General features: G+C 40.1%; 1 long non-coding RNA gene across 1 annotated transcript; it reads left to right on the top strand.

The window, feature by feature from the left end:
* Nucleotides 1-26,798: 26,798 nt before the first annotated feature.
* On the top strand, nt 26,799-42,389 carry LOC117282379. The gene is made up of 2 exons (XR_004513112.1): nt 26,799-26,883; nt 41,361-42,389. It is a non-coding gene; the product is annotated as an uncharacterized LOC117282379 (long non-coding RNA).
* Nucleotides 42,390-72,089: the final 29,700 nt, after the last annotated feature.

Here is a 72,089-nt window from a genome sequence, read left to right on the forward strand (position 1 = left end):
ATCATGAGCCAGATCAATCCAATCCCTACTACCCCATCATATCTCTCTAAGGTACATTTGAATATAGACCACCCACCTACGTCTTGGTCTTCCTAGCGGCTCTTTCTTCCTGGCTTTCCCACCAATGTACTACATGCATTCAAGCAAAACATACAGTTTTTAAAATGACATATTCATGTGGGAAATGTCCCTTTGGAATATCGACCCAGATTTAAAATTCCGCTGTCAGTTATCAGTAGGGGTTGTGGGAAACTTCCTTTTTACGAACTGCAGAAAGAGTCTGGGGTTTGTATGTCTCTCCTTAATGGGTACCAAATGGAACGTTCTTTCGCTATGGATAATACATCTAAGTGTGAAGCAGATAACAAGCCGAGGAATGTAGTTTTCACTTCCCAGTAATTTTAAGTTCTGTCAAATTGAAATATGTATCGTTATTTCTATTACATTGGATATCAGCTCAGATATCAAGGAACTTCAATAATACTGATATAACCAATCTCTTAATGAAATATTATTCAGATCTGTGTCACTTTGCAGCTATCTAAAAGCATCCACTTTAAAGTCGACCCAGGTGGGGTGAGAGGGGGAATTTCGCCGTGGAAGTGACACGGGGTTGCACGGGGCTGCACGGGGTTGCATTTCACCACAGTTATGAGACTTACCTAGTGGTTCTATTACGAACCCCAACCTACATTTATAACAGTTACAAAACTCTGAGCGGGAGAGGAAAGGATTTTCAATATTCCTCACGTCTCAACATATTTATAGCGTAGCCTATATTTCATTCGTTACAATCCAACATTTCCCCTCGGGTAGCCTGAACGTGTATCAAAAACGTGTCACCTTATCAAACTCTGTGCTTATGAAGGGAAACAAAAACATTTTAAATGCATTCACTGAGATCTTGAAATGACATTACCACAAATATGTGTGACGTTAATGTCTCTTAAATCACAATGTTGATGCCGGAGAATTGTGTCGAAATTTTAGATATGACCTCCCCCGTGAATTTAATGGAGCTTAAACATTAACTATGTCATCCTGTACCGCCAGACAGGCATACCCTTCTGTAAGTCGTATCTGTTCTGAATTCCGTCTCGGAAAACTATTTTTATCAGTAGAGTTCAACGCAACTAATAACCAACTCAGAGACTCAGTAAATGAATGTAGAAGCAGTAATATTTCTGCTGGAACTAAACGGCGTGTTATGAAAGCTTCCGGGCTGAATCAGGAGAGGGCCACATGAAGAATCTTCCTCTCATTAATTCTTAGAAGGTAATCTAAGAAAATTAAGGCCTAAAATACTTTGCTGTTTGAAATGAGGTTACCGTTTATAAGTACCGTTTCGTTTCACTAATTACGAAGCGTGTTAATATAAAAGGTCTGATGATATCTATATAATTATTTGAACTGTGATTCAAAAATTAAACTTTTGACACTTTTTTGTTATTAGAAAAAACAGTTTGGGACCCAAATAAAGTAAGAAGATAGGTTGAATATATATCTCCTAGTTATACTTTTATTATATTTAATTTTAATTCTTATATTTAACTCGAGGGAAAATCTGTTATTATGAGTATGACACATTGTACCAAATATGGATCTATATTAAGGGTCAAATGACCACAGACGCATTCATATATTACTGCCTGATGATGGTGCTTATAGGACCGAAACATGTAGCAGAACAAATATGCAATCTTTAAAATACTGAGTGATTATAAAATTATTTGTTGTGACCACGGCTAACCTTAACCATACATGTTTATGACACACAACAGGATGCACACTGCGAAGAAGATGAATATATACAATTGTTTCAAAGTAATATTTCTTTACATTAATGTTGAAGTCAATACGCTCTTATTATTAGAAATGTATCATGTATCACGTCACTTTAAATTGTGATAAACGTTGGATAAACACTCATTACTCACAGGAAGGTCACCAATGTAGCTGATTTCTTGGACCGTGTTCGGCGTCTTGTTATGGTGCAGAGCTGTTGTGTTGTGTGCGAGGTCTGCATTCAGTACGACGCGGTGTTCCCCAGTCGCTTTACACCTCAACACTCCGCACACATCTTAAGAAACCACGAAGTACAGGAAAGGCGGAGCATCAATTACAAAACTAAGATCTTAATTAATTTAACGAAATTCAGCAATAATTGTAACTAGTTTTAACCAAGTTTTCGAACAATGAACTGTAAAACAGTAAAATGCAACAATTACTTAAAGGTTTTTACATGCTTATAACCTTATAAGGCCGAAACATGTAGAAGTAATATGTATAAAACTGACAGCATAACATACTAAGGTTTTTTAATTAGCTTAGTGGGGGGTGGAGTCCAACTTGGTCCACTCGGCACGGCGGCCACTGATTGGCCTATTGTAGCCTGCCTTAGGTGATTATGATGGAGACTTTGGTGGAATGGAGATTGGCAGGGGAAACCGAAGTACTCGGAGAAGACCCGCCCTAGGGCCACTTTGTCTACCAAAAATCCCACTTGACCAGACCCCGGGATCGAACCCAGGCCGCCGCGGTGGGAAGCCAGCGACTAACCGCTTGAGCTATGGCGCGGCCTACTAAGGGTTTAGGAGCACAGCAAGGAGGTAACCTCCCTTCATTCCCTCGGGAATGAAGCATAGGCCAGACAATAATCAGCACTATTCAGACAGGAAACATAGCTGTCTGTCGGCTTCACGCTGGTTTCTTGTTTGACTTACAATTCGGCCCTGAAGAAGGTGGCTGTATGTTCCTCTGAAACTCTGTTTGTTATTGGACTACACGGCGTTATGTTTTAGGAGAAAGATATCTTCAGAAGCGCTCTTCTTGATATGAGTTTTATAGTCCGCGGCTTTCTTGCGGCGGTGTTTGGTACTGCCTACTTTTCAATTTCGGCGTTGAAATGACGACGGAGAATGGGGCACTGCTCTGTGCGATATATTTTCTGTCTGACATTATGGAGAGTTTGAGGTGAAGGAACAATAAAATAGGGCCATATAAGTCTCTTATGACGTCTGTTTATTCGTGTCTTGCGGCATCCAAACAGTAGTTTCTGTGTGCTGGCAACATATCGACACACACAAATCATTAGAGGCGTGCCGCAAGACACGGTCAAATAGAAGCAATGAGAGACGCGGCCATATTTTATGCGACATGATCATATGCTTTACACCACAGCACATACGCCTACAAGAGCCACTACTTATACATATATATCACTGCTTCCTCCATCAAATTTTTAAGTGTTCAGCACATTCTATAATGAGAACTTTTTTAAATGGCACATGCACAAATATTTTTAAATAATTTATATAAAATAATGTAATGTTTTCTTAACTTTGCACGCGCCTGAAAATACTGAAGATGGCCAAATGAGGCTGAAACACGTAGGACTTCATAATCACTTATTAAATAAAAACAGGTTATACTTGTTGTGTGTATTCTAATTATAAAACTTGTTTCTGATAAAAACAAAAATCGTTTACTTACATTTGGTGACTTATAACAGAGGAACGAAGAGCGAACACACTACTTCCTTGACACTTTCCAATCGATACTAATGCAAATGCCTCAAATAGCCTCAGATTTTGCTGGCATCACTAGCGAGCACTAGAAAGGGAATGAAAGGCGAATGAGAGGTGCTGCATTCTGGTGGTACGTAAAATGGTCAAACAGAGACCATAATCGACAGTATAAAATTATTTTATTTCCTGTCAATGCCTTATTACCTGCGAATACTTTAAGTCTGTTTACTTATATAGGACATTTTATACCAACGTAGTGTAAGTAAAAATGTAAAGCTATCCTTGTACCAGGCCGTAAAGGCCCATAGGATTGTGAGACGTTGAGGGTCCCACATTATCTAGAAAATCGGCTCACATATGACGGTAAGGTTGTCAGCCTTACGCGCCGGCCGCGCTTTATTCCTCAGGAAAATTATTTAATTAATTCCTGGTATTCATTTCTGTTAGAGGCTGAGTCGACCCCAGGACCATATTGGAAAGATTAGGTCAATTGAAAAAATCCAATGATCTCATCGGGACTTGAACCCGCGACCTTCCAACATCAACTAAAATTAGGTAGTTTCTAATATTCTGCTGAATTTCATAAAGTTGTGTGCATAAGTCCTGCTGCGAACACTGAGTTTATCGAGTTCCATTTAATAACCAGAGATTAGTGATCCTGATTGAGTTTATTTTGGATTTCGTCGGCGTATAATGTAAAATAGAGTATATTATCTCAAAATATGATATAGGCACGTTCTTTAATACATTCTCACATTGTTAGAATTCAAAACTTCGATACACATCCACGTAACACATAAAATGATAAATTATTAACCCCTTCCAGTGTGATTGATAAATGTTGTGTTCATCCTTTACATGTTTCGTACTATTACAATGTCATAGATACAAAATATTATAACGACATAACATGGCCTGAACAACTGGACAACCACACTAAACTTCACACAACAGAACCACGACGTGGAATACATTCATCTTCCTTTAAAGAGAGGAAGTCTAAAGACACGAACCAAATTGGTTCTAGATTTTAACAGAAAGTTTTCTAAATAATTCTTTGAAAACATGCCAATTATAATAATTTATAAATGTTTTAACAAATACATGCACATCTTAGCAATAGTTAAAAGTTATAATATTTTACATCTATGATATTGTAATAGTAATTTCTTTATGTATTTGCAATGACCTGTTACATTGTAATAGTATCCGTATGTATTGGTAATGTCATTCTTAAGATCGTCGCTTCGACCGAAACATATAAATGATGAAAGATTAAAAAACACAATATTTATCAGTCACACTGGACGGCATTAATAATCTTTTATACATAATGTGATCTCCATGTTTGATACAGAGCTTTTGAACAAACTAAGAAGCAAATTATCACAGACTCTTTTCCAGGCTTCCTCTCAGAATGTAGTAATTACTTTCAAGAAAATAATAAACCAGTCTGAACTGCAATCTTCCAAACAAATGACACGTGTTCAACAGGCAACTACAGACGAGGAGCCAGACCACGTTCTGTAGGACTGTTGGCACCTCTCAGCGACCCTCATACATGCGGAGTCTCCCGTCTAGTTGCCACCCGGACACACTCCTCGGGTTCAGACAGCCAGAGCGTTCAACTTATTTCGTAATATTCCGACCAGTTGCGATCCTTTATTTTCAACTTAGGCCTGCTTTTATGCAAATCACTATATGCAGAGCAGACACGTCGAATGGTACAGATACAATACAGCGCTTAGCTTTTGGAGATAATAGACAAATCCTAGTAGCAGACCTTCGTGCACCTTGCATAATATTATCTTGCTTACTGTACAGTGTGGCCGTGCCATAGCTCAAGCGGTTAGTCGCGGCGGCCCGGGTTCGATCCCGGGTGTGGTCAAGTGGGATTTGTGGTGGACAAAGTGGCGCTGGGACAGGTTTTCTCCGCGTACTTCGGTTTCACCTGCCAATCTTCATTCCACCAATTGCTCTACAGTCACCCTCACCTATCATCTGGGGCTGGTACAATAGGCCAGAAGTGGCCGCAGTACCAAGTGGAATCAGTCTTACCCCACTAGCAATAAAAAAATACTGTACAGTCTTCTTCGTGTAACCTTCAGTCTTACCCCATTCTCGTACCCAAGCTTCTGTATTTCCTGGAATATTGTTACTCCGGGTTTGTTTGCCATTCTTTTGAGAACAACTCTCCCTTTTAATCCAAATGTCATGAACAGGCCCGTTTCTATTCTTTTATATATATATACCTATCAGTGTTATCCTATTTTAGTCGTCGATAATATGACTTGAATTTTGTAGAGATTCAGATATCTTAGACTCACACTCATTCAGGACGACAGGATATCAAGGAAGTTCTGTAACTGTCATTTAGCTAAAGTACTATTATATAAATTGTGTGGGAAATGAACCCCTATCTGACAGGTAGAGAAATATCAAGGCCTATTTGGGCCAGGATGAGTTCATTTATATGTATTTCAGTGCCACGTGCCGATCACAGTGGGGGCGCGGTCTAAGGCATGAACTGTCTTCGCCCGCTCAAATATTGGAATCGTGGGTTCGAATCCCACTCAAGCCATGAATGTCTGTGTTTGCGTTTACTCTGTTTTTATGTTGTTCTGTGTGTAGGTAGTGGCCTTGCGACGGACTAATCCCATGTCAAAGAATTCCTACCGACTGTGCATGGGATTATGAAACTTATAAAGCATCCATGGTTCAAGGAAAGCATTGTAGAGCCATAGATAGATAGATAGATAGTTAGATATTAGTCGCGTAATATGAGTCGTGAACTATACACAGGTTATCTGTTTGAAACGGTACTCATTTAGAATTGCTGCTTTTATGTGTGTGCAGTCTTATCTAATTTACGAGTGCGTTTACGTTCGAATAAGGAACTGAAGCTACTGGTCTGCCTTCTAGCAACTTCGTACTGTAAATTTCAGTTTCATTACGCTCGCTTCTGTTTTATCTTTCTACTAATGTACTAGGATAAGTAGATAAAAATAATGTTACATAGCTGCTTTAAAATTTCATTACCTCTTTCGGCGTTGGAAATGTATGTTAAGCTTACGACTGTAGTACAACTCTGCAAAGGAAAAGGCACGCTATTGATGAAAACCTTGAAACCTGTAGAGGACCATCTGTTTCAGATATTCATTTACTTCTCATTAAAAGCGGTAATCACAGTGAACATTAGAAGCTTAGGCCTTGAGCTACTTTCTCCTAACAAGTAGCCTTCGTTCAGTTTTACAAGAATACTTGCATGACTGCCTCCAAAGCTCCCTTCCACCTCACTTCAAACTAATGTAAGAGTTCGAAATGCATTAAACGGATCTGAAATAGAGGCAGCCTGACAGAGAAGTGTGCCTTATTATAATTATGTAGTGTTATATTTTAGCGTCCTGTTGCACTGATTTAAGTTCATGATTTGTTTATTCCGTCTTGCAGTGCATACACTTATCTATCTTCTTCTCTCACTTTCACTACATGTTTCGGCATAAGAATGCCATCTTCAGGTGCTACTCAATTCACGTCAAACTAGTACATTGTATGCCTTGTCTTCACTTTAAAATAACTAATTAAAATATGATGGACATATATTTTAGTTATTTTAAAGTGAAGACAAGGCATACAATGTACTAGTTTGACGTGAATTGAGTAGCACCTGAAGATGGCATTNAAACTAATGTAAGAGTTCGAAATGCATTAAACGGATCTGAAATATAGGCAGCCTAACAGAGAAGTGTGCGTTATTATAATTATGTAGGACCGTACTAAATTGACATTTCGGTATGAACATAGCTACTAAAATGTTACATATCTGAGACTTAAAATAGTGACTGAAGTGACGCGTTGTAATGAGATATTACGAAAATGGTCGCAACTAGCATGCTGCTGTGGGTTTGAATAAAATTTGGCGAAAATATGTTCCATTACTACAATTCATTTACTTTGTTTGATATAGTTCCTTAGCTCTTCCTTGGAAAATATATGGTCATGTGAATTTTTAATAGAATTCCAAAACTTTCATCTACATGATAAAAACCATTAACCACATCTTGACCACACATAAATTGCCATATACAGGACACACTGAATAAATTATCCCGGTTACTGTTAGATGACGTGCTCCATCTGGCCACTTCAGACAAGATGGATGAACCTCATCACAGTTCTTTGAAGGAGACTTGTGTCCAAGTGACAATAACCCACCTTAATTTTAATTGCATCCCCCTGTTTTGGAACTTCAGATTACGTGAATAACAGAAGTTCTTTCAAGAAGAAGAAATATTTTGGAAACGAAATTTAAAGCAAAGAGACAAGGCCGCTTGACTTAGTAGAGAGTATAATACTAACGACAAGGAATTTCCGAGGAAACCCGAATGTATAAATTAAGGTAGACAGAAACTTCGGAATAAATTCTGTAAGTAAGTTCATTCCAATATAAGAGATTCTTGGTTTTAAACAGCAGTGGAAAGGTACATTCAATATTGAAACCTGCGATACACACGTATATATTATATGAAAGCGTTCATTATGGCTTTGAATTCTCTTTGGGCTTGATACTTAATTATTTCGGAGAGCCTAGAGACCTGTTAGTTCACTGTTAGTCTCACTACACGTAACACAGAATAAGAGTAAAAAGACATCCACTGATGCGTTCATTTTATGAACTTTGTACGAAGAGCATATAAAAGAAAGAAAGAAAGAAAGAAAGAATAGGCCCTAGAAAGAATCGACCCGTGAACTTCCTCTTCCCGGTAGAAGTTAATGACTGACTTTCTGAAGTTCTGCTTGGCATATTTCCGTTAGCAGGATTTCACTGTTGCGAAAACTCATTACACATATCCAAGGAAGGTTATCAGTTTTTCAGATATATTAATGTAAAAATTTGTTAGATAAATCTTCGAAAAACTAGGCGTTAATATAGCCCTGGTTTATTACATTTTCAATATTAAGTCTGGAATCTTTTCTGCGTCATGACACTAAGCCTGTTCGAAGTCTTGGCTTTTTCTAATACTTAGAAATATTCTTCCAAATCTTATTCAGGCAGGAGATTAAATTATGATTTCGGGTTTATAGGAAGTAAAGGCCGATCACAATGGCCGTGCTGTCTCAAGGCATGAAATGTCTTCGCTCGCTAGAACACTGGCATCATGGATTCGAATCCCATTCAAGGTATTGATATATATTTTGGTTTATTCTGTGTTTGGTTCTGTAGCGGCCTTCCGACGGACTCATCCCCCGTTCAAGAAGTCCCATCGACTGTATAAGATTAAGAAACTGAAGCGAAACGAAGCGTTTTGGGGATGTCTTGTGCTCCAACTGAGAGCAATATGAATAGAAGAGAGAGAGGAGGAGGAGGAGGAGGAGGAAGAAAGAAGTAGGGGTAAACATTCTTGGAATAACTGGGTATTTGGACTTTGTCCATCGACAAGACACCAACGAAAACAACGTTTCGGAAACTGGATATGTTTTGTCCTCAGATGAAGGGGTGTGAGACACCTACTCTGTTGGTTCCATTGGAAATCATTGGACGTAGGTCAGCTCTTTTTGACAGATCCAACAGTAATTCTTCCCCCACCTTTAACCTGAGAACGGATACAGATCCGATTTCCGGAACACTTATGTTTTTAGTGTCTTTATATAAAGACACCAACGAACACAGTGTATATATATATATATTTCCACAGTCAATAAGTTCGTGGAATGGCCGAAAGCGTCGTTGCAGTGCACTATAGCTGACAGGTTGAGGCACAATATGATGCCCTGTCGATTCATCTCTCGTCACAGCAAGAGGCAGTTGTGTGCAAACAGTGTAAGAAGAACTGCGACCTCTATTCTCATCTGCAGTTAAATGCAAGTGGCGGAAATCGAAAATGTGGCAGTTTGAACAACAGGAAAACATCAAGTTCTGCCAAAAACTAGGCAAATCCCCTAGCGAAACATTTGGCGTAGGAAGAATTGGCTGTTGCTACACGACAACGCCCCTGCACATCGCTCTGTTCTTGTCCAAGGGGAACTGACAAGGCAACAGGTCACCGTTTTGCCACACCCTCCGTACTCACGTGATCTTGCACCATGCGATTTCTTTCTCTTTCCCCGCTTGAAAGCAAAGATACGTGGTTGGAGATTTCAGTCGTCCGAGGTCGTCATTGCCACAAGAGACGCCGTACGGGAATTTCCTGCCAATATGTCTCAGCAATATTTTCGTCAGTTCTATCAACGTTGGCAGACTTGCATAGTGGCCAACGGCAACTATTTCGAGGGCCGATGTGGATCTGTGTATGTGTATGCGAATACTTTGTATAATATGATGCGATAAAACCACATTTCATGAACTTAGTATACACACACACACTACGGGTCGATGGACGAAGTAAACAAATCTAGTAATTCCGAGTGACTTACTCCATCGCCAGATCCGTTCAGAACCTACGTGAAAATTCTTATTGTGATCATGCATATGTCACTGCGTTATCTGATTAGCGGGTACAAACATTTCGGAGGAACATGCTGCCTTCGTTTGAGCCACTGTTACCCTGAATATGGAGGCAGCATGTTCCGCTGAATCGTTGGTACCCACACAGTGATATAATACAGAAGACCGAAATATGACGAGTTATGTTTATTTACTGATGTATATAACGACGTTATGCCAATTAAACGTGCTAGACAGCGAATAAAAATGATTGAATAAGTTTGAATAGCAACGTGGTAATTGCGTAGGCTGCAACGTCTTGGCCTATTTTAGGAATCGATTAATTAAAAAATATCTCAGATGTGTCCATGTTACATGCAGCACCTTTTGAAATTTTTTGTTTAAAAGTAACTACATATACATAATACGTCTTTTAAACACACACACACACTATGGTTTTAGTCCGCAAGTGAACTATACCAACCGAGCGACCGCCGCTTGTCGACGAAGTTAGTGCCAACTTTAGCGGATATAGGATGTCGCGTAGTCATCGCAACAAATCCCCACGGCCATTAATTTCAGACGTCTTTTAAACTTAGTATTTCAAAAACCACATCCACTACACGTGGTTTTTAAAATAATTTTAAAAGAAACATATATATATTGTCACATGTTGGGTATTTCACGCGACAAATACGCCGTGTATACAGGCGTTGCTGGGGAACGTTGCCGAGAGCTGTTTGTTGCTGCGTAGTAACCGCGGTGTCCCCTGTTACGTCACTGTGGGAAGTGCTGTTACTTCACCGCAGGGAGGGGGTGTTTACTGGCCTGTTACCGTAACAGCGGCAGCGGCTCTTATGCTGTTACGTCACCGCGGAGGGGGGGTTTACCGAGCGTTGCGCCGTCCACGTCACAATATATATATGTAGTAACTTTTTGAACAGAGGTGTTTGAAAAGTGTTGCATGTAAGTCAGACGCATCAGAGATATTTGTTAATTAATTAATAATATGCAACAGGATGCTACTATATAATATTAGGAGTCTATATTAGGGTTGGAAAGAACTTGCACCTATGCAGTACTTTTGCTGAAAACAAAAGTGAATCCAAATCATCAATGCTTCAAGGGAACGATGATGATGGTGATAATTATAAGGTAGATAAGAGCAGTGGGAATAAGGATAAGAATATCTGGCATGTTTGACGGAGGAGTCTAACCTGTGTCTTAAGTGTGACTGCATCAGAGAGAAGACAACTTCATGTATTCATATCACGTGAATACGCGAATTTTCGTTTCGTACATGAAGATTATTAATATTAGGAGCCACATCGTTACAAGTAACGTGGGATAATAACACGATTCCAATGAAGTTTGTATAATAAAGAGGCGGAGCAGCACTATGGGAACTACTTGCTGTGTTATTTGGTTAGGTATTGTAGGTAAGGGCCACATCTCTTCATTTTCTGATTAGCAAATAAGTATAGGTGTTGAATGGGAATGGAGATCTATATAGGCAGCGGAAAGATGTTGATGGTGATAAATTTAATGACTTAGTGAACACAGTTACCATTAGATGTAGGCTTTCCCAGACAAATGAGGGACTACTTTACTTAATGGAATAAGCCGCGCGACGCACAAAAACATGGCAAGACCAGGCTTTAGGAGGAGCAACAGGCTTTTGGGCCTAGTGTTTGATGTGGAAGCAGAAGACAGACGGAGGCCTTGAAGCAGGCACCGAAGTAGACAGGAGGAAATAAGTATTGTTGAAGGACTTAAGATACCACATTCTCAAGAAATGTGCTTCCTACTTCAATCATTATGATCAAATTGTCACGTGTTTTGGGATGTGCGTGACTTATAGACGGGTTTTGGACTGATGACCGGATTTATTGTACACTTATACAACTTGTTACAACACTTCACAAACCACTATATGACACATCATGTCTTCTCCATCATCTTCGACTGGCGCCTCAAAGAGACTCCCTTAGTTCTTCTCACTACTGACTCGTTGCTTCAACTGTCCTTCTTATAACATCTCGGCACGAACCACACAGAAAACACCGTTTCCTAACAGTTCCTCTATTGTTGCAGATATGTGTTTACATCGCCGTTGCATACAAACCGTAGCTCTTCTATTGTTGTTTGCGTACTTGTTGCAGCGGGAATTTGTTTACCGAGCCGTTGTCTATCAATGGACATCTGCTGTGCCTCCACTATTCCGGCATTATGTCACAATAGGATTTAAAGTTTTTGCGGTGACTGTATGCAATAAAGTCTTCTAGAGTGATCGGTCCTGTGAATATGGAAATACTCGTAATATCCCATGTTTCGGAGACTGCGTCTTCACTGTCAGGGCTTCATGTCATCAATGTCTGATGATGGAAACGGAGACGGTCTCCGAAACTTTGGCTACTGGCACCGCAGGGGCATGTATGATCGCTAGAGAGAACTTCGCTATCTGCATTAACGTTATGAACGTCGGTAACACAGGACATTAGTTAGAAATGTGAGGCGAATAGTTTCTGAGCGAACTTGTTGATATTGCGTTACTGATGCTGACAGTCATAAGGATAATAACAAGATATTCAGTTAACTAATTAGCTCACTCCATGTGAGGGGATATTCTTGAACACGGTACAGTTCCTCGCCCTGTAGAGACTTAATTTTTGTTGAAGTTTCCAACACAAAAATTCTCCAAACGTTCCAGTCCAAAACGCTAAGAAAACTAGTTAATGCTCCCTGGTACGTATCAAACGCTACCTTACACAATGAGCTAAGCATACCATATGTAACAAAAGTCTTCAGAGCATACGCGGAGAAACACAAAAACCGGACCACTCAAAACTACTTACTAACTAATAAGAAACCTCTTCAACCAACCAGCAATAGAAAGAAGACTAAATAGAATGTGGCCAGAGGATCTCATTAGATAAGTACCAGAGAATCATCGGAGGATGATACCTGCTTCAATATTACGCACACCCATCCCTTTTACTAATTACTCTATTTATGTATATTGAGTAGATTGTAAAATAAAAAAATAATTACATGCTTTCTCCGGATACAAAAGGCCAGCTTTCAATTAAAGACAAGTAAAATGAAGGAATGCCTTGCGACGAGCTGATCACCCGCCCAAGGAGTCTTACCGTATGTGTAAGATCAAGAAGAACCGAAGTGAACGGAGAAGTTCATGGAGGTAGGCTTAGGCCCACTGGGGCTGTAGTGCCAAGGGAAAAAAATGAAGGAATAAAACAGACACATTACACAATCAAAATAAAAAAAAACATTTAGACAACATAAATTCTAAAAGTACAATCATGCCAATAATTATGGTGTCAGAAGTAAATATACGCATATATTCATACTGGATACAGTTATATATTAAAAATTAAGAAAGTGCGATGAGTAAAATACAATTATGAGAAACAGTTTTGGTTCCAAAGATTTCAACGTCCCTACAAACAGCATTTGCAACTGAAGCCCATCTTCTGAAGATAATTATAGGGATGAAACCTAATACCGTTAAATTAATGAAGGGTCTGAGCTGTCTTGACCTGCAGAATCAGAAAATCTCTATAAGCCCAAACTGAGATTTGAGCGCAACCGAAATGAGGGGATCTCGGTTTCCAGCAGCCACCATGTGGGCAAGACCAGCATTGCAATGACGTTCGTACAGTTTGAAAAAAATACTAAGGGAAGAAGAATCCTGAAACTGAATCAGGGGGAGTCCGAGTAAGTTGCGACCAGACTTCTTTCCGTTCTTGTTTCTTGTGTGGCACAACAACGGGTGGCGGGGGTCATGACCCCTTTAATGGGCACTCTGTAAAGCGGCCACGTCGCGCTCTTCAGGCGATCGTAGTCACTACTTTGGACCAGGAGCAGCCTCTAAATCATGAAGTGTGATTTCATCCCTCCACCCTTCCTTTCCATTCCTTTTTATTTTACAAAATGCATAACGCTGGTCGACTTCGAATCTCCCTTCCGAAATAATTCTACACTACATTCAGCACCACAATTCATGGAGAAAGCCAATGTCTTTGTTTTATATACACAGTTTAATGCACAATAATATATGGGAGGCAGCATAACCACGTTAGCTTACTGACTCCATAAGACAGCCCTTAGAAGCTCTTAATGCTAAACGCATACTGCTGAGGTTTCCAGAGAAAATTTGTGGAGAACATAATTTTAAGGTAAAAAGTGGCTTAATATGAAAGAGGATTTAGTATACAGAAAGAATGTAAAGAATACAGAGAAGTGTAGGAATATAGTTCAGCTCAAATGAGAAAATAAAATGAGGAATAAAAATAAATTATTAATGGTGGAAAAAATGTAAAAATAATTGTAATCATGAAAGAATGCGCGCAGTTGCAGCCAAATATTAAAAGGTGTACATTCTGGCACAAGTGTTTGAAAGAACTGAAGAAAAATAAATTATTTAATTTTTATTAGAAACATAGGAGCCGCGCCAAAGCTCAAGCGGTTAGTCGCTGGCTTCCCACCGCGGCGGCCCAGGTTCGATCCCGGGTCTGGTCAAGTGGGATTTGTGGTGGACAAAGTGGCGCTGGGGCGGGTTTTCTCCAAGTACTTTGGTTTCCCCTACCAATCTTCATTCCACCAAATTCTCCATCATCATAATCACCTAAGGCAGGCTACAATAGGCCAATCAGTGGCCGCGGTGCCGAGTAGACCTAGCTGGGTCCACCCCCCACTAAGCGAATTTTATTAGAAACATATAGGACCTCCGATGGCCAAGAACGCTCCCCCCCCCACCACCACCACTTCGATGGAACCCGCATAGTCACTACCGTGCCTACAAGACCACGTCATTGGGCCCCACGGTGAGCCAACAGAATCCAGTCCACAAACACATAAACCGCTACTTTCAGAATAATAATATTAATTTTACAGGTTCAGCTACCAACGCAACAAATGTTTGTTAGTTTAAAACACACTGCACGTTTCGACCCTTAAATGGCCATCTTCAGGTGTTCTTAGATACAAGATTAATTATTGAACTGTAACGCATGGTCTTGTCTGACTCTCTCCTATCATTGTACTAGTCTTAGAATATAGAATGTTGCCACTTTACGGCATATGTAGACTAGGAATGCAGTGATTAACACTAGTGCAGTGATAGGAACTATTCAGACAAGTTCCATCATTAGAATTCAATATTTAGTCGTGTCTCTAAAAATATCGGAAGATACGACTTAAGGGTCGAAATATGTAATGTGGTTTAAATTAATGAACATTTGTTGCGTTGACGGCTGAACTTGTAAAATTAGTAGTATTATTGTATTCCTACAACAGGAAGCAAACAATAAAATATCGCTATCGCTGCTTTGAGACATATTTTAAAATCCTTTCATCTATGCCAAGATCATGCAAGTAGTCTCTTCCTTACCGACATCTTAAATGATTTTCTCATATCCCCATCAATGCTATATTTTCCAAGCATATCAGTCTCGTTTATTTGACTTCGTAATACTGTTTCGTGATATTTGTAAATGGGGAACTTCTAATTATGTATACCTATACTTTCTCTCGAACCTTTTGAGAATTCATGAGCTTTGGTTCAAAATATAGTTCAGCGTTCTGTTCTCAAGCATTCTCAATCTCCGTTCTTCCCCGATGTTCAAGGTTCGCATTATTTCAAAACAGCGGGTAAAATTTAGGTTTTCAAGTATGGGACGGGAACACAAAACATTCTGCACTGAATGGTCATATGGATTTCCGCAGTATGTCTGTTTATTTTTGTTCTATTCATTTTTAGTTCATTGAACGAAGTTGTTAGTAACTGAGTATCGAATAACTGGGTGACAGTAAGTAATGAAGCGGAAAGGATGTGGAAGTAACATGTCATGGTCTAATTTTAATGTAATATCGCGGAATGTGCCTGGAAGAATCCAGAAAACCAAGGAAGTCTTTATCAGAATAAAGAGTTTTGTCTTCTGGGATATACAGTCATGTACTCCGGTGAAATTCGACCAGTGTTTTAAAGGAACATATTGCCTCCTTCTTCAGGGTTCAATATTAATCCGAGCAAGAAACCAGTATAAAGCAAACAGCAAACAGAAGAAGTTCCCTTTTGACGGACTGCACGGCGTTATGTTCCATAAGACAGAGATCTTCATAATCAAGGTGTGAGCCTCAAATCTTATTCAGAAAAAAACAATTTTTAATTGTTACTGTTACTCCCAAATATTCCAAATTTGTGAGGTTTTAGGAGGCTTTCTTAGTTAGGGTCTTTCTTCATGTTATAATTTTTGGTTTGTATTTGGCCACCGAGGCAAGAACTTAAGGCCTGCTCTCCGTTTATTTTTAACCCAACATCCCTACATTTTCTACGTTTTATCGTAAATTTTTCATCCAGTAAATTGGCATCATCTCTACAACCAGCGTGTACAACTATAACACCGATGAATTTCCGAGTTTTGCGAATATTATCATATTGTTTGTTCATAGATGGTCCATGCGTCGGGTTGTCTGACTGACTCGGTGAATGTACTCTCTGACTTAACCAGGCTCACAGTAGTTACCAGATCAAAGTATTCCACTTGGATAATCGAGCAAAAGTAAACACATAATTTCTACAATTGTGTAGCAGCACATTCCTGAAAATTCTTTCGGAGTTTCTTCTCTCTTATCCTGGTTTACTCTAAATTACTTTCACGCAGTGAATGCGTTGCGTCTCTAGGCCATGTAGATGAAGGCCATGATTAGATTCTAAACTGTCCTGTTTATAGTGTATAGCACTCAGGATTACTGGGATTTCGGACTTCGTCCATCGCCCGGTATTCTAAAGAACATAACTTTTCGGGAACTGGATCTGTTTCCGTCCTCAGGTGACGGTGTATGAGACACGTACTCTGTTGGGACCGTTAGAAAGAGCTAACGCAACCCACTGGATCCATGCAGAAGGCCCAACAACCCAGTAATACCGAAAGCTACGACGCTAGAAAATCCGCGAGACTAATGAGTTACGGGTACAAGAAGCCTTGATTTCAGTTAGCCGTAGCTCTTCTCCAAAACTGACCAACTTTTAAAGCCTCAACTCTGGAAATAGCAAATGAAATAAGCAGCGCGAAGTATCTAAATTCATGGAGAAAACCAAAATCCACACTGAGTGAGCTTCAGGCCTGCTACTGAAATTCACTTTGGCCACAATTCTCAGAGGTCAAAGTGCTCGCTATTGAAGACCACTTTGCTGCGTCGGCAAATCGCCGAACCCTACGAAAAATCTAAAATATCTATCTTCAAATTGTGGTTTTCTGGTTTGTGACGCCGTGTATTCTTGCAGGTTGGTAGCGACGTTTCGGATGAACCTGTTTCTGAAACCATCGGGATTATATAAACCCCTCTCACATCCTAGCCCCACTTCTTCGACATTGAAGATGAAGGCTACAGGTCACCCCGAAACCATCACGACTGCTAGGCATCACAGTCCGAAAAGGCCACAAGCTGAAATCTCACTGATATGAAAATTTCGTGTCTCACATTTGTCTTCATATTCAAAAATTCATTGTTATATAGAGTACCACCTTTGCGGCGTGATCTCGTGCAGTGCGGTAAAAGTTCACCGACGTTTCGGAAGATCGTATTGCCTTCCATCTTCGGGGTAGACGAGCAAGCCAAACAGTGAACCAGAAACGGGGGAGCAAACAGCGGTAGAATTATTTCCAGACTACACGGCGTCACTTCCAGAAGAGAATACTGTTCCTAGTCGCCTCTGCGAGAAGCACAAATCCTCGCCGTGTTTGCTACCTGGTTCTTTCCGTTACTTGACTGCCTTATTGTTCCACCCTAGATGCAGAGGAAGACGGTAGCACTGCTCTCTGCAGTGTAAAATAGTAGAGAGGTATTTAGCAGAAACTAACTATGTTGTCTTCACAGTGTGGACGCCCTTACTGTTAACAAGCAATATAATGAAACTGTAGCTACAGTGTGATAGAATCATGAGCATTTTTCTCATCAGTTCCCACGCTTGGGAAGAACCGAGCGCCTAGTCTGTCGGGAGTCCCCAGTCGACCCTCCCCGAAAGCCGCTAATGAGATATCGGATACCAATACCTGAACCCATATTCTGTCTTTTTCTACAGTATACCCTGAGGATATAGGACCTACCTACGTTTTGCTGCCAGATCAAATTGCATTTCTTTTTCCGACTCTTCCTTTTTTTTTTGGTCCATATCGTTCGGAGACCTCTGCAAACAGACTTTATTATCTGGTGGATTCCTTACTGTCAAACCAATACCAAGTACAGCGCATTCTGACGTCAGAGTAGGAAGAGAGTTGTAGAGGAAATTCATACAATTCTCTGGACGTCTCGTCTTTAGCATTCCAAATAACAAGTTGAAAGGCAAGCAGATACTAAATGTTCCGCGAAAACTTTTATTGAGTTTTATTAGCCGTCTACACAGAGCTCATAGATAGTATATTAATTATAATAAATTAATTGTTTTTATTTCTTAAAATATGGACAAAATATTTACTGGCATTAAGAAATAACAGTTAAGTGGCTGTAATTAATACACCGTATGTGAGAATTATTATTCAGTTAATCACACACAAAAATATGGAACAGGAAAGACAACGCTGAATGCTATTTCTGTTGCTAAGCGTTTCGTATAGTCTTTCTTGAACATTAGTTAAAATGATATATATAATCTTCATTTTAATCCTTTATGTGATATTATCATCACTTCGAGACAGGTGTTAGAGAAACGCTTGTTGAACGCAGTGTTTCATCGGCCACTCCAAAATTAAGAACATGGAAATCACATAATTCAGAACTTCGAAATGAATGACGAGGTTCAGAATGCAGGGCTTACATGAATTTAACCTCATTCGTTTAGATTCACCTGCATGTGACATACTTACTTACTCATGGAGCTGAGCCATTCTTGAGGAGCCGCCAATTCTGCAGCTACTCAAGAATTTCCCAGCATTTTATGGAACCCGAAGGTTCATCACCGTGTCCACAAGAGCCCTCCACTGGTCCCTATTCTGAGCCAGATCTCTCCAATCCATCCCATCCCATCCTATCTCTCTAAGATCCATTCTAATATTAAGAANTTAGCACCACATATACACGGTGCCAAATCCCAGAAGACTGCTTTCTTCATGGTCACCGCCGTGAAAGCCTCAAATCTTACATTCTAATATTGTCCACCCACCTAATCCTTGGTCTTCCCTGTGGTCTCTTTCCTTCTGACTTTCTCACCAATATCCTATACGCATTCCTCTTCTGCCCCATTAGTGCTACATGCCCTGCCCACTTCATCCTCCTTCACTTGATCATTTTAATTATACATGGAGAGGAGTACAAGTTATGAAGGTCAGGTGACATACAGAGCGAATTCCAAAATTTGTTACATTAAGGACAGTAGCCCAACCACCGCCACATTCAGATGCATGTAGAGTAGGGTCAATCTTTTGTTCATGCTCATGTTTGTATCTTTTATATCAGGAACAAGCCTCTCATTTAGACTATCCTATATTAAATAACAGAGTAAATACGTGTATATGCTAGGAAGATTTACATCTTCTGGAATATAATGCAGTGTAGTCCGGTAAAATCAACAGACGTTTCGGAAGAACATGTCTCCATCTCCAGGGTCGAAGTGTAGGTGACATTATCTTCCGAGACTTCGGTTGCCTTTAATCTGACTACAAGTCCATACCTATTCACAGCTTCTGCTCTAAGAAACTCAAGTTCAAAATATTTGTTATTTCCCAGAAGTATATTCTACCTCGTAAAGAGCTGATTTAAGAAGTTTTGAGCAACCGTATCACAATAAATATCTCACATTTGCATCTTCACTTTTACAGGAGATTGACTTGTAAATTGCCTAATAAGTTGGCCCAAGAAGTAACGCTTCTGGTTCCTCCACCGAAAGCGCCTGGCTTGCAGCTCGCATGGAACACTCCCACTCCCACTTCCACTCCTACGTCATCTCCAGGCTATTTCTGGGAGAGGCTAATGAAATAGGTCACGACCGTATACATCGTAGTCAGTGGCTATTCTCTTGTTTTGTATTCGGGAAACTCCGAATTCGAATTTTCCCCCCTGGACGGTGTCTACCGCAGCCGAAATTTTGGTTACCTACTGCAGTCGGACCTCAGAAGAGAACATTACCATTTCCATCACTCACACAACATCCAGCCATAAGACGATGCCAAATCTACGCAACTGGCCAAGTTTCGCGAAATATATCGCGAACAAATCGAAAAAATCTTCTCATTCCCGGTCCTTTCAAGTGTGCGGCACTCTCATGTTCTCATTAATTGACTGGAAGTAACCTTTGAAGTTGGTACAGCAATGTTAAGAAATCTACGTCATATACACGTACAGAAACTCCAGTGTTTCAAACGATATCTAATGTTTCACTTCATTTCTTCAATACGAGACACGTATGAATCTTCGATCCTCGAGATGTAGATAAACAAACAAACAAAACAAACTCCGTGGCCTGTAGTCCGCAAGCGAACTATACCGAACGAGCGACCGCCGCTTGTCGGCGAAGTTAGTGCCAACTTCAGCGGATAGAGGGTGTCACGTGGTCAGCGCAACAAATCCCCACGGCCGCTAATCTCTGTTTTCTAGACGGGAGACACTATTTCCTTGAAATAGCACCTCATTTATCATCACGAGGCTGAGTGGACCCCGTTCCAGACCCACTACTTCTCAGAAAATCTAATAGCGCCGGGAATCGAACCCGGGACCTCTGGATCTGTAGCCAGGAACTCTGACCACTAGACCACACAATCCTAGAGATGCAGATAGATCCCTCCAAAATGTTTGTATCCACCTGCAAGCCTACACGGTGTCACAACTCAGAACATCACAATATCATTCCCGGTGTAGTACTGTCACAAGGAAGTTGAAACGTCATGCGACAGACTCCGCCTAAATGTGTAATGACGTCAAATTCAAAATCGGAAAGTATAATAATTCATACGGAAGTAATGACATTTCATTTCCCGTTTAATTAACTAGGCTTTATCCATTGAATGGGGGATGAGACGTCGAACCGCAAGTGGCCACGAATCGTGAATCGGGAAGCGATATTGGCCTATCTAAAAGATTGCCTTGGCATTTTTCTGCAAGTACTGAGAATAACCAAAGAAAAAGAGTTACGAGTATATCTCCTGGGACATGACGCCGTGTAGTCCGTTGGAATTGACCAGATTGGTGCCTCAGTCTGCAACCACCTGCTGACGCCAGTTTCCTGCTTGCGGATTTTTCTACCCTGAAAATGGAGGCGATACATTCATCCGAAACGTTGGTTCATACAATATTAACACCCCGCCATTTTCCAGAAGACAACCGTCTTCAATTCCCAAAATCTTTACGGCAGTTTGCATTAATACACATCACAATTTTTTTTCGGAACTATTTCTTAGAGAAAGCTTTTCTGTTTCTCACAAATAGCTTCCATTCTCCAGCTGGAGGTTTCGACACGTTTTAAAGTAATACGCGGCCATCTTCCACTTATTCGTGTCCCTCTCCTCTCCTGCACCCCTTCAATTTCCACACCCCCACTCTCCGCCATGCCGTTCATTTTATTTATTCTCTAGTGTAGTCCCTTGCTACCGAGAAAGGTGGTTCAAGCATCGAAGCCTCTCACTTGTTATCCTGACGTGATCGGTTCGAATCGAGAAACCGACAATCTTGACTGACGTTAACGTGTCTCTCCTGAGACACTCTAGGTGGTTGCACGGATCGTACGCAGAAACGGGTTACTATTGTTTCCTTCCATAGTCCATACGACGCAGTATTATCGCAGCTGCTGATAGCGTAGTAGGATAAAGAATAAATAAATTCATATGCTTAAGTAGAGCGACTCAAGTACATTATTCTATTCCCCACTTATCATTAATATTAGAATAAAGCAAAGTCTGTGGCTTGTAGTCCGCAAGCGAACTACACCGACCGAGCGACCGCCACTTGTCGGCGAAGTTAATGTCAAATTTTGCGGATAGAGAGAGTCGCGTGGTCAGCGCAACGGATCTCCACAGCCGTTTATCTCGGATTTCCAGACCGGAATAGTAGAATAAAACTAGCAAACATTCTTGTTCTCAGTATCATTAAGTCGGAATTGCATATTGGACATTTCCTTTTCTTTTCAAGTTGTGGGCTGAAACTACGTCCCTTAGTACTTGCAGCATAAATGGACTACATTTATACGTATTCCTTAATGTTATCCCTATATGTAATTTAAGCCCGTCTAGAAATATCATCGTTTATTCAATTAGTCGAATTAATAACATTTTGAACAGTCATTTAATATCTAACTCTACTTAATTTATCCCGTGATAGCACGTGGCACTAATTCTTTAAATTTCTGACCACTATTGACTCCTTATGTTGTCCTCCCTTAATTTACTTTCAGCCTTGCCATTAGCCATACAGCCGAGTCATCAAGGTCTTTCTTACAAAATCCCCCTAAAATATTGTTTCTTTCCACTACTGATCCGGATCTATGAAAGAAAATTGCGAAAAGAAACAGTTAGGTGTTCCGGCACCTGAACCCAGAGTAGAACCGTGACCTCCCAGGAAGATATTCAGTGCTACATCGGCCCATCAGCTGATACAGAATGTTAAAGTAAATGAAGAATGAAGACCAAATAAAACAGCATCATTATTTTGAAGTTTTGTAATATCAAAGGGAATCTATTTGAGGGAAGCTTCGGCAGGAATGGGAGTTTGACGTGTGACTGATTCACCATGACAGCCCATCTTTGTATACATCACAAATTTCGGAAGCAGAACATCACAGAATTTCCACAATAAACGTATTCGCCAGACTTTGGCTTCGCCTTTCGTTTTTCACGCTACCGAAACAGAAAAGTTCATTGAATAGACGGCGTGTGTGCACGACAGGGCCTTGTACCAGAACGAGACGACACAGCTGAAGGCAAGTCGAAAATTGAATTCCACGGCGTTTTTTTTTTTTTTCAAAATTCGAAGAACTCAGGAATAAGAATCTTGGTGCTGAAAGGACTAGTGTGAGGGAGACAACGTTATCTAAACTTTAAATATCAAAGTCTCATATGAAAGCAGAACCTTTATTGTCGATTATTTTCAGAGGGAGGTCAGGACTCTCTGTGTCTAGTCAAGTGCCTGGCAACAACACGTGTAAATGGAATTCAAGATGACATTCGGAAAATGTATTAAAAATTCCAGTCATTTTAGACACTAAACAGTCATCGTACCTCTTATTTTCTAAAGTAAAGATAAGGCATTCATATTGTCACGTGTTGCTGGTTAGCGTGACTAATAATAATGGGTTCTGGATTAGATGAATAGATTTATTGGACACTCATAAATCATGATTACAAATAATTAAAACGCTCTAAAAATTGCTGTAACTATAACACAAAATAAATTCTTCAAAGCCTGCTTGCTAGTTCTTGCTTGGCAACGAATCTTATCTGGTTAACATTTCAACTACTGAACTGTCTTCTGAATTCTCTTACGAGACTTAACGTATATTACGCCCGACGGTCAGTTGGCCAGTCTGTCTTGCAATAAGATACCCGTCTGGGGCTTACGAACAGTTTTTTAATACTTTTAGACATTTGTGGGTATTTTGATATTGGGCGCCCTCTCTGACGAGAGGACGGATCTGTCGTTTACAATTGCTGCTGGTCCTCGACAGCGCAGTTATTTTCGGGACCGAGTCCCGTGGGACTTGTGGCCATATTTTATTATCTCAGATTGGAGACTCTTCTTTTCGTCGCCTCCTACGACTCGCAAGGCTACGGCGGAACTTTCGATCCCGCCTCCATACGGAATAATCTCTCTCTTTTCTTCTTGACGTTCACAGTCAAAAGTATCTTACGGCAGACGTTCAGTCGGCCAGTCCGTCTTTTTATAACTTGAGGAGGACCGAATAGCTATCACCGCTTCCAAGGGCTCTGCTACTGCTCTTCATGACTGCGTTGTTCAGCATTCGGCTGTTCCTGCTGGTTGTCACGGAAAAGTGTTTTAACAAGTCGTTGTCTAGCAATGGATTATTCCGTTACAGTATATCTAGTTTCCATGCTATATGATTTACGATTTGGCTGCAGCGTGAGTCTAACCACTGATACCCCACTACTTCTGAGGCTTAGAAAGTGCAAAGCTCTATCACGGCACCTCTTATGCAACTTAGAATTTGTGCGTTCGTGGCTAAAATCATTCGTAATTTATCCATGTCATTTAAAATTGGCAGGGTGTGAAGGGCAGGAGGTTTAAATTGACTGAGCCGTAACTCAAGTATAAAGGCCGTGTCATAGCTCAGGCGGTCAGTCGCCAGCTTCCCATAGCAACGGCCCGGGTCAGGTCATGTGGGATTTGTGGCGGACAAAGTGGCATTTCTACAGGTTTTCTCTTCTACTTCGGTTTCTCCTGCCAATCTTCATTCCACCAATTGCTCCACAATCACCCTCACCTATCATCCGGGGCTGGTACAGTAGGCCAGAAGTTGACGCAGTATCAAGTGGACTCAGTCTCACCCAATTAAGAATAATAATAAGAAATAATAACTCAAGTAGAGGAGATACTACCTCTTCAGGGTAGATCCCGATGTTAGGAACATTAACTTTTTTAATTTATATCGATTTAGGTTAACAAATTCGTTGTCTTAACCTGCTTAATACTTGGACTTTTAGCACAATGGTTAATGAAAGAAAATTCCCAAATAAATAATAAATTTTTGTTATAAGGACGGAGTATGGATGTATTATCCTTTTTTCACGTACAATGTATTACTGATAATGCGGAGGTCTCAATGAGCCTGGTTCAAAAATAGCAAAAGCGCTTGAGTGAAGTCGAAATTTTGTCATTATAAGGACACAAGCAATGGGGTTTACAACATATTACAAGCACGAATCAAATGGACGATGACAGCGGCCGCACGGCCTAAGGCATGAACTGTCTTTGCTAGCTCGAAAACTGGGATCGAGGTTTCGAAACTTATCAAGACATGAATGTGTGATTGCGTTTATTCGGTGACTGGGTTAGGTAGCGGTCTTATGACGGACTCATGCCCCGTAGTCCTACCGACTATCTGTTGTCTAGAATCAAGAAAATGGAAAGAAACGAAGAATTTCACGGATGCCTTATGCTCCAAATGAGAGCAACAAAGAAGAAACGTAACAAGTGAAGATGATCTGCATCGAATAATGAAGTCCATTAGATGCAATCGCATATTTTACTGAATAATATATAACATTACAAATTATCATAAATTTTTTCCACTCTTCGAAATTTTTACTTTCCTGGGAAAGTTAACTTCAGTTTTACAGTCTGATGAATAATTCATCTGCCTATGGTGAAAGAATCGTTAGAAAACGAAATGAAGGGAGCTGACATTTACCTTGCGTATTAATATTTAAGAAAATATAATTCGTTATATCTCTCTGCGTATAAAAGCCTTAGAAACTCAGAGAACACTTCTAGTCAACTGCTCCCCAATTTCTATTGCAGAAATAAACCTATTAAAATGTAAGGGGCAACGTGAAGCAGTTAATCAGAGCAGCACAGTTTCTCGCTTCTCTGATCTGAACACCGAGTATATCAACTTACAGCTACTAAATTCATAATTTTTAAGTTCTGCTACAAATACTGTTGTCTCTTGATCAAATGAATTTTGAAATTCCTTACTAGTCCAATGATTTCAAATTACATTTCACGGTAGAATGACTGAGATAACCCTTCGCGTCAGCGATTAAATTTATTGGCACGCCATTTTTTTTTTTTTTTGTAAATTCATTACTAACTAACCTGAGTATGAACAGAAATATTCGTATATTGATGTGGAAAATATACTGTGACATATTGGCCCAAAGCAAGAATTTGGGAGCCAGATAAATCGCCATTGTTAGGCAACGGCAATATAAAAGCAACAACAAAGTAAATGTTATAAGCGGTATTTTACATGCAGTCCGCGCCAATAGCGGTGCCAGGCAACAATGTAGTAAGTATTAAATCCAATTACTAATCCAAACCCGTTCTGTAGTAAGTCGATCACGTTACAATAATTTCCCTGAGTAGCAACAACTTATAATGAGCCTAACGTTACCAGTGACACATTGTTTCTTTTCGAACTGTGAACGACAACTTTTGCTCAGATAAACCATATATTATGTTGGATGACGTCGTTAAAGTTAAATGTTTCAATTTCTGGAAGATAAAATATTATATTAAGCAGTATCCCGTCGAATAAATTTTTATGCAGCCTCAATTACAAAATTGTACACGCCACAAGAAACTGGAGGGAGAGTTCTGTGACTGATAATAACTTCAGAGCATATACACAATATATATATATATGAATAATTGTTTCAATGTCTGGAACCTATTTATTATTATTATTATTACGTATTATTATTAGAGGGGGTGGGTTTCCCCATGTACTTAGACCAGTTACTGGTCCATTGTGCATCCCCCTTCAATTTCTACTGTCCCCATATCCTACCGGTACTGGTGCGTGCTATCAGCCCCGTTCAGCCAACGAGGTCGGCTGTCGGTATCTGATATTTCCCCCATCTACCAGAGGCATTGGTAACTACTTGGGCGGAAAAGTGTTGCCTAATTTCGCTCAGACGTCTCCTAGAGACATGAGGATCTTTTACGGCTTAAAGTCCTTCCCGGAGGACTTGTCCCCTGAAACCCTTCGCAGGGTTTGAACCCGCGTACCTTGAGTCATGGGGTGGTAACGTTACCCCTAGACTACGGAGGCCGCTTATGTCTGGAACCTAAATATCTGTGTTATTGAATGGGAACTGGTCGGTATGTGGACTGTTTGCAGATAATTTGAGAAAACTAATGGATTGGGTATGTGTTTTGTTTCAGCCAACAGTGCACATCACTTCACAACGACTGTCACGTGGTTCCTGCCTCCGGTATTGCTCCTGTATCTCAGGTTATGAGGATAAGGTAAGCGTTGCTTTTTTTTTTTTTTTTTTTTTTTTTTTTTTTTGGGCCGATCCCGGAGGTACTGCNAACGGCGTATGTTATGAAGAGACTTCAGATTCAGCAGGTATTTTGTTGAACTCTTGGGAAAATGTTATGCGGTGAACGCTTACTGATTTCTTCCAAAACTGTATGATTAACCGGCATGTATTGATGTATTTGAGAGTTTTTGTCCTCGGCACTAGTTGGATGTGAGTGGTCAGTTTCACTAACCGGCCGCTTTACCCCCAGGAAAGAGCCTCCGGTACCCACTGGATAGGAGGTTGGGTGGGTCCCAGAGCCGGTCTACGCGACATGGAAAAGTGAAAATTCTTGCCCTCACCGGGACTCGAACTCCGACCCCATAGCCAGTCGCTTTACCGGCTCTCATGTATAGAGTCCGAAGAAATAAAATCCAGCACTACATCTGCGAGGGTGCGTCATCGTCAGTTAATAACGCAGATAATTATGTCATCATTAGTAAGGTTCTAAGTTCTGTACGAAACATACTTCCGGTATACATACGCCGGTGGAGAACACGTTTACACAGGATTCTTCTTCGGAAAAGTTACCTACACGTGGTATGACGTACCTTGATTCATGCAGTGGATGCACCTTACAAATATTCAAAGCATTGTCAAGCTTTGAACTCACATTAACATATCTACTTTACTGGCTGGTGTTCGAATTTTATCCCCGAAAAGATAATGTAGAAATGAGAAGTGAATCGTGGTCTGGAAATTTCATTCGGCATATATTCGCATGAAGAGAGTCATGTATCACGTCTGTAGTACTGGAATCGCGTGAGCGTGCCACATTTTTGCGGATTATAGAACGGTTTATCCATTATTGTGGTCCTTGTTTTCGTTCGTATGGCAGCCTAACCGATGAGTCACAATCTGAAGTACTTCATATTAAACGAAGCAATTCGATTAAACCGGACTGTCGACAGCGGCAGGGGTGAACTTTAGCAATAGATCTGTCGGTCCGAAGAGAAATGTTTCACTATGGTTACAATTTCAAATGTTAGTATATAACTTCTCTAATCAATAAAAGGAAATACTAAATCAATGACGGCATGTAAAGAATGGGTAGATAAATACTGTCAGAGTGTTAATTAATCTTTCTTGCGTTAAATTCTCAATTCTTCATCTCATAATTGGTTTGTACACAGTTTTTAAACTGCAGTTCCATACTTTCATTATATCTATCTATGGCTCTACAGCCCTTTGTTAGACCTTGGCTGCTTTTTCGGTTTCTTGATCATTCACACAGTCTGTAGGACTCCTTGGACGGGGATCAGGTAGTCGGAAGGTCGCTACCTGCACACAGGACAACATAGACACTAAAAAAACCCACACAGACATCAATGCCTCAAGTGGATTCGAACCCACGATCCCGGTATTTGAGCGGACGAAAACAGTTCGTGCCTTAGACCGCGTGACCACGGTGATCGGCTCTTTCATTATATTAACAAATAATTTTTAGGTAATTCGATGACGCTGAATAAGTTACTGAAGTAACGTAAAATTACTATGCAAGGACTGTATAATTATGAATGGTATATTTTTAGCAGAATTGGAGGACGTTTTCATGACTGATGTTAATACAATTCTATCATGATTTTAATGATTATAAATTCATTACTCTGTACAGAGGAATCGGCTCTTTTGAATGGATCCTGTCTTGACCCGCTTGAACTCGTCGAATGAAATAATGACTGAGGAAGTGTAAACTGAAGAGTACGTCAAAGGGGGTTATGCCTGTCTATCGTAAGGTGTTATTCTAGTTTTTGTCTACACGGACTCAGGAAGACCGCATAAAATCTCAATCAAGATATTCAAACCTCGGGTGGGATCTGAACTCTGGACCACCTGAATACAAAACAGGAGTGCATACTAGTTTATTATCTTCGCATTCTGAGTATTTTCATCACCAAGAGAAGGATTATCTTGTGGCTTTAAGTATAAATTTTTCAACCACCTCGAAAACATATTTAGTATTAAATATTAGAAAAGTATGTCCATGATTTATTTTAACCGTCTTACAGTGCATACATTTATTCACCTTACTCTTCTCTCTTGCACTACATGTTTCAGCACAAAAGTGCAGTCACACGCAGTCACAGGAGCAAGACACAACACAAAGCACAATACACACACGAAAGTAGGAAGAATGCTCCGATAGAGGAAGATAGGTGTGACTCGCGTATTGAGATACGACATAAGGATGACAAATCCTGAACAGTTTTAATATTTTTAATATTTAAAATTTATCAATATATATGACGAGTATATATTTTAGTATAGAGACAACAGGGCATGCAATGAAGTAGTTTGACGTACAACGAAAAGCACCTGAAGATGGCACTTTTGTGCTGAAACATGTAGTGCAAGAGAGAAGAGTGAGGTGGATGAGTGTATGCACTGTAAGACGGTTAAAATAAATCATGGACATAAATCAGTGCAACAGGACTCTAAAATATAACATTATTAGAAAAGTAAATTAGTATAGACAGTTCAGTCGGTATAGCGACGGACTACGGGTAGAACGGCTGGGGTTCGATTCCCCGCAGGTGAAAGAATTTTTTCTCTATTCCACATCATCCAGATCAGTTCTGGGGTCCACCCGGCCTCATATCCAATGGGTGGAGAGGGTTCTTTCCCCAGAGGTAAAGCCGCTAGGGCGCGAAGCTGACCACTCACCGAAATATAGTGAAGAGGCAAAGAACGATAGGGCTATACCTGCACTCTCCAATATGTCTTCATGGCATTTTTGTCTTCCTCTTCGCTACCACTTTGGAGCACAGAGCTGATTTCTTAGTTTCATTGATCATTTTTACAGACTGTAGGATGCCTTGGACGGGTGATCAGCTCGTTGCAAGGCTTCTACCTAAACACAGGACAGCACCAACACAGAATAAACTCATACACACACCAAACATCCATGCTTTATGTGGAATTCAAACCCGCGATCCCGGCTTCAGAGCGTGCGAAAAGAGTACACCGCTAGGCTACCGCGACCGGTCGTCTTCATGGTGTAGTGATTGATCGATTATTTAATCACACTTGCGACTTCACCTTTGCCTTAAACTAATCTACAACCAGGGATGAAAGAAAGGGGCCAACGGATAAGAAAATACTTGGAAGTATACACAGAAGTGAAGACATGAATTTGGGATAGGGTAAAAATGAAAACTGAGAAATGCTCGGACCAGACACACAGGGGCTCAGAAGAGGAGTAAGATATAAAAAATTGTGTTTTCACACTAAAGCAAAAAGCGGACGGACAATGAGAGAAGCGTATAAGAGGAGTAAAAATGTGCATTTTCACATGTAGAACGTTATAAAGCAAATTGATATTAGCAAAAAAGATTTGTATAAAGAATATTCACTTCATTAAAATTATCCTCTTTCAGAAACGTTACCTTAGTTTTTAATACATTGTATTCTTCTTCTCTGTGACCACTCATATAATGAGACGGCGGTAAGCTACAACATAACCTCTCATTATAGGAATATGCTTTATCTAGCCGGAAATAATTTTGCACTTTTGCCACGCTAAACATCTTCGGTAGAAGAGACTTTTCATTATATTTTCCCTCTGTAAAGTTAGTAAATGCCGGTCACGGTAGCCGAGCGGTCTAAGACATGTAGTGTCTTCGCTCGCTTGGAAACCGGGATCGTGGGTTCGAATCCCACTCAGGGCATGGATGTTTGTGTGCGTTTTTCTGTGTTTGTCTACAGGTAGAGAGGCCTTGCGACGAGCTGATCACCCGCCCACGGAGTCCTATCGAATTTATAAGATCTAGAAAAACCGAAGTGAACGGAGAAGTTCATGAAGGTAGGCCTAGGCCCACTGGGGGGGGAAAAAGTTATTAAATACAAATATTTTTAAGAATAACCAAAATTTTATATAACAAGGAGATTTCTATAATTAGAAACTAGAAAACGGATTTACGAAACAGAGAATGAATCACTTTCATGCGATTTAATCTTTTAGAATGTGGATTTGCATTAAATTCGTGCAAATGTGAAACATTATACTATATTTTCCTCTGAGATTTTGTAATTTTAATTAGTGGAATATATCATCATCAGGTACAAGGTAAACCACTCCACTCCGACTCGGAATTCTTTGATGTTTCCGAGTTAGTCCATTTGTCCCTTCTTCTTCACGTATTTCCTCTGTATTTATAGTTCCAAAGTAGCTGCGTTCAGTGTAATGGCGTGCATTTAAGAACTACATTTTCATCGTTTCAAATCTTCTCATATCATGTGTAATTAAATCCTAGTTGCCACGCCCACACAAGAACGTCTAACACCCTATAGTTACTGCAGGTTACTTAACATGAAATACTCGTAATATAGCGGAAAATGTAACATAAACAGTTAAGTGTTAATAATCTGCAGTGAACGGTGAAATATATAAAGTCTGGCACTGCCACTGTGATGTACCGTGTTATGACGTCATTTAATTTGCCAAGATATTGTGAAAGTGTAGGCTACCACTATCATCAGGACAGGAGTAAAGATAGTGGCAGTATGTTTCTCCGAAATGTTGGTAATTATTTACCAGAATGTACGGTGTCATAACTTGCAAATCCACAACGTGGGACATAGTACAGTGTGGATAAATACAAAGAATTTGCAGTTGCAAGTGTCACGCAAGCATGAAGGACGATAATTGAAACCTCAAAAACAAGGCACGTTAGAGCTTGAAGCTCAGACGGAGAACAATTGAAATGCAGACTGAGTGCAGCTTATTTCCCTACAGAACCACAAAACAGAGCCGGTTGGATTTCACTATTGGGCCGCAGCAGATTGCTCTGCTGGCCCGAGTTGCAATAATTCCCACAGCCCTCTATATACTACAGTATCGGTATGCATTGTTTCATAGCGATCGCTATCTGTGACATGAACGTATTCTTTTCCGCTGTCAGGGTAACCATAACACTGTAATCAGTAATCACAATTCCCATTTAGTGGCGTGCAGTATTGAGGTAATGGACCGGCCCATTATTGTCAATATCAAACCGTTGATCATAGGCAGTTGTAGCGCCTGCAGTTCCAGTAAACTGAACAGACAATAGGCCTTTATACGACGATTAATATAGACTAGATATATCAGGGGTGCTTTGTACCAGTTTTCGAGTGGGAAGGATATGGTGGCCAGAAAATGGCTACGGGGTTCCGTGGAGTGAGGGAAGAGGAACATAATGGGCTACTGATGAAGTCGTTGAGACATTAAACTAAACCTGAATGAAGACCAGTATTAAATTTCAGTTGAAAATTATGAAGAGCGGATTAATTCCATCCACTAGTTAGAAGAGAACCTGAAATAGCAGGATTTCAGAAACGGTTGGCAGAGAAATTTTCTGGCTGCACGAGAAGAATGAATTCACCGTGTTTAAAAAGTCTTAACTTGACACACAGTGGCGTCCAACCGAAGCTGTGTGTAATTTTATTTCTGGCTGCCCTGTAGTCCTACTTCGTCCACCAAAATCTTAACAATTCTTGTTCCACATTCATGTTGTGTGTGACAGGAAAGTTGATAACCAACAAGAATACTGTTCATATATGTTAAAGTTAACCTTCAAAATGTATATATAAATTGTAACCTAATTAAATCCACAAAAGAGAACCCCTCTTGAGAAACCAGCAGCCACTGAGATACTAGAGAAATCTCCACCTTCCATGGAGCCCAGATTTTTGCAAGAACCCATTACCGACCGATCTCAATCCACTGCATTTCGGATATTTGCAATATTTCCCTTAAGTCATTTACGCACCCAGCTTCTACCTATTGAACCAAGGGCAAACTGTAGCACCTATCCTTAAGAACCTTTTAAATATCATCGTGCAACAGTCATAATGATCCCAAAGAAATCTTTGTACATGTTTTCTGACCAAAATTATTTATGTACAAGTACTTCTTCTTTCCCATTCTTGCTATATGCCCTGCCCATTGCATTCTCCTTGATCTAGAGTTTAACCTGTAGGCCTATAAACTTACTTTGGGACTACCTCAGAGGATGACACGCAGCTTAAATATGCATGCATGAAATTACGTAACATTTTTGTAAGTGAGATTATTTCAAGGAGGCTCATAATTTTATTCGTCCCACAATTCTGTTTGTTTCTGCTTACTGACTTTTTAACTACAGCTAAAGAGCCCAATCAGCGTGCAGTAGTGTACTTCCTCTTGTGTAGATATGTAAGTAGGTAAAGTTGTGTTTGCGACCTACACCGGCACTCGAATCCTCGGTAGTACAGCGCACTCTGGGCAGCAGTATAACGGTCCTTACTTCTGCAGTACTGGATTAATAAGGAACAACAAACGCGAAGACATTTATGCCAAATTCGTGTACCTGTACTTCCTTCATATCATCAAATACGTAATATTACAGACTTAAATCTTATATCTCTATGAATATATTTACTTTGACTGTCTTTTACACAAGGGCAGATGTATTTGAGAAGTGAGATTTGCACGGAGGTGAATTAGAAGACTATCGTTGTCTGGTGGAAAGATACAAGCGAGCAACCTGCTGCATTCTCCAGTGTAAAAGAATTTCCTGCCCTGAAAATAAAGGCAGTGTTATCCCCGTGACACGCTGGCACCTACGCTACGCTGCGTCACCTTCAAACAGAAAATGTTCTCCTTCATTTACCTTTCAATGTCTATATATTATGCCATTCATGTGGGATAATATTTAGACCTTGATGGATGCTACATAGTTATTTGTGTACATTGTCTTTCCTTAGCTTTTCAACAAAACATGCTTCAGTTATTGCTCCTAACGTTCACTGTTTACTTTCATCAAATTACACATTCTCTCTACTTTAATATAATATTCTGGCCAGAAACAGAAATAAAAGCAACTGTGACCGTAGTCACCTCCAATTGGCTGCAAATTGGAATACATTGTTGTATTTTTTTTATTGCTAGTGGGGTGGTATTAAGTTCTTTGTACTAGCGGCCACTCCTGGCCTATTGTATCAGCCCCAGATGATAGGTGAGGGTGATTGTGGAGCAATTGGTGGAATGAAGATTGGCAGGGGAAACCCAAGTACTCGGAGAAAACCTGCCCCAGCGCCACTTTATCCACCACAAATCCCACTTGACCAGACCCGGGATCGAACCCGGGCCGGCGCGGTGGGAAGCCAGCGACTAACCGCTTGAGCTATGGCGCGGCCCTTCCACTGCTCTAACATTGCTGTGTGCCCTGTATAATTAGGCCTCTAATTTTAAGGTACTTAATGTTTTGCAATCCAGAACATTTCACTCCCAGTTCCAACACTGGAAGGCCATGCACTGTCTACTGTCCGAAGATGTTTATTGGCGCCATTTTCCAGGACTTCCGCATTCTGAATCTTCTCCTTGGTCCCCAGACCGAAGGGCACGCCGTGACAATGCAGCAAGGGGCACCATTAATGTGTCTTAACTTCAGAAACGCTTATCAATTACAGGGTTAAATGGCGGAGACTGGTACGCATGATAAGTAATGGAAAGGTAGGGTTCAGGACGAGAAGCTCCTGGAATCATTGAAGATGCTAAAATAGCATTGGGAATGGGAGACTTAAGGAAACCCCGAAACATTTGACTGAGGGTAACAGGCAGCTATTAAAATNGACGGTTAAAATAAATCATGGACATAAATCAGTGCAACAGGACTCTAAAATATAACATTATTAGAAAAGTAAATTAGTATAGACAGTTCAGTCGGTATAGCGACGGACTACGGGTAGAACGGCTGGGGTTCGATTCCCCGCAGGTGAAAGAATTTTTTCTCTATTCCACATCATCCAGATCAGTTCTGGGGTCCACCCGGCCTCATATCCAATGGGTGGAGAGGGTTCTTTCCCCAGAGGTAAAGCCGCTAGGGCGCGAAGCTGACCACTCACCGAAATATAGTGAAGAGGCAAAGAACGATAGGGCTATACCTGCACTCTCCAATATGTCTTCATGGCATTTTTGTCTTCCTCTTCGCTACCACTTTGGAGCACAGAGCTGATTTCTTAGTTTCATTGATCATTTTTACAGACTGTAGGATGCCTTGGACGGGTGATCAGCTCGTTGCAAGGCTTCTACCTAAACACAGGACAGCACCAACACAGAATAAACTCATACACACACCAAACATCCATGCTTTATGTGGAATTCAAACCCGCGATCCCGGCTTCAGAGCGTGCGAAAAGAGTACACCGCTAGGCTACCGCGACCGGTCGTCTTCATGGTGTAGTGATTGATCGATTATTTAATCACACTTGCGACTTCACCTTTGCCTTAAACTAATCTACAACCAGGGATGAAAGAAAGGGGCCAACGGATAAGAAAATACTTGGAAGTATACACAGAAGTGAAGACATGAATTTGGGATAGGGTAAAAATGAAAACTGAGAAATGCTCGGACCAGACACACAGGGGCTCAGAAGAGGAGTAAGATATAAAAAATTGTGTTTTCACACTAAAGCAAAAAGCGGACGGACAATGAGAGAAGCGTATAAGAGGAGTAAAAATGTGCATTTTCACATGTAGAACGTTATAAAGCAAATTGATATTAGCAAAAAAGATTTGTATAAAGAATATTCACTTCATTAAAATTATCCTCTTTCAGAAACGTTACCTTAGTTTTTAATACATTGTATTCTTCTTCTCTGTGACCACTCATATAATGAGACGGCGGTAAGCTACAACATAACCTCTCATTATAGGAATATGCTTTATCTAGCCGGAAATAATTTTGCACTTTTGCCACGCTAAACATCTTCGGTAGAAGAGACTTTTCATTATATTTTCCCTCTGTAAAGTTAGTAAATGCCGGTCACGGTAGCCGAGCGGTCTAAGACATGTAGTGTCTTCGCTCGCTTGGAAACCGGGATCGTGGGTTCGAATCCCACTCAGGGCATGGATGTTTGTGTGCGTTTTTCTGTGTTTGTCTACAGGTAGAGAGGCCTTGCGACGAGCTGATCACCCGCCCACGGAGTCCTATCGAATTTATAAGATCTAGAAAAACCGAAGTGAACGGAGAAGTTCATGAAGGTAGGCCTAGGCCCACTGGGGGGGGAAAAAGTTATTAAATACAAATATTTTTAAGAATAACCAAAATTTTATATAACAAGGAGATTTCTATAATTAGAAACTAGAAAACGGATTTACGAAACAGAGAATGAATCACTTTCATGCGATTTAATCTTTTAGAATGTGGATTTGCATTAAATTCGTGCAAATGTGAAACATTATACTATATTTTCCTCTGAGATTTTGTAATTTTAATTAGTGGAATATATCATCATCAGGTACAAGGTAAACCACTCCACTCCGACTCGGAATTCTTTGATGTTTCCGAGTTAGTCCATTTGTCCCTTCTTCTTCACGTATTTCCTCTGTATTTATAGTTCCAAAGTAGCTGCGTTCAGTGTGATGGCGTGCATTTAAGAACTACATTTTCATCGTTTCGAATCTTCTCATATCATGTGTAATTAAATCCTAGTTGCCACGCCCACACGAGAACGTCTAACACCCTATAGTTACTGCAGGTTACTTAACATGAAATACTCGTAATATAGCGGAAAATGTAACATAAACAGTTAAGTGTTAATAATCTGCAGTGAACGATGAAATATATAAAGTCTGGCACTGCCACTGTGATGTACCGTGTTATGACGTCATTTAATTTGCCAAGATATTGTGAAAGTGTAGGCTACCACTATCATCAGGACAGGAGTAAAGATAGTGGCAGTATGTTTCTCCGAAATGTTGGTAATTATTTACCAGAATGTACGGTGTCATAACTTGCAAATCCACAACGTGGGACATAGTACAGTGTGGATAAATACAAAGAATTTGCAGTTGCAAGTGTCACGCAAGCATGAAGGTCGATAATTGAAACCTCAAAAACAAGGCACGTTAGAGCTTGAAGCTCAGACGGAGAACAATTGAAATGCAGACTGAGTGCAGCTTATTTCCCTACAGAACCACAAAACAGAGCCGGTTGGATTTCACTATTGGGCCGCAGCAGATTGCTCTGCTGGCCCGAGTTGCAATAATTCCCACAGCCCTCTATATACTACAGTATCGGTATGCATTGTTTCATAGCGATCGCTATCTGTGACATGAACGTATTCTTTTCCGCTGTCAGGGTAACCATAACACTGTAATCAGTAATCACAATTCCCATTTAGTGGCGTGCAGTATTGAGGTAATGGACCGGCCCATTATTGTCAATATCAAACCGTTGATCATAGGCAGTTGTAGCGCCTGCAGTTCCAGTAAACTGAACAGACAATAGGCCTTTATACGACGATTAATATAGACTAGATATATCAGGGGTGCTTTGTACCAGTTTTCGAGTGGGAAGGATATGGTGGCCAGAAAATGGCTACGGGGTTCCGTGGAGTGAGGGAAGAGGAACATAATGGGCTACTGATGAAGTCGTTGAGACATTAAACTAAACCTGAATGAAGACCAGTATTAAATTTCAGTTGAAAATTATGAAGAGCGGATTAATTCCATCCACTAGTTAGAAGAGAACCTGAAATAGCAGGATTTCAGAAACGGTTGGCAGAGAAATTTTCTGGCTGCACGAGAAGAATGAATTCACAGTGTTTAAAAAGTCTTAACTTGACACACAGTGGCGTCCAACCGAAGCTGTGTGTAATTTTATTTCTGGCTGCCCTGTAGTCCTACTTCGTCCACCAAAATCTTAACAATTCTTGTTCCACATTCATGTTGTGTGTGACAGGAAAGTTGATAACCAACAAGAATACTGTTCAGATATGTTAAAGTTAACCTTCAAAATGTATATATAAATTGTAACCTGACCATATCCACAAAAGAGAACCCCTCTTGAGAAGCCAGCAGCCACTGAGATACTAGAGAAATCTCCACCCTCCATGGAGCCCAGATTTTTGCAAGAACCCGTTACCGAACAATCTCAATCCACTGCTTTTCGGATATTTGCAATATTTCCCTTAAGTCATTTACGCACCTAACTTCAGCCTATTGAACCAAGGGCAAACTGTATCACCTTTCCTTAAGAACCTTCTAAATATCATCGTCCAACAGTCGCTGATTGATCCCAAAGAAATCTTTGTACATGTTTTCTGACCAAAATTATTTATGTACAAGTACTTCTTCTTTCCCATTCTTGCTATATGCCCTGCCCATTGCATTCTCCTTGATCTAGAGTTTAACCTGTAGGCCTATAAACTTACTTTGGGACTACCTCAGAGGATGACACGCAGCTTAAATATGCATGCATGAAATTACGTAACATTTTTGTAAGTGAGATTATTTCAAGGAGGCTCATAATTTTATTCGTCCCACTGACTTTTTAACTACAGCTAAAGAGCCCAATCAGCGTGCAGTAGTGTACTTCCTCTTGTGTAGATATGTAAGTAGGTAAAGTTGTGTTTGCGACCTACACCGGCACTCGAATCCTCGGTAGTACAGCGCACTCAGGCCAGCAGTTTAACGGTCCTTACTTCTGCAGTATTGGATTAATAAGGAACAACAAAAGCGAAGACATTTATGCCAAATTCGTGTACCTGTACTTCCTTCATATCATCAAATACGTAATATTACAGACTTAAATCTTATATCTCTATGAATATATTTACTTTGACTGTCTTTTACACAAGGGCAGATGTATTTGAGAAGTGAGATTTGCACGGAGGTGAATTAGAAGACTATCGTTGTCTGGTGGAAAGATACAAGCGAGCAACCTGCTGCATTCTCCAGTGTAAAAGAATTTCCTGCCCTGAAAATAAAGGCAGTGTTATCCCCGTGACACGCTGGCACCTACGCTACGCTGCGTCACCTTCAAACAGAAAATGTTCTCCTTCATTTACCTTTCAATGTCTATATATTATGCCATTCATGTGGGATAATATTTAGACCTTGATGGATGCTACATAGTTATTTGTGTACATTGTCTTTCCTTAGCTTTTCAACAAAACATGCTTCAGTTATTGCTCCTAACGTTCACTGTTTACTTTCATCAAATTACACATTCTCTCTACTTTAATATAATATTCTGGCCAGAAACAGAAATAAAAGCAACTGTGACCGTAGTCACCTCCAATTGGCTGCAAATTGGAATACATTGTTGTATTTTTTTTATTGCTAGTGGGGTGGTATTAAGTTCTTTGTACTAGCGGCCACTCCTGGCCTATTGTATCAGCCCCAGATGATAGGTGAGGGTGATTGTGGAGCAATTGGTGGAATGAAGATTGGCAGGGGAAACCCAAGTACTCGGAGAAAACCTGCCCCAGCGCCACTTTATCCACCACAAATCCCACTTGACCAGACCCGGGATCGAACCCGGGCCGGCGCGGTGGGAAGCCAGCGACTAACCGCTTGAGCTATGGCGCGGCCCTTCCACTGCTCTAACATTGCTGTGTGCCCTGTATAATTAGGCCTCTAATTTTAAGGTACTTAATGTTTTGCAATCCAGAACATTTCACTCCCAGTTCCAACACTGGAAGGCCATGCACTGTCTACTGTCCGAAGATGTTTATTGGCGCCATTTTCCAGGACTTCCGCATTCTGAATCTTCTCCTTGGTCCCCAGACCGAAGGGCACGCCGTGACAATGCAGCAAGGGGCACCATTAATGTGTCTTAACTTCAGAAACGCTTATCAATTACAGGGTTAAATGGCGGAGACTGGTACGCATGATAAGTAATGGAAAGGTAGGGTTCAGGACGAGAAGCTCCTGGAATCATTGAAGATGCTAAAATAGCATTGGGAATGGGAGACTTAAGGAAACCCCGAAACATTTGACTGAGGGTAACAGGCAGCTATTAAAATCGGGTATAGCCTGGAGCGTTGCTGTTTTATCAACTCGATCACTACTACTTTTCTGGACTGACGTAGCTACCGGTAAATAAAGTTTTATGGCTTTTCATTGTTGCTTTTTTACATAGTTAAGATGCCCCTCAACTGGTGTTTGTACATTGTAACAGGAACCGAAATATTTAATTCCTGCTAAGGATCTATCAAGTTGAAACCTTGGGGCCAATATTTCGCAATAAATTTTCTCGTTCACACTTTATAAATTTGCCCTTGTGCTTGACTAATTAAGCATTACCCCATTGAAGGCGTTTCGGGAAGTGGATGTATAGGTCCACATTTTCTTGACCTCGACACAAGTTGGAGGAGAGTGGTCAGCTTCACGCCTCGGCCGCTCTACCTTCTGGAAAGAACCCAGGTACCCATCGGATAGGAGGTTGGGTGACTCTCAGAGCCGTCCTGGACGACGTGAAGAAAATTCCTGACACTACCGGGACTCGAACTCCATCCCCTCGGTCATCCAGCTCGTAGCGACTCGCTATACCGACTGAGCTATCCCGGCTCTCGGTTACTTTTTACGTAAAATAAATGCAAAGAAGAATAATGTTCCTACTGCCTACTTGCGGTCAATAAATCCAACGTTTCTCACACAACAACACTTCCCCAAAATTTAGCTGCGAATAAAAGCAAGTCTTCTATTGCTTTCTTTCTTTGTGAATATTAATTTATTTACAAATTCAGCCCCTGTTCTTTAGGCTGTGGTAGAGGTAAAGTTGTCCCTGTGCTTAACTAATTAAACACTACGCCACGAAGGTGTATGGGGGAGTGGATGTATAGATCCACATTTTCTTGACCTCGACACTAGTTGAAAGTGAGCGGTCAGCTTCACGCCCCTGCCTCTTTACTCCCGGGGAAATATCCCCCCGTACCCATTGGATAGGAAGTTTCGTGGGACCGACGTGGAGAAGAGAAAATTCATGAACCTACCGGGAATCGAACTCCAACCCGTCATTCGGTTGTTTACACTGTGACAAAAATTAATTAAATACTAGAATATAGTGAACAAGAAAGCCGCGACTTGCGGGAAGTTAACATAAAATTTCGTATTCCTTTGGTGTTTCAAATTTACATAAATCACAATCCACATTTCTTTAATATACAGCTGAAAATGTGTATTAGTTCAGTTGTATCTGAATGTTAATGGATAACTTAACGTATTGAATTTAAATTCACAAGTTTCGAGGTATTTCATAGAATGATAATTACCACTCATATTCATATTCCTCACAAATAAATCGGTTCGAAGTTCACTGACTGAAAGTGCAGAAGGATGCTACAGTAAAATATTAAGTTTTTCGATTGATTGTATGTTTAGAGATGTGGACCTAAAACTCTCTTTAAATACATTGGTCGGATAAAAAGTAGTGGCAGCACCTCTACAGTTTTGAAATGACTCTTGACACATTACCACGCAGCATCATATCAAAAGCTGTAAGATCTCTCAAGGAAAATGTTAGTTTAGCGGTATTAACCGCTGCTTTCCAATGCCCATCGAATCATAACATCAGTAACCATTGAGGCAGCAGGAAGTAGATCGCCGTAGTCTATTCACTTGTTTTCGGTGGTCATCACATCCGTTGTCTAACATTCCTTGTCTGTTTGCAGGTGGACTCGTCTTCTGTACAGCATGCCTGTGGTAATGGCCCCAACGCATCTTCAACGAGCCGACGAGAGGACTTCTTCTTAGAGGAGGGCTGACTTTAATTACAGAGAACACGGGCAGATAAATTCCTCCTTTGTCTCCTTCTAGAAAGGAAATATACTCACAACGAGAAGCACATTCTCTGTCACAATTATCATGAAGTAACAGCGACGTCAGCCAGCGTACCACTTCCCAGTGCTTTTCGTGGCTAGGCTAACGTTACGATACTTCGACAGGGGAACCAAACCGTTGTGTTCAAGAGAATTACGAATATAAAGAATTACTGATATATATATAAATCAAATCCTGTGGAACGACAATATTTAATAAAATATGAGTGTGAAGAAAGTTAATATATACTAATATTTCATTGGTTTTCTTAAAAAAGAAAGAATGAACATTATAACGTGGGAGAATACACAATTATGTATCATGTTATGTAACAGCTTGTTTTGTTATCTATTTGCTGTGATTTCTTTCAACTAATTTACGAGAGAGTAAACTACAATTAAGTTACCTAAATTGTCGAAACGGAAGTCATGCAGTAAGTGCAATAAGGTCATTTGCCGATTATGAGTGAAATAGGACTCCATCTCAGCGTTATATTTCATATTTATAATGATGATAACAGGGTAAGACTGAAATCATTTACCAAAGATTTCATTCACCAAAGTAATTTCTAAGCATATGTTAATATTTCACTTTTTGTGCTACACATGCCTGCTGTATACGTTTACATGCTTAGTTCTGTGCATCTGCACATAGTACCGTGGTTCGATTTGGTAAATGCGGATATGGCCTAAGTAAAATATATTCAAAACACGTACAAAATCCTTTAACTTGCTCGGGAGGGGTGAGTGGGGTAGCAAACCGCACTTCTGCATTGATTACAGTCCACATGCAACGTAACAACACATAAAACAATAGCTGTGGCCACTGTTACCTCATAGCCCGCTTTCTCTTAGCTTGTTTCATTAATTTTGCATAAGGAATGGCCTAATAAGCAAAGAAAGCGACATAATTTCTCAGTGGGACCATGTATTTTTTTTTTATTGCTAGTGGGGTGGGACTAAGTACTGCGGCCACTTCTGGCCTATTGTATCAACCACCAGATGATAGGTGATTGTGATTGTGGAGCAGTTTATGTATATATCAAAATTATGTACTTTATTGTCATCCTGCCTGCGAAGCATTCTGCACTGGGCATGTAAGCGTATATTATGGGCAGCATGCACACATGGTCTTATGTCAGCATTCGAATTTATTTTAAGTCTGTTCTTATCTCTATATTTTTCTCGTAGAGCATTTAAGTTCATCTAATCCCTTTATCAGTAGGCCGATATTAATATTATTCTTTCTGTTTCACTGACTTGCCCAAGTATCGATATATAAGATTAAATGTCTGTTCGTTTTGTGACTCTTTAAGTTTCCAGTTTCTTCAACTACATTTTTAAATTAACTGTATATTTAAATGTAAATGAAACAGGTTCGTGAGTCATAAAACTACCGGAATACATCCCATTTAAATACACTCTACGAAAAGTAAAATTTAGCTAGTGAAAATAAACAGAACAAATTTAAATTTTCGTAAAATATATTAGAAAATCTTATTAAATTTAGAAATGAAAAACTAAATTTTTAAAATCGAAGACAAGTTTCACTAAATATATTTTCAAATAATTGCAATGCAGTGCGTTTAATATAAGATTTTATAGTACCGCAAATAATATTATGAAGAATATGTTAGAATTCGTAATTTTATTTTGGGAGATAACTATTAACCAAAACATAGAACTTACTTGCAGAGGGTGGGAATTATCTTAATTTCATTTTTATTATCTAAAATGTTCCGAATACGGAGTTTGTATAAGAAAAGGTATTGATCCTTTGCTTTGTGTCTTCCTACATAAGCAAAAATACTGATTCGAATGGTCTCAATCAAACATAGAACTAAGGCATGCTGGATGGGAACTGTCACGTGTTCACAGCGGCTCTTTACTATATCAAATGTCTCATGCAGCACTGTGCTTATTCCAATATACGTATGTTTCCTAAAGCGCTTTGTGACAGGCAAATTGCGAATGCCATTTCGCGTGCAAATGTGCACTCTTTCTGCTGTTGATAAGAAGAACCTTAGCCATGCTATCTGATAAGTATTTGAATTTAACGAACTTGGTAATTCCGAGAATAATAGTATATTACAATTAATTCCTTGGAGCTGAGTCCTACTTGAGAAGCCGCCAGTCGCTCAGCTACTCAAGAATTTCCCATTCTGTGGAACCCGAAATTTCATTATTGTGTTCACAAGAGTTTTCCACTGGCCCCTATCCTCAACCAGATGTATCCAATCCATACCACTGCACATTGTCCTTCTACTATTCATTTTCATATTAACTTACGGCTTAACCCTAGCTCTTCCTAGTGGTCTCTTTCCTTCTGAGAATGTATTAAGGGGGAAGAATATTTAATAAAGCCATGCAGTGTTAAACATCCTCACTTATATGTAATTAAGGTAGGCATTCAAAGAGCATAATTATCTTTATATGATAGGTATGTCTTTTGGTATAGGATAAAAATGCAAAAATAAGGAGGATGCTGGTCTTCATGAATATATTGCGAGGCTACTTCAGGATTATGCAAATTTTTTAGACATCGTTGTTTCGAGTCTATCGTTCAAGAAGGCAGTGAAAAAAATAGACTATAATGACTATTGTCAGTTACGGCAGCAAAACTGAATTACAGCTTTGTCAACAAAAACGTTCACTTCAGCGTTTGGGACATACATGCAAAAAAATTTAACGGTCCTCTGACACTGGCGTATAGAAGGATTTCTCTTTTATCTCATTTGACACTGTTAACAAATACCAGTGCCCACTGGTCCTTCGGCATTCTGTAGCTGATTACGATAGAGACAGCTGATACAATTCCCCGGTGATATCAGTGCAGTATCTCCAGACACGTAGTAGATCACTGCTGACCCCTGTCGGCGGTACAGTGAACACGCGATAAAACATGAAGTCTCAATGGAATACAGCACGTTACAGTTCCTATCATTAGCATTCACTAGGAAACGCGATGTGTCACTTTGAAACAGGCCTCCTGCATACTTTTCCTAAAGGAATGTTACTCCGAAGTTCATTGTTAACTGCTGGTTTGTATAAAAACTTTCAGGTGTTCAATGGAGCTTGAACCTAGGCCTGAGAGAGGCTAATGAAAGGGTATGATGCATGACGGTAGCGCCGCCAAACCTAAGATATCTTTCGGAGAACAAAATATAGAGAAAGAGGGGATATTTGTAATATAGCGGTTCCCAAAACAGATTTCCAATCAATGTCATAACAGAATTTAAATACAGTAATTACTATGTTTACAACTGATGTATATATGTAATATCCTACAAACTGACAAGTTGTATACATCCACAAGTTTTGCTTAAATTTTCAACTTATTTTATAAAGAAAATATTCACATTGTAAACCATTTGAAGTACTAGTATTGGGGTGCAAATAAACAAACATACAATTAATATCTGAGCAATAACTCTCCGAGAAAAATTATTATAAAATAACAATCAAAGAGGCATTTTCAGCAGTGTGAAATACTTTGGATTGAAATCCAGAATGTGCACTGAAAGAGGTGTTTGGGAACCGCTACTCGATGACAGAGGTACGTAGTCCCTAAATGATTTATTTTGAATGATCTATGTACTGACTTTGTGTTGTATAGTAATCTAACTCAGTGTTTCTAGTCGTAAAATACCAAAAAAAGAAGAGTGAATGAGAGGATCACCATAAATATCTTGTTGACAAATGGCAAAGTAAAATATTGTTTGGCTAATATGTTTATTAATAATTATTACTGTTACACAGGTTCCCTATTCTTCAGCAAGGCCTGCGGATTGTGTTAAAAGATAACGTTGTTTGTTGAATCTGAAAATATTTACAATTCTGTGAAAGCTTTCTAACTACTTTATGTGAAGTGCGAAATATATATATTTGGCTTATCTACAAATTAAATTTAGCAATACACGTGAAGATCATATCCATCATTCAGAAAACTGTTAAGATGCCACGTTCTCCCCTCTGGCGCCCAACCCCCTTTCAGGCGGTCAGGAAATGCTTGTTATAACCCTCTCTCCCTTCCTCATTTAACTAGTGGTGACCCTGTGTAATCTGAGGAGTGAACCTCGGCGAGGCGTCGTTAGTGGTGTGCAGGAAATTGTACGAAGCGCCCTATTTACTCACAAGAACACAGTATGCACGAAACACATGTTATGTTTTAGACACTACTCCATAATTTAAATAAGTGCATTCCTTGCAGAAAGCATCTTATTTATGACCCCCATAAACAGTACGTTCTAATGAAGATAACTGGATAATATAGAGCGGTTTAAATTGTATAACATGGAGCAAACTTCACCGAGCACCAACACTAGAAACGACAAAACCTCCTAATTCTTGGTAGTAATGATCGTAAATTGGCACAGCAGACGAGCGTCTAGCATGGCAGCTCACGTAGAGGGCTGAAGAATCATTAGCACATACAGTACTACAAGAAAACATTAGTTCATGAACTCAAGCGTGTCGAATATTGCCGATGATTTAGAGACGTAATTACTGTCAAGGGGGAGGATATTCTAGACGCCATATTTTTTTACTGATGACGCGTCCTTTCCTTTATCCGATTACATAAACATCCAAAACAGCCGCCTTTATTCTGCGACCCATCCGTGCATAATCAAGGCTACACCAATACATGATCAGGAGGCTGGCGTACGGTGCGCCATAACGCGAATTCGGACAATCGGCCCCGAATTCTCACCTCGGCAATTTATTGTGAAGCAATCCCTTGCCCTTTCACTAGAAATTTTAGTGAGGACTAAATTGTCCGCGACCACTTCCAACATGATGGTGCTACTGCACACACACTGCTCCTGTTTCCACGACCCTCCTGCGCAGTTTTCCGGGACAGAATAATTTCAAAGAACTCTTAGCTTCCACGGTAGGCCGCGTCATAGCTCAAGCGGTTAGTCGCTGGCTTCCCACGGCGGCGTCCCGGGTTCGATCCCGTGTCTGATCAAGTGTGATTTGTGGTGGTGGACAAAGTGGCGCTGGAGCAGGTTTTCTCCGAGTTCTTCGCTAGCCCCTGCCAATCTTCGTTCCACCAGATTCTCCATCATCATAATCACCCGGGGCAGGCTACAATAGGCCGATCAGTTGCCGCCGTGGCGAGTGCACCCAGTTGGACTCCCCCCCCCTCACTAAGAGAATTAAAAAAAAAAATAATTTATTAGCTTCCACGGTGGGAAGCAGTGAAAGGCGCATCTTACAAAGAAATTGCTCACAGTCTCCTTGAACTGAAGGAAGCCATCACAAATATCACCAGGACCATCCCTCCGACTGAATTGTCGCGGGTCTTTGCAAGCAAGATATGATGTGCAGATCCGTGTCTACAAGCACATGGATGCAATCTCCTGCGTTTATCGTAACTTAAGTAGGGCAATGTATTTTTACTGATATACAGTGACTCTCTGAATATACTCGTCTACGGTACGTACACAGAGACTTTTAGCCCATACTGTATAATGAGAAAATAAAAAGAAGCAGCTTAGGCACAAGTAAAAACGCAGCTGATCTTTTGAAAGATCAGCTCAGTGGACATTCGCAGTGTAAGGAAATGTACAAAATGTGCATTGATTCACATGAAAGCTGTATTGCCACTAAAATCTGTATGTCACTGAATGTGCGAGCAGCAAGTTGCCACAAAACCTTGGGCTGAGGCCGTTCAAATTTGTCAATGTACGTGTACAACATGAAAGAACGTACCTCGGTGAAAGACGGGGTTGGAGGAATATTCATTAAGTGTATCTGCTCGATCTCTTATGCTATGGCGAATATTCCCTATGGAGTTAGAGACAAGTTATGGCTGTCACCAAAACTGAACCGACTCACTGAATACTTACACACCTTCCCTCGATCATAAGCTTTTAATATAGCATTCGACTTCGTTCTTCATTTCGGTTATTACTTCTCGCGGAGAACGAAGGAAACAAATTCAAAATGCACTTAAAAGCAGTAGAACTTTACTTAATATGATTTAGTAACAAATTAATTCACGCTTAAAAATGTAACTGTAGAAAAAGTTTATGAACATTTGAAATACATGCATATGAATTTCTGCTGACAAGGATATAATTTTAGTTTAAACGAGATAGAAGGTAGGCTGCTTCCAAAGAGGATTCCACATTTAAGTTCTAAACTGTCATATTAATTGTTCTTTTTCATAACCAATATATTATTTGAAAAAGAAGTCCTAAAATAATGCTATCTTTATTTCCGTGCTGATATCGATTATTCAGGACTATACTTCCAGAATACTCAACACTGGAGGGCGCAGTCAATGTAGTAGATAATTTTCACACTTTCCGAAGAACCCATCTTGCAGACTACACGACATGACATGGCCAGAACACACTAATTTTAATATAGAAAACTGCCTATGCACCACCATTTATTACAACCATCTTATAACTCCTAGTTAAAACAGAAATAATAATATTTTATTTCTTTTGTTCCATTTCTTGTGGAGAACTTAGTAAGTGGGTACCAATTCTGTCCATGTTAAGTGTGTTGGACTTACAAACATTATTTCATAACTGGTGTGTAGGTATTCAAACTTTCACAATCCTAGCTCTAGCAATTCATTAGTTGTCAATACTGAACTGAAAAAAATGGGTAGCATAGTGTTGCTTTATATTGTCACGTGATTTCATGATTATAAACGGGGTTTGGATTGATTATACGTAATTATAATATAATTGAATAATAATATAATAATAATTGAACACACAACTCGTGACTATACTTTTCAAATCCCTGTCACAGACCAGTGTTCTCAGTCTGTTTAAATCTCCACTAATCGTTGCTTGACAGCGGCCTTCAAAGGCAGAATTTCATCTGAGTTTCCTAACAATCCCCGGTTTCATCCACCACCACCACCACAACACAGCAACAGCTCACAACGACTGAACTGCAGTTCTCTGAATAACTCACCAAAAAACAGTTCACTAACTATAGCTTCTAACTTGTCCTGCTTATAATATCTCGGCACGGACAGCCTAGAAAACACCGTATCTCACTATTGTAGTAACCTCTTGTTGCTGTGAAATTGTTGCATTCGTGTCTTTTGGCGGACCCGTTACTTAGCAACGGCTGTTGTATAGTTGCTTATTTTGTTGTAGTTGGCTAGTAAAGGGTCAAAGTGCCATAATATTTTACAAGATATTGCATAATTTTCGAAGATTCATTACTGTATATAATTTCAACATCCTAAATTAAACTGCGCCAATCTTGCTCTCTCTCACTAGCATTTCGCGATTCCGCCCTTTGTCATCACTGATTGTTGGAACTTAAAAGAATATGTTACTGGAATGCCCTCCGATAGCATAACGTGCATCGAGAACTTAGGCATATCCGATCACCTAGTTCAGGGAGTGAAATGAGAGGACACAGAGAGAGCGCGATGGATACATATGCCATTTTTGCTTAAGGAAAGCTGGAGGAAAGAGCAATGCAGATAATAAATCCCTTTGGTTTAGCAATTATTACGTCATGAAGATTTGAACTTTGTTATATAATGGATAAAACTACTGTTTCCTAATTCTGGCGGAGAAGCGAGACCTTGACTAACGGTTACCGTAAGCCTGCCTTGTTGACTGCAGAGCCTATGCCCCCCCCCCAAATAACCTCTTTCGAATATACCATAGCATGGGTCTTAGTAGCGTATTTTCTTTTTTATTGCTAGTGGGGTGGGACTAAGTCCCTTGTACTGCGGCCACTTCTGGCCTATTGTACCAGCCCCAGATGATAGGTGAGGGTGATTGTGGAGCAATTGGTGGAATGAAGATTGACAGGGGAAGCCTAAGTACTCGGAGAGAACCTGCCCAAGCGCCACTTTGTCCACCACAAATCTCACTTGACCAGACCCGGGCTCGAACACGGGCCTCCGCGGTGGGAAACCAGCGACTAACCGCTTGAGCTGTGGTGCGGCCACTCTTAGTAGTGTAAGTAATCCTTTTATGGTTAAAGTTCTTCTGAAGTAGATATTCGCGTGCATATGTATGCTCATTATTGACGTATTATCGGAACTTTCATAATATTATGATGCATGTGCCCACTGCTAGACAACGGATCGGTAAACACATTCCCACGAAACAAGCACTCAATAACAGAAGGACAACCATTGCTAGGTAATCGATCTGTAGACGCGCGTTATGAACAACAGTAGGCGTCCATTGCTAGGCAGTTAACGTGTCCTCTGTGAGTCTCTCTCGAGACATATAAGCAATAGAGGACAGAGTCCTTGATCATCGTCAGAATAGAGCTGGTCCTAGACAGTCATGGAAGAAGGCTTCGGCTGAAGATTTCTTGTGAGTTGTAATTTACTGTGATTACGACTGACCAGTAAACTAATTTACCAATCCAAATCCCGTATTATTAGTCACCCATACACGTGACAATATATTTTCCACAAACTGATACATGCTAACAATTCAATTAATGAGGCATACACCCTCTACAGTTGAAATTTAGGAGACAGTTGGGTGAAACAAACTTGTATGAAACATGATAAAGTTAAGAAACATAAATTAAAATTATAAAAAAAAAACTCCGTGGTCTGTAGTCCGCAAGTGAACTGTACCGACCGAGCGGCCGCCGCTTGTCGACGAAGTTTAGTGCCAACTTTTACGAAGAGAGAGTGTCGCGTGGTCACCGCAATAAATCCCCACGGCCGTTAATTTCGAGTTTCTAGACCGGAGCTGCTATTTCCTTGAAATAGCTCCTCAATTATCCTCACGAGGCTGAGTGGACTCCGTTCCAAAACCACTACTTCTCAGAAAATCTTGTAGTGTCTCGAATCGAACCCCGGAACTTGGGATCTGTGGCCAAGAACTCTGACCACTAGACCACAGAGGCGGTCAAACTTATGAAAAATAACATTGAATTTCTTATAACCGTACACTCGGTACATCTGAAGCACACTGCATTGTAGAACGAATTTATTACGGCACAGATATGAAGAAATTGTAGTCACATGTTCATGTATTTCGCGTTTGTTAAGCGTGATATAAGTTCGGAAAGCGGTAGGAATTTCAGATCGCTCATGATTTCCATCACATCATGACGGAATAAAATGCCTAAATTGTATTTTACGTCACGGCTCTGAAAATATTTGCTTTTAATCCCGTTTTATCATCCGCAGGGCCCAGCACGCAAGTAGGGTCCATATCGGTGTGGGTTTGATAGTTAGAGTGATAAACACGCAAGAGAGGGGCACAAACTGGCATCTAAAACGCACGTGTCTATGCAGAATAATTCAACGGATGTAATATATTAACAATTGTGATTGAAGTTATCATTTTGTGAATTAAGTATAAGTCAATGTTAATTTAGTTACGAATCGACTTTGTTATTTTATCGAATGACCTCTCAGTAACTTTATCCTGCCCCATAAATGGCGTCTGTCATACAAAACACATCCAACATTACAATAATTCAATTAATCTGGTCGTATTCATTTATGAACTAGTACAAATAAGACATAGCATGGAACGTACTGCATTCACATCGGAACATACTGAAAATGTTATCCATCTGATGCCTAATCGTGAAGTACGTGTCTATCTCATGCTGAATATAATGTCAACGATACATTGCAGTATCCATGTGTATTAATCTACCTTCCTTAAAAACAACTCTTTTATGACTTATAACACGTGATCAGTATTGTTACGTGTTGGAGTGTGACTACACGCGAGTTTTGAATTGCTAATCGGATTTATTGACCACTTACAGATGATAACTACAAGTAATAATAAGTCTGTCGTTAATTTGTGCTCTCGACTTCACACGACAGCACATACTAAGTCTTCTCGGTTTGTTTTCACTAACCGTTGCCTGGTAACGGATCTTAACAATGTCATCTGCTTACGTCCTTGCTGTTTGCCGAATGTCTCATAACTGACTATATTCTGGACTTGTCCTGCTTATAACACCTCCGCACGGATCGCCTGTAAAACACCGTTCCTCTTTTGTTCCCATGGGAACATATTTGTTTGAAAGCTGTTACTCAGTAATGGCTGTTGTATATTCCCTTATTTTGCGGTCGTTGCCCAGCAATGAGTCCACATTCTACAGTATTATACTTCCTTTACCAAAGCAACACCGCGTATTAGATCAATGTTTATATATATATATTTATGAACATAATTGTTTTAACAGATTACAGTATACAGTATACTCTGAATATACAGTAAAATGTTTACTTATCTGCATAATGCAGCGACTCTGGAAGGTAATTTCCTACTTCATTCTTATTTCAAATATCAGCGGAATACCGGCTGCTGATGTGACATACATCAGTTGAGCCTTAACAGCACAAGAACACCTGCTGAGACGAACTCATATTCATCTTATTACAGAACTACAGAATATATTCATTGCAGTAAATGATTTCCTGACGTTTCAGATATTTCTTCTAATTTTATGACATCTGTACCATAACCCAAGCACTGCAAGAGTCAACATTTCTTTTCTATGTGATGCTTGAGGGATTAGCTGTGTGATTCGTTAAGCAGATAGAGAGAGAAATGTGTAGTGGGACCTTTAGAAATATCGTGCATAGAAGAAAAGCGAAACTTTGGAAATAATTTCACATACCTAAAAAGAGATACCTAGAAAGTATGTTGAACTAGACGTACAAAGCAAACGATGATAGTACATGAAAGATGGACACGAATATTTTGAGTTTACTTTACTCTCTGTGTCACGTAACATTTCGCCACGCGTAATATTTAAATACAATTAATATGTTAAAACCTTTTTACTAATGATATATGTATTAGAATTTTCAGTGAGGGCAGCTGTTGAGGCTGTGGTGGCGGCATCCCGGCTCACCAAAATTACGGGGCGAGCCTGATAGCTGTGATAATTTGTAGCAGCAAACTTATGTACTTACATAAATCTAAAAAGCTTAACAGCTATAATTTAATATCAGAAACATGTCGATTAATTTGATTGAAGAATTAAAATGTCAGATTAAGAGATTAACTTTTAATGTGTTGTTAATTGCCCTTTGTTTCAGAATATGTTTCAGCCAATTTAAGAACAGTAAAGGCAAACACTTGAAATATAATTATATAACATTGATGTGCTTTAAGTACTAATTATTCTTCCACAGACTGCATATAGAAATATGTTGTAAATGAATTTCAAATATGTATAAATTAAAAGTCTCCTTTTGTAGAAAATAAACCAACATGGTGTATTATTCCATATACTGTAAGGTAACACAAATGGCTACAGCTGGTCAGTTACTGCAGAAATTTTCACACATCAGCACAGGAACAGGATGTTAAAGTACAAAATAGCAAAACACATAGCGAGGCCTCGAAACAGACGTAAAATTAACTAACTCAGCGTAAGGACAGATGTCCATGACAGAATATTAATTTCTACTTTAGAATATGACATGAACGGCTGAAGTGTGAATAAAGAGGAAACGAGATAATTAAATTGTATTTGTATGTCAGATTAGGTATACAGAAATTCTAAATTTGTCCATTGTCACTACAACTTGTCACGTCCAAGAATTGCTGACGGGAGAGATTGTTTCCAGATATATGGGAAAACTGTGAAGAGTAGGTCCTATCTTGAATAAGCTGTCTTGGACAGCCGACAAGGGATCTTCGAAGTAGAGAGATTTGAACTAACATCTTTCCCCATAAAACATTGCATAATCAAAAAACTTTACGAAAACCTCGGCATTGGAAGAAATGTTGTGTAATATCAAAGCAATTAAAAAGTAAACTATTGGTTTACCTAATATTCTGAAAGAAGTGAAATCCGCGAGGCTGGTGGCTGGGAATATATTGTCGCGTATCGCGGGGTATATCGCGACAAATAAGTTCACGCCGTATTTTATATAGCGAATTTTATTTCACATTCGCTCTTACAATCACCCAAATTACAATCTGACGATTACTGCTATTTGCAGTATCACAAATAGTACACTCCCAATGCCACAATACAATTGACTGGTTGCTGGCTAACTCGACGATAGGTCCAGGACTCGCTGACTGACTCAGTACAACGCTGCGGTAGCCACACTAGAACTGGCTGTGAATAGCCTTCGCTTCTCCCTATGTAGCCTCGATCGGACAATACGGGAAAACGGCCACGTAATAGGCACCCTTTTGCCTGGCGCTCTGTTGCTATGTAACGCTAGCGGAGGTCACCGCTGTTACTATCGTAACGTCGCCGCTGTTGATTCGCGTTGCCTAGCGACCGCGATATCCCTCGGTGACGTCACCGCGGAGGGGAGTGGCGGGGCGGGAACTCGCCTATTACCGTAAGAACGCGAGCGTTACGCCACCGCCACGCACCGCTGGGGAGGTAGGGGTCAACATGTCACAATATTTAAGTTGTAGAAGGCAGAAAACACAGTTTATGTGCGTAAATTATTACAGTCCAGAAATATCATCGGAGAAATATTTTCTAAAACAAAGAAATTATTGGAACAGTTTCGTCTTCTGGGATATAACACCTCATAGTCCGGCGAAAGTCAGCCGACGTCCTGCTTGATTCCTGCTGCATACTGGTTTCTTGCTTGGCTCAATATTCAACCCTGAAAATGAAAGCCGATATATTCCTCTGTAACGTAGCTTGAATTCTAACACAGTACACGAAGTTATCTTCCTCAAGTCAGAACTCTTCCTAACTCGCATGGGAACCCGAAACCCTACAAGTTACTTCACTCTGAAATACTGTTTGTAAAAAACAGGATATCTTGAATTATTACGTATAAATAATTACGTAATTATGACAGTAGATATTTCACAACTGTCTTATCCTTAGCTCATGTCAAACTTAGATTTTCGTGTAGAAACTTAACCCCCGTCTACAGATTCATGACGGCTTCTGTCTTCAAATCCTGCTAGTGTTATTCTTTCAAAAGCTTTGCGTTTTTGCTCTTACGATTTGCATATAGATTATACAGAGATCTTCTGACGCAGAGATGTCTATTCTCTTATATAAAGCTAGGGTATAGAAAAATTGAAAGGATTATATGCAACAGAGACAGGGTAAAGAACTGAAGTCTTTTCTGCTCCAGACCAACTGAAGCGCCATAAAACTGGTTATTTCAGATGAATGAGTTTTTTCTCCTGCCTGCACAAAGAAGAAGATAGGGTGACAGAACTTATGATGGAATCACGGTACACGACTAGCAGCGGTGTAATAGCACGCCTTGAAGGAATCTGCTACGCTCAATTAGTCGCAACTGGAAAGCGGGCTCCCTACATCTGCTCCTTCCCATTCCCTTCCTTCTTCGTCCAATTCATATTATGAAAATACTCATTTTATAAAGAATGTCTTCTGGAATGTGACGACATGTAGATCTTGCGTGAACCGACGTTTCGGACTAACGTATCGACTACATTTCAGGGTAAAAAATCCACGAGCGAGGAATCAGAAGATGGAGGAGATAGATTCCTCCGAAACGTCTGTGGAAATATGAGAGAAATAAAAGAATACAAATATGTAGAAAATTTTGTAATATTTGTTGAGATTTCTTATCGTAACAAACGAAAGTTGCAAAACTCGGCTCGGAGGCCGTGTACCCTGACAGTTGTTTCGCTGTTTTCCTCAGTTTCACTGGGCACATTTCAGGAGAATGCTTTAAATTAGATTATTATGGTTTCCTTCCAGATATTTCCCAATTCATTATTCACTAATCAGCCTATACTTATATATGACCTACTGATAGCCTAGATAAATACAGCGTAAACAAAACGGAAAATGTTTCCACACTCTGTGTTATACATAAGGAAAGTAATTTCTCTTAATTCAACAATGGGTTAAGAACATACGATAAAATCAAACAACTCGCTAAAGGAATAAAGTTCTAATTACTCGTATATTTGCTAATGCTCCCTTCGTGAATGGTGATTCTGAGGGTGAGGTGAATTCAAATCGTGAGAAACGTGATTAATTTGTCACTAAGCTGACTTCAAACATATTACAGTAGTAAAACGATATAAAATATATAATAGAAGTGCAATTTCAGCGTTTCATGTTCCCGTATATTTCAACGTCCATTAGCTCATGGTCGAAGGGAGCAGAACTACGATTATATGTTCCAGTTAATTGACCTGCAGCATCAGGCAAAGTGTTTTAAGCGCTATGACAGGGTGGTATATTGGTGCATAAAGCTAAAAAAAAGGTAAAACTCTCCCTGTGACAAGCCGTGGAGGCCCACAGCGTTGTGAGACGTCGAGGTGTCCACATGTTCTAGACAATAGGCTCACAGATTTCGGTGAGGTTGTCAGCCTTACGCACTGGGCCTTCCTTTATCACCAGGAAGATTGCTTGTACTCGTTTGGGCTAGAAACTGAGTCGATCCCAGGGCCATAGTGCGGCTGGTAGGATCTTACTGTAAATTTATTAAGACAATGTGCCTATGACATAGGGTAACAGGTGCAAAATATGTTACGTCTGTGGGAATTAGTAATTTACTGGAAACGAATATGAAGAAAAACGGCCCGATTTGTATCTGACACAGCCTACAGGTATGTATAAAGTATTACGAATAAAAATGTCATAATCAGATATTCGTATGGGCCTAAGTAACGCTGTTTAATACAAGCATGCCTGCAACGAAAATAATTTATCATCTGTCATGAATGAAAGTATACTCTCATGCAGAACTCTGATGATAGGGGTAGCAGGTTGTTTTGAGACTCTGGTAAACTTTGATGACACTAAAGGCAGAATATCACAGAAGATAATAGTCTTCAAACTGTTATACTCTCAGGTCTCACATATCAAAAATCATTTCCATAAAGCCACATTTGCTAGAATTAAAACTGTAACATCAGAAAAGTAAAACCTTGATAAAAAAAGCACTTGTAAGGTTAAAAAATTTGTACGAAAAAGAAAACTATTTGGTAGCATCGAATATCAGCCGATTCCTCTGAAACTGGTCATGTTGCAACCAAAATGAGTATTGCAAAACGAATCATATATACAACATTGGAAACTAGATTACAAAGACACGAGTCTTCGTCAAGGAAAAGGTCTACAGCTGCAGCTTTGTCTGTCTTTTATTAGTCTTTCATTGACACATCTAGATAATGTGGGACCCTCAACATCTCAGAACCCTATGGGCCTTCAAGGCCTGGTACAGGGATAGGTTTACTTTTTTACTTTTTACTTTTCATAGACACACCTGATATTCTCTCAGCGTCTCAATATTCTTGCTGCCCTTTTCAGTTCAGCATGTAACCACAGACTAAGAGCCTTTTTAAATTCAGCACATAGTGACAATATCTAGTTCCCCTTTTCAATTCAGCACATTGCCGCGATGTTACTGACCTAAATTGGTGATTATAAATCCTGCCAACTATGTGAACACAGTCTGGCAGAGAGAGATGAAAGAATTACAAGACAGCTTTCGTGTTGAACAATTTATTTTTAAAATATCTGTAATCGTCTGATTAATCTGAACCATATGATAGGGATCAGTTTAATTCTTATCTTAAATAACTATGGAAAACAATTTTAAATAACTTGCTTTATAGATACGTGATTTTAGAAAAAAAAAATAATAAACCAATGTTAACTGTTGTTACTGCAGGGTCTGTAATAGATACAGAGACACTTGACATAGAATCGATCCCCCTCCAAGTCATTTATTCTGAGATTTTTGTTGTCCATGTATGTCTGTAGCGCAGCGACTGTCACTGTCAAATTAAGAACTTAATTACAGCTTTTAAATTGGTTGTGTCACGAAGCAGAGATGTAATGTCATGGGGTTTAGTCTGTGCTGTTATTTAATTTTGAATGTCAGTTTAAATATTGTTCAAGCCGAAACAAAATTACGCCGTAAGTAGTGTGTCAGAAAGTAAGTATATACATGGGGAATAAAAGAAATTATGTCTGCCATTCCAAATTTCCAAATTCTCAGCTTATGGAGTATGAAGTTTGGTGATTGTAATGTGATTAACATAGTAGAAGCGCTTTTATTCTTTATAAAATTAGATTATTTGCATTTTCATAATTTTTTAAGAGAACTGAACTCTTCTGAACGGTACTGTAGAGGAAGAACTGGAAGTAAAGGGGTCAAATCGAGACAGAGTGTTCCCTGATGACAGGTTATTGCTGTCTCATTAATTATAGCAACATTTACTGCTGTAAAGGACCTATAAGAGACTTCTCTATAACAAATTAATTTATCTGTCAGAAATACTTCAACAGCTTTCTTTTATGAAGAGATACAATATTATAATACAATGTCATAGCTGCTGTTCCTGTAGCCATGATACTGCTCATATTAAGTGTTGTGGCTACCTTGACGATATTTCCATGAACTCGTGCATTTCTCCAGATCAGTACTGGATACCCTTGTTTAGTTGTACCACGGTACGGTAAAATGCGTTGTTGTTGTTGTTGTTGTGTAGTTATGAAATACTAATATAATCATTTACCATATCCTTAATTTGTACATATGATATAATAATAAAATGCATTTTTTTCTGAACTGCAGACACGGTACGTCTCTTAAGGGTGGCAATGTAGTCAGTCCATGGTCTAGTTTCCTTCTTGAGAAACTAATACTCCCTGTACTGACCAGGAACTTCTCCTAAAACAATAACTCAATAAATACGTAAACAGAACATGTATATAAATATAAATATGGCTTAGGTAACACAAATACAAGAACTGCATTTAGAATTATTGACAGTCCTTACCGCTATTTCGACATCTGGTCTTAAAATGGAAGATATGTCTTCCACAACATAATATTCATGCTAATATGACGCCTATTATAATTTTATGAAGATGAACTATCAACTTGCTTGATATAATAGCTTGTTATGGTTATTTCATGACTTATAAGACGGGTTTTGGATTAGACGATTATATTTATTGACACCTTATACATTCAGCTTTGGACTACACGCAATTATAGCGCTACCTCTAACCTGCACATTTTACAATTCAGCGTTACACGAGCACTAGGGTTGCAGCGGTAATATGTTTACCGAGTCGTTGCCTAGCATTGAACGTTTATTATGTCTTCAATATTCAGGCTTTCGGGCGTCATGTCGCGAAATACTAATATTAGATTCGTATAGTAACTGTGCTGGGATACGTAGTTTTAAATTTTACTAATTACAACAAGTAATAAGTTGTACTAAGAATTACACATAATTATTACACATTATTACATAATTACAATATTACACATAATTGGTAAGAAAACATATATTGATGGGCACGGTGGCCACTGATTGGCCTATTGTACCTGCCACGGGTGATTATGATGATGGAGAATTTGGTGGAATGAAGATTGACAAGGGAAACCGAAGTACTCGGAGGAAACCCGCCCCAGCGCCAGTTTGTCCACCAGAAATCCCACTTGACCAGACCCGGGATCGAACCCGGGTCGCCGCGGTGGGAAGCCAGTGACTAACCGCTTCAGCTATGGCGCCGCCGAAAGACACCTTACAAACACTTCTTACACAAAAAGGACGTCATATATATGTAAAATTTATCACCAATTCAATCATCAGAATGAAATCCGATATGTGACGTGATGATCAACCTGTCAGGTGACACCCCATCTAGTTAAACCACTCTTCATCCCCCGAATGTGCCTATTAGTCACACCCCATATGCATACAGTGTAGCGGTCAATGATATATAAATATACATACAGGATGCAACTGACAGGTGCTGACAAATTTTGGCCACGGGTTCCAAATACCCAAACAAGAAAAAAGAAATCCTAATCAGCATGTGCCCGGAAACGTTTAATTTATGAGTTATAGCTGAAAGAATACATTTATAATACACTAAGAGCTCAGAATGGTCCCCGTGACATTCAATACGCTGTTCGACATGTCTGACCATGGATCGCCTTATCCGCTCAAAGATGTCAGGGTGGCTGAAGACAAGTACCTACGACGTGATGGTGAAGTGTCTCTTCGTTATCAACAGGAGCAACATATACATGGGGTTTTCGGTGTTCCCTACCCATTGGTCATGACAGGTGTTATTGGGAACATCTCGCACAGCACGGCTAAAATGTGCAGGAGCGCCATCATGCACGTACCGTACTACTAACTACAAATTAAATGTTTCCGGGCGCATGTTGTTATGGACATTTTTCTTGTTTCAATATGTGGAACTCGTGCCAAAAATATGTCCACAAATTTCAGTTGCATTCTATGTAATTTTCTTTCAAACACCGCCAAGCTAGAATAAGTTCTCTTCCTAGAGCGTAAAACTACATTTAACACCCATATATTAAGACACTGGGATACGCGGTAGAGTAGTTGGTTGACGTACTATGATACAAGCCGGAAAGTCACGGGTTCGATTCCGGGTGAGGTTATTAGATTTTTAATTAACCTAATCCTTCCTGCCGCGTTATGGCCTTGGGGTCGACTCAGTCTCTAGCAGAAATGAGTATCAGGAATCTTCCAGGGGGTAAAGAGAGGCCGGCGCTTAAGACTGACAACCTCGCCTCCATCTGTGAGTAGACTCTAGAAAATGTGGGAGCCTCGACGTGTCGAACCTTATGGACTTTCATGACCTGCTACTAGGATAGCTTTAACTTTTTACTTTAAGACTTTGTTAAACAATGGGAATCTCTCGTATAATATTTTACCTACTTATGAACATTAATTCTAATAGGTAATATACATTTAAAATACGGGCCTACTAGTAATAGTGGCTGCCAAAATAAGTTAATACGCAGTTACTGAACTCTGTTAATTTTGCTGCACAAGGAAACAAGAACTTTTAGTGTTACATCTTAAATATCAGTTATTTCTTATTTTAAGCAAATACTCCTGTAGCCGGGAAAGCTCACTATGCTGTGGGCTGGGCGATCTAAGTTTCAGGGTTCCATTTCCAGCAGAGACTTTTTTTTTCGCAACAGCATCCAGACCAACTCTTCATGTGGTGATTAAGAAAAACATAGAAATTACTTTATATCGTTATTATCTAAGCTCGTCTCTGTAAGCCGGTCACGATATCCGAACGGTCTAAGGCACGCACTGTCTTCGCTCGCTCAGGAGCCGGGATCGTGGATTCCAGTCCCACACAAGGCATTGATGTTTGGTATGTGTACGTGTTTATTCTGTTTTTTCTTGTCCTGTGTTTAAGTAGAGGCCTTTCGACGAGCTAATCCCTCGACCAAGGAGTCCTATCGTCTGTAAAATTATCAGAATGAAAATAAAACCTCGAAACCATAAGGGGATAAGAGGAACGGATTAAGTAAGTATCTCTAAGGAAGTCAAATGACTGTAAATGAGGAGAGAGGAAGAGAGAGATACTCACTTTCTGCTTCAAACTGCTCACGAACCGTCATGAAAATATATGCAGCACTTCCTTCAGTAGCCAATGTTCATAATGTTCAACTCTATATGTGCCTCGGTTGTACTTCAGACATGAGCTCTGTAGTAAAGATATTAATGGGACCAAGACCGAATTAATGAGTCGATGTAGGAAAAATGACCAGCAGAACTTGTATAGCCTCAAGGAAACAAGCTACATGTAATCAGATCTGGAACAACTGGGCCAATAAACATGTTTCTGTTCGACACAAGACCAACAGCCTGTACCGAGAGCAGTTGCTGAACAGTTAACATTCATTCCTGAACCCTGCTCGAAAGGCCCAGGCTCCGCTTTTCGGTCCGTCGTCCAGCACTCCTGAGGTCTGGCATTGTCTTCTTCGGACCCCGAGGACCGTAACCCACGACTACAAATTTAATCTTCAGTTTCACACCATACTACCGGTCCAGTTCAGAAAGCTCAATACGAGGGTCATTCTAAAACGAAGGCCTCCAAGTTATCTCTTCTACAAACTCCATGAACCAAAACCTTGCTGAGAAACGGATAAATCAGATGGTCCAGTAATCTCCAGCCGTTAGAGGACCTGACTGTACATGAATGTGTTCTCAAGAGCCCTCGACTAGGCTCTGTTCACAGGTGTAAAATTAGGTCAAATCCTCATATTAATTTTCTTGACATCCATTTATTTTCATAGTATTGCGGATTTGTACCAAAGGTAAGAAGTCAGTACGGTGGCAATGTTTCTCAGCACTCAGGCATCCTAAAGAGGAGTACAATAATATATGCACATGCGAGTTATGAACTTAGGCGTCTTCGAGAATGATGCTATACGTAGATCCATTTTCAGACAATTTTCAACTAGAACCAACCTTTCATAAATAAAAACTTATTTAAGTAGGGAAAATTCACTAAAATATATATTAAATTAGCTTTGCTTAATATTATACGTCCTCAGCACCAGAATTCTCTATTTTTGTATAGGAGCATGGGACAACTGTTCTCCCATGTCCCGCCTGGCAACATTCGTGTTCGTAACGATTGGCGTGTCTCCATACGCCGTTAAATTCTGACCTCGTATGATATTTCTTAGACAATGGAAATATACAGAGTGATTCTAAATTATTGCCGGGGTTTCCTTGGCCTATAATTTTCAGGTAGGAAATTACAAAATAAAACTGCTTACGGAGTGTAACTCAAAAGTTTTATTACCTGTAGAATCAATACTGCAGAATGCATAATTCATTCAACATGCTCACTTTTCCTGCAAATAATTTTTTTCCGCTTTGAAAATTATAGACCACGGAAACCCTGAGAATAATTTAGAAACACATTCTATCAAATACTACTACTATCACTTGATAAATATACACACACAGTACAATCATCAATACGGATTTACTGGCCACGGGTTATCACCACTCAGTCCATTCTTTCGCGTAAATTCAACAAGTGTCGGCCACACGGAGCCTTCGTCAGGTATACTCGATGATTAGCGTAAACTGTTAGACTGTACTGTGATATTATACGGTTGAGGGCGGTACGTCCACGGAGATTGGCGACCATATCACACGTAAAGAGGACACGGTTCACGAACTAAGCATATCTGCGAAAAACAGAAAGCACGAAGCAGAAAAGAGGGTGCAACGACACGCAACATTTTATATCGTCTTAATAGTTTTAATATCTTTTTATATATTAACAGGCAACAAAAATTTATTTTAAATAAAAAGACTTCTCGGAAGTACAGGCGCTCACGGGCTGTAAGATAACACAGTGTCACAGTTTACGCGAATCATCATATATACGTGACGATGGCTTTGTACTGCCGAAATATATCCTTCATTTTACACGAAAGATTCTTGATTGCCCAACGATCAACGAAGCTGCACTGAACAATATACAGGGGATGGACAAAAATATGGAAACACCCAACAAAAACACATTACCGTGACTAATATGGTGTAGGACAACGTCTGGCTTGCAGAACTGCATGCAGTCTCCTTGGAATAGATAAATAGAGGTCCTGTATGATTTGCAAGGGAATCTTATACCATTCTTCCTGAAAAACATGTGAAATTCTGTTATCGATTATGGAGGTGGATAGCTCGCAGGCAGATTGCTTTCCAAAACAGACCACAAAGGCTCAATAATATTGATATTTGGCGAATGTGGGAGCCATGGTAGACGTGACACTTCATCTTCGTGCTCAGAAAACCAGGCCTGGACGATGTGAGCTGTGTGAACACGGGCATTGTCGTCTTGGTAAATGACATCACTAATAGGGAACAAAGTTTGCACCATGGGATGAACCTGGTCGCCCAAAATGGTCACATAGTCGTTGGCAGTGATGTGACCTTGCAGGATAATGATGGGTCCGACAGAATACCACGATATGGCTGCCCATACCATGAGCGAACCCCCGCCATGTTTCACTCTTGGCAGCAAACAATCTGGATCGTAAGCTTGGTATGGCGTTCTCCAGACGTAAACTCGGCCAGAAGTCGGAAACAGTGTGAAGGTGGACGCATCCGACCAAATGACCGTCTTCCATTGCTCCATAGTCCAGGTTTTATGACTTCGGCACCACACTCTCCTCTTAGTGGCATTTTGATCACTGATGAGTGGCCTTGGAATTGCAGCTCGTCCAGAAAGACCCCGATTGTGGAGTTCCCTTCGTACTGTTTTGTTGCTGACAGGGTTTGTGAGCGTGACATTCGGTTCAGCAGTCACTTTTGCAGATACAGTCTTCTTATTTTTCGTCACAATCCTACGCAATGTTCGACTGTCTCGATCACTCAACACACATTTCCGTCCACGCTGGTGTTTATCGGATGCGGTTTTTTCAGTCCTCCTGTATGCTGTCATGACCTTGGATACTGTGCCTCGCGATACACCAAAAAGTTCGGCTACCTTGGTTACGGAAGCACCTACCATACTGGCCCCAACAATTTGCCCGCATTCGAATTCTGTTACCTCTGACGTGATGCACAAAAAACTGCACAGAACACTGTCTCGACAACAAATGAAGCTTGCAACGTATTGCAGAGGTTGTACAGGTAGTGGTGTTGGGCAGATACGGCAGCGTGACCTACAAACGTCTCTAAAATAAACACTTCAATTCAGTCATGCATTTCACGAGGCGTTTCCATATTTTTGCCCATCCCCTGTATTGTGCGTGTGCAGTATACGTGTAAGTACAAGTGATTAACCACTGTACCAGGATTCTCAAATAGAATATAAATACTAACATCAATTAGTTAATCAAGCATTGTCTCAGACCTTTAGAACTTACCGTACGTTCTGTAAGACTTCTTATTCAAATGCTTTAAAACATATATATATATACACACACACACACACAATTCAAATCCACTATGAGTAAACAAGTATATTTTTCTTTCATCTTGCTCCCACTTTGGAGCATAGGGCTGATGTCTCAGTTTCATGATGATTTTTACAGATGGCAGGACTCCTTGGACGGGTGATCAGCTCGTCGCCAGAACTCTACCTAAACATAAGACAACACAAACACACAATAAACGCATACACACACCAACCATCCATGCCTTGTGTGAGATTCGAACACACGATTCCGGCTTCCGAGCGACTGAAGACGGTACATGCTTTAGACCTATCGTCTACCGTGACCGACAAACAAATACTAATCGTTGTAAAATATTTTGACTTGTTTCTGAACTCCAGTGCACTTAATATTTAAAAGGTCCTTTCCAGTCTTCTGCCATACAATTGCCTGCAGTAGTCCAATATTAGACCCACGCAGCTCATCAAACGCTGAAGTGGGGGTTGGCTAGAGGCGACTCCATTTCACTGAACAATAAAATAGGTCGATAGGAGGAACGTTCAGGGCTGAATATAATTGTACTTTGACTTCAAAGTGTTGGACAGACCTTCCATTTTCCTCCGTGTTCGCGGGACGGGTTATAAAAGCGGTCCCAATTTCAGGCCTCAGTAACATTTTACTTTCTATTTCTCGCTTCAGCGGACCTCGGCAGGCATCCGGTGCCAAGCGGGCAGCAATTATTTCAAGAGCAGCTGTGATTAATGTGTGGACTGATCGCGCAATGAACTTCGCTACGCAGACACATTAGTTAGAAGCTCGAGTCTGGGTACTTTTCCCGGTCACGTCTGGGCCACTTTAATGTGGCTTTCCCGCGTCTACCACGTCGTTCGTTGTTCAGAAATGTCGGATGGCGGACATTGATATGTGCAGGTTAAACCCAAATACTCATATCTCCTTCATTAACTCACTCCCTACTGTTAGATATGATAGTAATTCAGAAAATTATCTACAAAGATTGGAGCTGGTTGTTGTAGTAGTGCTGCTACTTTGCATTCAGAAGAGTAAATTCGATTCCAAAGCCACAAAACCTATGGATCAGAGTTCTTCTTGAGATGACAACAGTAGCTCAGATACTTAAGAAATTTTACGTGATCAGAGGGCCTATTGTCTTGTGTATAAGGACGCCGATGGCCCGGAGTAACTCAGTCCGTATAACGACGGGCTACTGGTTGGAAGGCCTGTGGTCGAATCCCGGCAGGGAAAAGATTTTTCTCTTCTTCACAGCGTCCAACCCGGTTCTAAGGCCCGCCCAGCATCACATTTAGTGCATACCAGGGGCATTTTCTCAGGGCGGTAAAGCGGCCAGGCCATGAAGCTGACAAACACCTCCATCTAGTGCAGAGATCAAGAATGGTAGCGACATACCTCCACTCCCACATATATCTTCATTGTATAGTGCTTAATTAATTAAGCACAGGAACAACTTTAACTTTTTCAAGAACCCGATATTAAACCTTATCGTTAGCTACCTGAATCCACTCCAGAACCCCATTCCAATACCTTCAAGATCCATTTAATTACGATTCTCCTATCTACGTCTATATCTATATCTATATCTTCAAATGATATATTTTCTTTCGGTTTTATGTCCCGAATATTGTACATATTTCTCACTTCTGCAATGAGAGCTACATGTACTGCTCACCTCATCCTCGACCTGATTAACGTTATAATATTTGTTGAAATGAAAAACCATGGAATGAAAGGGTTTTTGTATATGGCTTCCCCATTGCCTGAACCTATTCTCTGGGTAAGATACTGAACTCCTAATCTTTGTTTCGGCATCATTCCCAGTAATACCTGTAGAGGTAAGGATGTAAGTGTTCACTGACTTTTGTATTTTGAGGAAGAAAGCTGGTCATATATACGCCCACGCTTTTGTGCTCTGGAAATAAAAACTATATAAACGCTTGCGCCTAATTAATCTTGGGAAAAGTATAAGATATTCTTTATTTCATGTGCCTGGTTATCAAACATCGGAGCAAAGATAATACCCCGTCTCGTCTAAGAAAGGCTCCTAAAGGAGCAGAACATTTTACATCATCTGACTGCAGAGTACTGAGTGAAAAAGCAGTGGTGGGAGAATTAATTCGCTACAGACCACAGCTACTTCTGAGAATAATTTGAAAATCATTAATTCCATTTCGATCAGAATGCTGTTGGTCATCGAATTCTGTAAACGTAAGTTGACTAAACTGCATAGATAGGCCGCGCCATAGTTCAAGCGGTTAGTCTCTGGCTTCCCACCCCGGCGGCCCGGGTTCGATCCCGGGTCTGGTCAAGAGGGATTTGTGGTGGACAAAGTGGCGGTGAGGCGGGTTTTCTCCGAGTACTTTGGTTTCCCGTGCCAATCTTCACTGCACCAAATTCTCTACCATCATAATCACCCGGGGCAGGCTACAATAGGCCAATCAGTGGCCTCCGTGCCGATTGGACCCAGTTGGACTCCACCCCCTACTAAGCGAATTAAAAAAAAATTAAACAGGAACCTTCGAGCGAAAACAGATTCCTGTCTTCCTTAAAATGTAGAACACGCTGTGTTTGTGCTTCATGATCTATAATGAGAATTTATATGTATATTTCAGCATCACGTCATATTATTTGCTACCATACCAAAACCTTAAACATGACTTCATTCCATCGGGTTTATTACAGAATGAGAGCATAACCGATGAATTTAATATCGTTTCATTGTGAATGATGACTTATTAATCAGCGTAGTAACATTATTTCAGTTTTAATAGAAGTTCATTTGGACAGTTTGTATTTTCAGCATATCTTCAATTATCATAAACCGACAACGTATCCTGAAATATGCTAGTCACTGTAGCCGAGCGGTGTAAGGCATGCACTGTCTTCGCTTGCACGGAAACCTTGATCATGGGTTCGAATCCCACTCAGGGCATAGATGTTTAGTGTTTTTGTGTGTATGTGCGTTCCTCTGTGTTTGTGTACAGATAGAATTCCTTGCGAAGAGCTGATCACCCACCCAAGGAGTCCTACCGACTGTCTGAGACCTAGTAAGCCGAAGTGAAAAGGAGAGTTTCATGGAGGAAGGCCAAGGCACAAATTGGGCACCAACACCAAAAGAAAAATCTCTCAAATATATCTGTGGTCTGCGAAATACAGACTCGCCACAATCTGTAGAAAACCCTAAAATCAAATAACTAATTCAATATATTCAGATGTTCATTTTCATAATTGGCAATATTTAATGTTAAGTTTTAGTTCATTCAACTGTATGACAGAATTAAAATATCAATCAGTTATCGGATGTTAGGAGTCGATGATCTGCTCAAAATTGGAAATCGATTTGAAATCATACGGACCAAAATCGAGAACCCCGCGTCAGTTTCGAGTGCTTCCGCAATGTCATACCTCATTTCCGTTGAGTTGCTACATGAGACCCACTGCATTACGATTTCAGGCGCGTTTTATATATAGATAACAAGAAAACTAAGAAACATCTGGAGATAGCAAAGCATGCCCCATGATAGAATGTTCCTCTAAATATGAAATTTTGTGTCAAGTTTTTGTCTTTAATATTCGTATGTAGTTCCTTTATGGACAATGGCGGCTTGTACAGACGAGCCACGCTATTCTTTCCTGGAGAGGTGATTAGGTCATTAAAAGTGCTTTAATAATAGCTGAGTCAATGCTGGCTTCAAAACCAATTGTATACTATACAATTATATGGCACTCTATTTTGTTTCAAGCTACGTAGTAGATGGTGCACTAATTCATAATTCACAGCTTTGTTTCGGCGGCCACATTAAAGAGTATTGAGAATTTTTAAACGGAAGAGTGGGGAACACTCGCAGGCACGCACACACACACACACAAACACACACAGATTATCTCTTGCAATGTCATGGGTCTGAACGTAATTCAAATTCAGTCAATTTGACTTATGTCAAAAGCATACCTAAACATTTTTCTCCCTAGAATATTATTAATGGCTTCAGACTAGTAAATACAATGAAATCTACAAGCACGATACAGACGCAAGAACGTCTCTTTGTCAAGTTACGCTCCTGCTAATGGATTAATACCTGAGCCCAACTTACCGAGCACTATAGACATAATGTAGCCACCAATTCTTATTCGCAGCAGATTTGTCGTTTTCAGTTCTAACTCAGTGGTCAAATAGAACGGGAGACGAAATTCGCAAAGAAAGCACTTGTTTGTATCATATGACCTTTTATATTGCTTCAATTCGAAGGATGTTATAAGATCGGCGAAATTTTCGATATGGAGAGTTTTCTTCATAAGTTATCGCGAATCTAAGGGCGCGCAAACATTCCAGCATAGAATTCATCTCCATTAATAAACTGTAAACATTACGTGGAACATTTAATTCAATTCAAAGTTCTTAAATTGCTTGTACCGCAACCTGATATCGGGCCATTAGACTTGGAAATGGCCAGTGTGCACATCTGTCCTTTGATTTAGAGATTGGGGGGGCTTCACTCCAGACCATATGTTCTCCATAATAATTGCCGTTATTGTGTGTGTACTATGTGTTTGGACGGGCTGTGTGTTACATTAGGGCAGTATTTGGTATGGTAAACACAGCAGTCAGTTCTACCACTGCAGTAGATATAATTATTATGTTGTTAATTACGTAACACAAGTATGAAAGCTGCTTTATATCTGTAGGTATTGAGGTTCTCACAGCGGTATTTATGAACAGTTATATCTTCTGGGATATAACGCCGTGTATTAAGTTGAAAGTCAACCGACGTTTCGAAGGAACATATCTGTTTCAACCCGACTGACGTCGGTTACTTGTTGATTTATTCTTCGATCCTGAAGATGGGGGAGAAATGTTCCTCCGAAACGTTGGTTGACTTTTGACGGACTACACGTAGTTATATCCTAGAGGACAGAACTCTTTATGATTTATATCTGCTCAAAATTGGTTTTCAAATTAAAATTAGTTACGTCCATGATTATGCCTTCAAATAAGTAACATTATAACAAATCAACCTACCTTCATGAATCCCAGAAGAACCAATTGGGAGTTGAACAAAGACGATCTAAAGGTGAATCTGGAGATTATTTCGTAAAGTATACGCACGATAAGGGATATAGATAGGTTTCCTGACCAGCTGCAACAGGACATCATCTTGTCTTATTATCAAAATTGTCCAGCCAAGGCCAATCTTTCACCTAGGAGGGCATCTTTGCGGAATAAAAAGCTGAGTTAGTTAAGAGGGAAAACAAGAAAGCTGTTAAATACAGCGAACATAACAGGTCAGTGGGACACCTATAAAGTGATCCTTACTCGTTATAACAAAGAAATAAGGAAAGGCAAACGATCATCATGGAGGAGGTACTGCCAGGAGATCAGCCATGTGACGGGCAGTGCCAGACTCATGAAGGACACGACAAAACAGCACCATTAAGCTACCTGATGGTCAGCCTACTCAAACTGAAAAAGGTGTTCAGGTTTTACTTTCCTGATTACAAACTGATTGAGGATTCAGATGATGGACAGGGTCAGCAGAAAGCAGGCATATGCGGACGCATAAAGAATATGGGAGACTGGAACCTGGCCAAATGTCTGATCAACCAATCGAAAATTAGATGGGAGCTGAGTACCTTCAAATTGTTTAAATCTGCGGAACAGATGTAATTGCACCGGAACTTCTGCAGCAAGGGATGTAACACTTAGTCCCACACCTGTGCCGCGTATTTAGAGCTGCATGACGTAATGATTTAGCCCTTCGGCCTGGAGACAATTCAAAGTGGCACTTGTTCCAAAGCCCAGGAAACTTGATTACTCTGAGGATAAGATTTATCGTCCTACAGCTTGTCGTATTTCCTAATGAAAACGATAGACAAAACTATTGGATAGGCACACTAGGGATAATATGGTAACACGCATAGAAAATACTATTGAATGCAGGGATTGCATCGTTCCTTTATATAGATTTCCCGCACGATACCTGCAGGTTGAAGTGGAGGCTAAGATAGGAAACTACAGACTACGTTGCAACGAACAATTGCAACCCAAATCCGAAGGTTCTGGGCATGCATCCATGACTCAGGACATGGAGACAAACCCATCCTACAGATGGGGTCTATTAAAATGATACCGATACATGCCTATGACAAACCCTTCACGATCAGATGCCCTAACAGAAGTATATAAAAAAAGGGATTTCGGCCCGACAGAAAGCGGGAACTGATCTGGTATACATAGGGGTTCAAGACAAGAAAAGGCACTGGAGCTAGAGTGTACTGCCATGGCACAAGGCGAAAACTCAGTTGTACCCTTGAGCAGTTCACAACAGTTTTCCAGGCAGAAGTATACGCCATTAAGGCATGCGCAATTAAGAATTTAGATAGGAACTATGAAAACAGAAACATCTACATGCTATCAAATGGTTAAGCTGCAATTAACATTTAAACGCAGGACTTTTGAAATGACGGTAAGTTTTAGCTGGCCGGAGTTTATTTAAATGCCTGTTGCTGCTCTGCGTTTAAAATCCGTTTATGCTAGGGCGCTTAAACAATTGTGTTTAAAAATGCTGTGTCCAGCACAATATGTATGATAAATGGATGGAATTAACTTTGTCTGTATCAGCAAAGAACATAGTGTTGCATATTATAACATAAGAAATGCAAATTTTTATACAAAGAATTATACACTATTTCCAATTTTGATGCGTACTGTAAAAATGGTTTCCAATTTCTTCACAGAGTTGTTCTTCATTATAAAATTAGTCCTGCTTGTAACACTTGACAAATTTTAGCCGTCCCTTGTGTCATAAAACAGATGGAAGCAATAAAAAATCATGTGGTCTGCTGATAGCACTGTTTACACTCTTCGGGTTTTCGAATCTTTTGACTAAAAGACAGAAGAATGAAAGGATGGCTATCCAAGAAAAAGCTAGAGGGGTCGCTTCTTTAGGGCTAAGACCTGCCGTTTTAGCTGCAAGAGATTGTTGCCCTTTCTATGGTCGTGAACAGACAGACAGACTGCGATCTGTTTTCTGTGCGTTCATAGTGACATCGAATTCTGTAGTTTCATTTCAGCCTATATATACGTCAAGCAGATGACACCAAACAAGGTATGTACACCGAAATTACTATTTTTTTTTTCACACATCAATCTGCAGAATCTGCAATAAAAGTACTGTTTCGTGGATGAGTTTGGGCATAACTCATACGTATACCACTTTTTGTTGTTGTTCACTTAGGTATAATTTTAATTCCTCTATTAGGGTTTTACTCAAGTCGGTCTGGTAATTACTACATTTAAAAATAAATATTTAGGACTGTGCATGCACTTCTACTAGTGGCGTGTGCGCGCGCTTCCTTTAGAGGAGTTTAAATGCCCGATTGGCCAAATCTGGGTACTTTGGCCACGACGTCCACTGGCCTGAACGGGGAACTTTGGACGTTAAAGATTAAAGCACTTGAGAAATACCAGATCCCCTCAAAACTTGTCTGGGACTGCCACCAGTTCCTCACACAACTGGCCACACATATCAAAGTTCGGCTGATATGCGTGCCAGGCCATGGAGGTATTGCTGGGAATGAAACCGCAGATCAGCTGGCAAGAACAGGATCTGAACAGCCGTTCATAGGACCTGAACCAGCTTGAGGCATCTCAATTGGAGTTGCCAAGAAAGCGGTCAGGGACCGGAAGTTCAGAAATCACAAATGTCAATGGGAATCCGCAACTGGACTCACACAGGCAAAGGGGCCTATCCTAGGGTCCTCTGCCAGAAGAACAAAAGATCTCTTGAAGTCAAACAGAGACCAATTAAGATGAGTGGTAAGACTATTTACAGGATACTCTCACCTAAAAAGAAAAATTTTCAAACTGGGACTGACAGATAATCCAACTTGCGAAAGGTGCCTAGAAGAAGATAAATCAGCCACACGCATCCTATGTG

This window comes from Cryptotermes secundus, unplaced genomic scaffold (genome assembly GCF_002891405.2).
Source record: "Cryptotermes secundus unplaced genomic scaffold, Csec_1.0 scaffold1058, whole genome shotgun sequence".
NCBI lineage: Eukaryota > Metazoa > Arthropoda > Insecta > Blattodea > Kalotermitidae > Cryptotermes > Cryptotermes secundus.